Genomic DNA, 72,089 nt, shown 5'->3' with positions numbered 1-72,089 from the left:
ACTGAGTGATAACCCACATTAAATAATATTTACGTTAGGCACCTGCAGGTGTCATGGAGGGAAATATAAAATATAGTCTAAATATCTAAAATAATATTTTATAAAATAAATGTTAACTGAAATCAAATAAAATATAATTTGCCAAGCCAACATTTCTGCAAAAATGAATAAAAGCTATATATATATATATATATATATATATATATATATATATCCTACTGGTACCTGTTCAGTAGGATGGACGCTGTAAGGACGCGCCCTGTTTAACTGTCGGCAGTCTGTATTGTATGTGCGCCTCGAACACCACATGTATACGGCGCCGGGTTATTTCTGTTTGATGCTCATTTTATCAGAATTTTATCAGATCTGTTTTTAGCCGTAAAGCTTTCGTTACCTCGCGAGACCTGATATCACACGATACTTCCTAACACTGAGGCCGGTGGCTCGCCAGCCCAAAGTTGCAAGGGTGGTTTTGCGGCTCACAGGCACCAGGGGGGTGCGAGACGACCACCATTCAACACAAAATCAGTAATATAAACATTACAATGACTCCAAAGCTGTTCAGTTAAGGTAAAAAAGTTACTTAGTTCACCTTTAAAGCCTCCCTGTGTTGCAAATCAAGCTTTTAATGTTGTTTATATCACTAGGGTAGCCAGAAAAGAGTCTCTGGGTGTGCATAAGAAAAACTGGGTGTGCCACATTTATTGTCAGATTAATGTGCAATAAACCCAGACTTTGCCTATCTCTAACTTTACAGAATAGAATGGGCTGATGTGTAAAACTATAGGCTACTCAGCGCCAAATAACCATAATACTATATAAAATATAACTCAGGGCTCGACATAAAGCCTCTTCATGTGCTTGTCCTTCGAACAAGTAAATCGGTCACTTGTCCAAGTAAGAAAATTACTAAAAATGCAATAATAAAGCAATATTCTCATCAGTGTTGAGTCAACTTTGACATATTTAAATCTGCATATTTATGATATTTTAACTTTTATAAAGAGCATTTTTCCTTAATCGTTTTAAATATAGCCTATGCTTCATCTTTCATTTTAAATTCTTAAATTTGATCAATAAATTAAATTAAAATAATAAGACACTGGCTGCTACCAATCAAATTAAATAATTTACAGTGAAAAATTACAATGGCATTAAATAATGTTATGAGATTGTTTTAAATGTTTTTTTGAATATACAAATATGAAATATTGGAAAGAATGATACTTTTAAACACAAAACTAAACCACCAATAGGTGGCGGCAGATCGCCGTCTTACTGAGTGAGTCGTTGAGCCATTTATTCAAACGATTCTTTCAAAACGCTGAATTGTTTAAGAATGAGGCATTTGTTTAATGGGCCATTGAATCTTTGACTCAACCGATTCATTCAAAACGCTGAATCATGATTCAGTAATGCGGTTATTAGTGATGGGCGATACTGCAAATTTCTGTATCGATCCGATACCAAGTAAATACAGGGCCAGTATCGCCGATATCGATACCGATACCGATACTTTTTCATTTTAAAAGCATGCATTTGAACTTGTATGCACTTTCCTGTGCTAGAGCAGTGTGTCATGATTTATGAGGTGAATGCATCATTAATATGCTAAATCTGAACACGTTTTCATGACTACTAGTCCTATTTTGTGATTTGTGCTCTCAACTCCCCTTTAATTAGTCAGTGACTTTTACAAAACTACCCTAATTATAGTACTAGCCTACTAGTACTAGCCTACTGTTCAAAAGTTTGGGGTCTGTAAGATTTTTATTTCTCTTAGTAAAAACTGTAATATTACAATTTAACATAGGCTATCTGTTTTCTATGCCATAGTAAACTGTAATTTATTCATGTGATCAAGGCTGAATTTTTGGCATCATTACTCCAGTCATGATGATAATTCATTTTAATATGCTGATTTGCTGCTCAGGAAACATTTCTTATTATTATCAATGTTGAAAACAGTTTCATATTTTGTCGGAAACTATGAAAACATTTTATGCAGAATTATTTGATGAACAAAGTTGAAAGAACAGCATTTATATGAAGTAGATTTTTTTAACAGTGTAAAACCCTTCTGACTGTCACTTTTGATCAATTTAATGCATCGATCCTTGTTGAATAAAAATATTAATTTCATAAAAAAGATCTTACTGACGTCAACATTTTAAATCGTTATGTACAGTTTTGGTTTGTTTATTGCGAAATAACTCCCGATTGTTTCTCTGTCATCTAAGCAAGGCTTTGTTTCCCAAACGCACTGGGCCTGTGAGCTCAGCGAAGCACCAGCAGCGAACGCTCTCTGTATGGCGTTATTATCCTGTCCAATGTCGAGAGCGCATTATTGTAGCGCGAAAGTACATTAATATTATGCGCGAGCGTGAATCTCTCTGCTCGCGCGCGGAATATGATGTGCCGAGCGTGAATCTCTCTGCTCGCGCGCGGAATATGATGTGCCGAGCGTGAATCTCTCTGCTCGCGCGCGGAATATGATATGCCCAGCGCGAATCTCTCTGCTCGCGCGCGGGAACTGGGCACGTGCTCTCAGATACACTTCTCTTGTAAGAATTCTCTCTCTGCTCGCTGCCTCGCTCAGAGAATATGCCTGCACTTAAAAACGTGTTCAGTGCAATCGCGAATTGCTCCTCTTCCCCAGCTAACAATTGTAGGTTATAAGAACGTTTTCATAACGTTCCCATTAAGTTATAAAAACGTTATTTCTGAATGTTCTAGGGAATTTCAAAAAGTCCAGTTTTTTAGACGTTGTATTAACGTTATTTCTTGGTTATAAGACCGTTCAATTCTCCCGTTATGTAAACGTTGTATTAATGTTATTTCCTGGTTATAATAACGTTAGAACGTTCAATTCTCCCTTTATATAAACGTTGTATTAACGTTCTTGCTTGGTTAACTTATAAGAAGTTATTCACACGTTCAATTCTCCCATTATATAAACGTTCTCTTAATGTTTTTCTAAGATAATGAAAAACGTTTCATTCATAACAAGGTAGCCTATATAATAGGCCTATAGAACCTAAAACAAGAACTTTCAGATTTTAAAATTAAGACAAAAATAAATAAAAAAGACCCATGAATCATGTCTATAATATGTGTAATGTAGTCCACTGAAGTCGAGTTGAATTGAACCCAAGTAGGCCTATAGTTTATTCCAATAAACCGATTTGGGTTGAAGTGACCATATGAAATTAACATGAACATAAACTTGGAAATTGTTGTAAAAATGAGCTATATAAATTAAATTAACTTTAACTTGTGGATGTCATTGGTTGTTTTTGGTCATAATCCTTGTCCTTGTGTTCCCATTGTCTCTTGTCTAGCTTTGTTCCCTGTACCATTGTTGGTGATTCTATGTTTAGTCCAAGTTTATGTTCATGTTAATTTCATATGGTCACTTCAACCCAAATCGGTTTACTGGAATAAACTATAGGCCTACTTGGGTTCAATTCAACTCGACTTCAGTGGACTACATTACACATATTATAGACATGATTCATGGGTCTTTTTTATTTATTTTAGGTTCTTCATATAGGCTAGGCCTATTATATAGGCTACCTTGTTATATAAAAAACATTAAGAAAGGTTTTAATAATTATTAAAACATTTCTTAATGTTTTTTTTTTATTGAATGAAACGTTTTTCATTATCTTAGAAAAACATTAAGAGAAGGTTTATATAATGGGAGAATTGAACGTTTGAATAACGTTCTTATAACATAAAGGGAGAATTGAACGTTCTAACGTTATTATAACCAGGAAATAACATTAATACAACGTTTACATAACGGGAGAATTGAACTTTCTTATAACCAAGAAATAACGTTAATACAACGTCTAAAAAACTGGACTTTTTGAAATTCCCTAGAACATTCAGAAATAACGTTTTTATAACTTAATGGGAACGTTATGAAAACGTTCTTATAACCTAAAATTGTTAGCTGCGGGGAAGAGGAGCGATTCGCGATTGCACTGAACACGTTTTAAGTGCAGGCATATTCTCTGAGCGAGGCAGCGAGCCCACTCAGCCCAGAGAGAGAATTCTTACAAGAGAAGTGTATCTGAGAGCGCGTGCCCAGTTCCCGCGCGCGAGCAGAGAGATTCACGCTCGGCACATCATATTCCGCGCGCGAGCAGAGAGATTCACGCTCGGCACATCATATTCCGCGCGCGAGCAGAGAGATTCACGCTCGGCACATCATATTCCGCGCGCGAGCAGAGAGATTCACGCTCGCGCATAATATTAATGTACTTTCGCGCTACAATAATGCGCTCTCGACATTGGACAGGATAATAACGCCATATCTCTGTGATTGATTGGTTTCGTCTTGTATACAGATGACTAGGAGAAAAGGTTCTATCCTACACAATTACCCGCTAACATTCGCTTATTTTTCGCACTGAATTGCGTGCTAAATTAATAAAAAATTACTGGTAAAAAAAATACACATTTGGATCGATATTTTTATGTGAGGATCGATCCTTTTCGATACCACGTCAGTATCGAAGTATCGATACTTTAGGATCGATCCGCCCATCACTAGCGGTTATGTGTTCTGGTGAGATGTGCTGTGGTTCTGCTGTGATCTTTGTTTGGAACTATTTTCGCTGCTCAAATACAACAAAAAACAGTCAATATTTTGTCTAAAATGTAAGTGACTTAATATTAATTTGTTTATTAAACTGTCATATCATATGAAATCAGTGGTACATTTTCAATCGTGATGGTATTGCACTTGTGGTTGTGTGATGTTGCTTAACTGTATCATATCATATGTTATAAATATAAGAACTCCACATGAATTTTTACCGCTGTGCATGTTCATTAAGTTTCTTTGTGTGATCTGGGCTCATTTGTTTCCATTTCTCATGAGGCACGAGCCTCAACAGCGCAACCGTGTTACCGTAAAACAGTCAGAGGCTGTTTGCGGATTGGTTAGCAGTCCAAATGTCGGCAGATTTTTTTTAACGATAACAATTAAAACATTTAATTACATTTTAAATTAACAAATTGTAAGTAAATAACAATAGGTCAAGTTTAGATTTTTTTTTTTTATATCAAGACTTAAACAATTATTCTGGACTATTTTTAGGTGTGCCAGCTGCCACTGTGGGTGGCACCGGCACACCCTGGCACACCCGTGGCGACGCCAGTGGTTTATATGTCTATGTGGTGTTTTTAATATGACAAATAAGACAAATCATGTGCAAATTCATAAGTCAACACCATTGCTGAGTATTTACTCCTTAAAACTGCAGTGAACCAAAGACAGTCTCAAAAACACGGTTTGAAATCGCTGGTGTTTCTGACGTCACAAACTACCTTGTAACCAACCAGGTCTGAGCTGAGTGAGTGAGTGGAGGCGGGGGCTAATTCGCATATTCATAGAACCGCGTATATTAAATGAGGCAAGGGTGTAGAGTTACAGTCAAGCTATTTTAAGGCATGACGAACTCTTTTCACAGAAAAAACAACAACATTTAAATATGTAATTTCTGTAATCAAAGATGAGTTTTAAGGGATACAATTATTGACTACAGGGGGACTTAATGTTATGACATTGTAAGTATAACCTTGCAAAAATTAGAGCATTTGTAATATACTATAATTCATATATATTACAGTTTACTTATACACTAAAACCAATTTCAGTACCCAAACAGGCTGTAACATTATATATCCACACACACATTTTTTATTGTATTTTTACAGTATATGGTTTTATGTAAATTGTAGAATTACTATAGTATACATCCATTTTTTATGATGTTGCATGGTGTTCCGACTGAACAAATGTTGTCAAAGGGACTTCTGAATCTCAGCTCAGAGTGTAGAGTGAGTGAGACCCTGGGAATGGAAACCATCTTCATGATCTTTCCACAATACATCATTTACTGTATAATCAGAATAACAGTTGACATATGTGAAGCCTTGTATCATATGGCACGTCAATCATAAGATCTGCTCTTGCTGACTCAAATGTAGACGTATGGCAGGCGTAAAGTGTGGAAAAGGCCACTGGGTTTTGTTGTGTTATGTGACGCTGTACAGAGAATACTCGAAAAAACAGCGAGTAGACCAGAACTTGTGACGTCATGAATGGCAGTTTAGTCAATTTTGCATCATCAGACTATTTACAGGAAACCATTATGAAAGAATGACGAATTGCCTTGAACTGGATTTTGAAACATTTTAAACAAAGAAAAGTCAACATAAAAGTTGAATGAAAAATACATTTAATTGATTTACATTTTCAAATTCAAATTTGAACTCTGTGTGCATAATAATAATAATAGCCTAACAGTTACACTTTATGTTAAAGTGTTTATAATAAATAATATTAATTATGTACTCAACTAGTAGGGTTAGGATTAGGGTTTGGGTTTGCACTTTATTTTACAGTATGTGCACTTAACGTGTACTTACCTAAGAAAGTATTGGGTAATATAAGGTAACTATGGGTTAAAGGCAGGGTAAGCGATTGGTTCCAGAAACATTTTTTGTTATGCTGGTTGAAAGTCTCTTTACATCCTGATAGCAATCATTAAGTTAAGTGGTTTAAATGTATTTATATTAGGGCTGTCAAATGATTAATCAAGATTAATCACATCCAAAATAAAAGTTTTTTTTTACATAATATATGTGGGTGCACTGTGTATAATTATTTTGTATATATATAAATACACACACATGCATGTATATTTAATAAAAAAAAATATTTATATATATAATATTTATATTTATATATAATATAAATTATATATAAATCAATATACAGTATATACATGAAAATATTTCTTAGATATATACAAGCATGTGTGTGTATTTATATATATAAAATAATTATACACAGTGCACCCACATATATTATGTAAAAAAAACTTTTATTTTGGATGTGATTAGTCACGATTAATCATTTGACAGCCCTAATTTATATTTATGTAACGTCTGTGCAAGGCGAAGGACCATAAAACGTTCGTCCAATCATTGCATCAGGTCCGAAAGCAATGGTACGATCTGCTATGCAGAACTAGACAGACGTCAGTCACTGAGCGCCGCAAACAAAACAGCAGCCGCCTTTAACAGTTCCTCCTGAACCAAAACAACCAGCTTATGCTGTGTTCACAACATATCTACTGTCATTTGGAAGAGATGTAAACCCGTGGTGTTACACTCGGAGCGGTTTATGACTCGAGTTTGTGTTTCAATGGCAACACTATCAACACCGAAATTGATCTAGAGCAGTCAGATTGGTACATATTAGAGCTCTTTAAGTTATGTTCATTGTTATTGTAATGAGACATGAGGTAGTTTAACGGCGTCTCTCGTGACGCTTTTCTTTGGTCCCTGTTGTGTGCGTTTATGTGTTTTGAAGGTGTGGCTTTGAGGACGCTCTGAAGGTTAGTACCTAGTTATTGCAATTACTATAATAATGGAGAACAGGACTGTAAAACAGTTGCATGTAATTAGGCATAATTTACTGTTAGTACTACAGTAAGTATGCAAGATATGTAACAAGGACACTAAAATTAAAATGTTACCATACTTACACCACCAAACAAAGTCTCCCTTCCCCTTGTGGGAAGAAATAGGGGTGGTTTCCTATTAACCCACACTGAAATGTTCATTTTAAAAACTTGCTAAAAAAGCAAAAGGGGAAAAAAAGGAGTCAGCTGACAGTGTGAAATAGCAACATAAAAGTAACCTAACATTCTACATTCCTCAAAAATGAATAATGTGACATAATTAGTTACTATTAGTAACACAACATTGTTGGTTGTTAGGAGAAGGCAAACTTGAAACGCGGGAGGATCTTGCAAATCAGGTTCTGGAACAAATTATTTAAGGGTTTTCCTGCATGGTTTGCGTATTCGTAAACATTTGAAAGATTATTGCTCGTTGTTTATTCGTGGCCTTGCGTAATTTGGAGAGTCTCGGAGACACCCCGAATACCACCGTGAACAGAAGCCGGATCATGACTCACTGCTCAGGCTAAGAACAGGTCTACCCCAGATTAACACACTCAGCCCACGCTCTGCTCTTTAAAGTCTTGTCAGACTAAGAATATAGTGGGTCAAACTGTCGGCCCACACAGGGTTACAAATTAGAACCCGGACCTCCCAAAACTCCCTCCATTCAGAATGGAACTAAATCCTCTGCAGCATCAAAAGAAAAAGACAACAAGGTTGAAGCAGTAAATAACTCTTCATAGTACCGTACATTCAGTATAAAAGCTACTGGCAGATATAAAAAGGAAATTAGCCAAATTTTCCTCTTGGAACATTGTGTGTATTCAAGTTCAAACCTGCATGCGCAACAATTCAGGGAATGTTCTGGTACTTTCTATGAATGTCCTTTCCCTGAACTCAAACTGAATTTCATAAGCATAATTTCAATGATGCATTTCAATATCTTCGTGACAAAGCAGGCGAGACACGACAAGGCGTGATCCTGACATCCATCTTGACGCATGTCACGGTATCGCCATGGTGACATAAGCGCTGTTGGTAGAAACGGTTGCTATGTTATGGCTCCTCCTTTATGCAAACAGAGCTTCAGTAGTTTCCAGTGCAAATGTCAGGTGAAGAAAGGCGCTGCAGACAGGATCACACTAAGCTTTATTTACCTGGAGTTTCCATCTTTTTGGGCCTGTCCACCTGTCTTGCTCTGTTTGAAGAGATGGATATGAAACCAGACAGATACTGTAGTTCATGCAAAAGACAAATGCATGTTTTTAATCATGCAATTGAGGATAAATTAGTCTTAGTAGGTGATTTATTACATTTCAGCATAAAAAAAATGCTGCCTTCAATTTTTAAGTACAATCAACTTGGATATTTAAGTCATTTCAACTTAAATTAAGCCTATTAAACAGACTTAAAAAAATAATAAAAGTTGAAAATTGCTTAACTTATTTTGATGAGTTAAATAAATGGGAAAATACGTTATCATAACTTATTGACCTTTTTTTTTTTTACAGTGTTCTTTTAGGGACACTACATTAATGTTGTCATGGAAAATACTAAAAAGACATGAAATAAGAATAAAAAAATTTGAAGGGGGAGCCCCGGAAAAAAAAAGTGCAGGGGAATATCGTGGACCCCCCAAACCTGAATCATGTGGAACATTGAGGGGCCTTCCATGTGGGATGTTTCACTTCATTACCTTAAACTGACCCTTCTTACCCTCTTCACATTATTAATTCTGAAAAGGTTTCAGCATTTAATGGAACACGTTGCACTAAGAACTTTACATTCTGCAAGCAAACAACTGATGTCAAAGTTTTTCACGGAATTTAAATTCACAATTTTGTAAGTACATTTGAGGAACCAAGCCTTGATCTGAATTCTAGACACCTTACATCTGAAAAAAAAAAAAATTCCAACGTTTCTCAGATAAAGAATTTGTGTCGAGGTGATTTCTAGTGGATTTAATAAAGTCAGTTCTCCTTATAAAGATTTGCTTAACAAGTTATATATTTACATTATGTAACAAATTATAAAACCATAAGGTTTTATAATTTGGTACAGTAAAATCATTTTAGGGGTCACTATAGGCCTACGTATAGCCTACAAAAAATAAACCAACAAAAATAATGTGGATATCAAGTGCTATTTCCAGCTGCATAGCCTATTTATGTCCTGCATTATTAATAGCCCCCTTCCACATGCCTTTCATTCATGTTCTCTTGTCATTCATTTTACCCGAGCGTTTGGCTTACTGCGAATCAACCAGGTACATTTGAATGTGTAATAGGAAAATACAGATTTTCATTCTTACTTCGCGGAGTCATCTTGAGGGAAATTCTCTAAATAAAAGCCCGCCACGAGTTCCCCTTTTCAGAGTAGAGTAAAGATAAGTTGCGGATGGAAATCCCCCGATGAGCATGGAAGCGGGGAGGCGCGGCTATAAAAAGCGAGACGCACCGCCCTTTCGGCACACTTTACTGCTGACTGAGTGCGAGAGAGCGAGCGTTGCGATGGATTTAAACAGAGCTGCCAGAATCAACTATATGGATTGTGATCTTGACGAAATGGATACGAAAAACAGGAAAATGCAACACTGCGAGGATCGCGTCGATAGCGGCGTGGATTCGCTAAAGGAGGACGAGTATAGGAAAATTGTGGAGGAAATGGAGAGTTTGTCTTTGCCAAACCCAAGTGCAAATCCAAAGGGGATGTGTGAACCTTGGACAGAAGAAGTCACAGAGGACGGAGACACGTAAGTTTAACTTAAAATATTAATAATGCAGTGCGAGCTTTTCTAGTGATAAAAGAGCGTGCATAAATTAACCCATTATATGCAACCACAATTCACCAACATTTACTTTAGTTTGGAGGGTAATTTTTTTTTTTTTATTAAATAAAACAAAGTTTAATTAAAAACAAAATGCATTGATCATTAAATTCTCTTTGCTTTATTAAAATATATATATAGCCTATATATTTTGTTTTTATTTAGAGAAAAAAAAAAACTTTTTTTTTTCCCTGTTGGGACCAACTGAGCAATTTTGATTCTGCAGTTATAATTGTAAGCAGCCGACAAAAAACTTTTTGAAATTTGTTTAAAGAAGTTATGCAAATAGTTTAATTTGCGAGATATCGCTAAAGCGCGGAAGTAAACAAATATCGCTTTTTGGAGCAGCGCCCAAAGTGGGCGGAGCTTGAGAAACAAAGTGCGCAGGCAGGAAAGTCCCTGGCGCGCGGCCAAGCGCATAGAATGCATCAGATGTGTAGAGCCACAGTGGTTGGAAATAACCTTAAAAACTCCATTCTTGCGAAACGACCGCCTGCTTTTACTGTGTCTTTGTAAACCACATCCTCTCAGAGTGTTCTTAAAATATTTTCTAAAAAAAACCCTCCCACATTATTTTCCAGGTATCTTCACCTTGCCATCATTCACGAGGCGGAAGATTATGCCATCCAGATCATCAAACAGTGTCAGAATGACCCGTTCCTGAACCGACAGAACCACCAAAGACAGGTAATTGAACCTCCCTTAAGAAATACTAACTTGAACAATTCACCAAGAAAACAAAACAAAAACTAATTAACTTCCAATTACCATCCGCAGACCGCACTGCATCTCGCCGTCATCACAGAACAGCCACACATGGTGGACCGACTGCTAAAGGCCGGCTGTGATCCACGACTGGTCGATCAAAGTGGAAACACGGCCCTCCACATCGCCTGCAAAAGAGGGTCGCTGGCTTGCTTCTCAGTACTCACTCAGATTCAGACTCAGCATCTGCGCTCCATTCTCACCTTCCCAAACTACAGCGGTAAGTCAAAGACCCCCCCCCCCCTGACCATTTGAGCTTGTGACTTTTTGAAGTACAGTTTTTAAAGTATCATCCTTCTTTTTTATCACAGGACATACATGCATCCACATAGCAGCCGTTCACAATTACCTCTCAATGGTGGAAAGCCTGGTCCAGCTCGGGGCGGATGTAAACGCAAAGGTACGTCACTTGCCATTTCTACACCGATTTTCCTTTTTTTAATACGTTCCAGCTACATAAATGACTCGCTTGAATGCTTGTAAAGAGAACTGACCGTGTTTTTTCTCACGTTCAGGAGCAGTGCAGCGGCCGGACGTCGCTCCATTTGGCCGTGGACATGCAGAACCTGGAACTGGTGCACACGCTCATTGCTTTGGGAGCTGATGTCAACAGTCTCACCTATGGCGGATATACGCCGTACCACCTGACCTTCGGCCGACACAACAGCGAGATCCAGAGGCAGCTTTACAGCCGGACGGCCCAAGAGCTCAGGCTGATGCCGGAGAGCGAGTCGGAGGAGAGCGAAGAGGAGCTTTCGTCTGACGATGACTGTGTAAGTTTTCTTCCAAAACGCCATTGCTTATTGTTGTTATTCATGTGGGATATTGCGTGAAAGTCATTTGATAAACTCTTATTTATATTTATATATGTATCTTTTTTTTTTTATATATAGATGTATGACGACATCCAGTTCTGTGGGAGATAGTCTGGCCAACAGGACAACATTTCCCATAATGCAAAGCAGCTAAGGCTGTAGGTGCTGTCTCAAGGTCTGTGCCGGGGTGTGCACTATCCCAGGACGCCAGTCCCTTAGTGGGACTCCACAATGTGGAAAAGAGCTGCTCCCCCTGCCCTCGGGGATGTGATCGCGGTGGTGGAAAGAACCCCAGATACAGCTGGACCACAACATTTACCAATGTTTTTGAAGCCAAAGAGTTGGGAAAACATGTATATTTTGTGAATATATATAGAGATATATTTTTATATTTGTTAATAAGTCAAATGAAACACTTGTCAATAATGTTTAAAGTCTATGTATTACACTGTGAAAATATCTTTTACATTAAAAATGAAAGAAATGAATTCCGAGTTTGGGTGTTTCTTGTATTGAATGTCCAGAAGGCCTGGAAATTTTCTCGAGTTGCGAAACTTGTGAAAGAACATCACATTCCAGGACATAGTGGTAATTCCGAAAAAAAGCCCTCGATGTTGTACTGTAACTGCTATGGTTTCCTTTCTGGAACACATGAGTCACGTTAGATGCGTCACTGTAGTTTGAATAAAATTCCTTGGGTCTGTTGAAATGGAGTCATATCTAACTGACTCATGTTTAGTGTGAAGTTCCCCACAAGAAAGAGAAATTAACACCTGACCGCTAAAGGTTCGGCTCAGATTCATTACGTATTCCACACCTGGATTTCATTACGGGACTATATGAACAGATCATCCATAAAACAATTGATCAGTGTAATTTATGGATTACTCAGACAGCCACCTAATTCAGAGTCATAGCTCTCTTTTTATTAAGGCATTAATCATGTTTCTGGAGACGGATAAGTCAGGGATTTAGATTTGAAGGGAAATTCCATTTCTTTGTTCTCCTGATAATGAGTATCACAGGAGCTATTCAAAATAATTTGGAATTATTTCAATATGACAATCATCCACAACACTGTCACATGGTAAATTCCTATTCATATACACACACTTTTTTAACTGTTTTGAAATGTTTCTTAAGCTCTAAGGCTGCAATTGTTTAATTAAATACAGTAAAAACAGTAATATTTAGAAATATTACAATTTAAAAACTGTCATTTTAAAATGTAGTTTATTCCTTTGATTGCAACGCTGGATTTTCAGCAGCCATTACTTCAGTGTCACATGACCCATATATATATATATATATGTGTGTGTGTATATACATGTATAGTTTCATGAACTAACAATGCACAACAATTCATAGGTTAATGCTAATTTATACATATATTTATTGTTCATTGTTAATTCCTGTTTGTTAATAATACATCAACTATTGTTCATTTCTATTTATAATTTATGACTTCAAATGTTAAAAATATATTAGTACATGTAGAAATGAACATTAACCAGGATTAATGAATGCTGAAAAAGCTTCATGATACCTTTAACAGATTTTCTAATCTTTCTTTTTTCAAGCATGTATTTGAGGACCAGATTTACTGTGGGAATTCTACGAAAAATGACCAAAAAAAACCCCTCAAATTTGTTCAAACTTCCAGTCACGCTACAAAGTTGAAGCGAGTCAGATGATCAGGAGTGTGAATAAACTCTAAAGCATGTGTTTGACCTTCCTTGCGTGATCTTCTCCAGTCAGCCCTAAGCGACTTTTGGTACGCTCAAAGTTCACAAATAATTCCACGAAGCACACCTGTAAACGATTTCCCTGTTGTCAAATCAGCTTGGGAAAACACTGCATGCAGCGAAAATGAAAGATGTGCACGTCGGGGATTCCCCTAGCTAAACGCTCACTCGTTCACATACACCAGAAGAAAAAGAGAAAGGAAGAGCGCTGGAATCTTACAAATATTTTTCTCAAAATGTATTTAATGGAACAGGGAATTTACATAAGAACAAAAGATCTGAATGGGATCCTACGTATCTTGAACACTGTGAGCAGCAGCCTGGAGATCTCAGTCCCTCTCAGACAGACAGACCAAATGAGTGTCCAATTCTGACTCGGACAGAATCCTGAAACAGAGCAAGTCCTTTTAGGTGCCACGACCACGAACAACACACTCAGTGGTAGAACATGCATCAGACATATACGAGGCATGTTGCATCACTTGACGAATATCAGTACTGAAGCGAACAACTGCCTTTCTAGAACTGATTTCCTGTATAACAGAGACTCTCAGTGTAAAAGAGCGCGGTTCTTCTTGCACACCCACCTGAATCTCGGATCCTCTGCTGTGACGACGCCTACCTCCAACTCAGAAGGCTTGAAATCGATTGCCAGCACAGTTGATAAACATGTGACCGCCGTCTGTGGATGGAAATGGTTGATTTATATACAATACCAGTCAAAAGTTTTGGATCAGTCAGATTTGTAATGTTTTTAAAAGAAGTCTCTTCTGCTCACCAAGGCTGCATTTATTTGATTAAAAATACCAAAAACAGTAACATTGTGAAAATTTAAAATAACTGTGTTCTATTTTAATATATTTAAAAATGTGAGTCCTGTGAGTAAAGCTGAATTTTCAGCATCATTACTCCAGTCTTCAGTGTCACGTGATCCTTCAGAAATCATTCTGATATGATGCTCAAAAAACATTCATTATTATCATCAATGTTGAAAACAGATGTGTACAATCTTTTTTTTCAGGATTCTTTGATGAATAGAAAGTACAAAATAACATTTATTTGAAATATAATCTTTTGTAAGATTACATTTGTCTTTACTGTAACTTTTGATCAAATTCATCCTTGATGAATAAAAAGTATTGATTTCTCCCCCCCCCCCCAAAAAAATAAAAAAATTCGTACTGACCCCAAACTTTTGAAGGGTAGTGTTTAATGTTACAAAAGCTTTCTATTTCAGATATTTCTATTCATCAATGGATCCTGAAATAAAAATTTTAAAAAACCTGTTTTCAAAATTGATAATAATGAGAAATGTTTCTTGAGCATCAAATCATCATATTAGAATGATTTCTGAAGGATCATGTGACACTGAAGACTGGAGTAATGATGCTGAAAATACAGCTTTGATCACAGGAATAAATGACACTTTACTACCATATTTAAATTGTAATAATATTTGACAATATTACTGTTTTTTTGTGTATTTTTAATCAAGTAAATGCAGCCTTGGTGAGCAGAAGAGACTTATTTTAAAAACATTAAAAATCTTACTGATCCAAAACTTTGACTGGTAGTGTACTTATTAAATAATTGCAAAAAGTGTTTGGCTTTAGGATGTATACAAGATACATAACATAGCACACTTTATTTAAATATAATTGTATTTAATTTTTTAAAGAGCAGATTGTTGATATAACCTTTCTTTTTTTTAAATGAATTTCAAAGTACAAAAAAGTTACCATTATTCCCCTATTTACAAATAAATTGTGTAATAAATCAGGAAGCAAGCATATATAACCAAACCTTTCGGTAATATCTTTAACTACATTATTGAGCAAACAAAGCAAGTTTAGAGGAAGTTGATATTTCCATTCCAAAGAAACTGTGCTATAGTGACAAGAGACGCAGATCTGCTAAAAACCACAGTGGGACCAGATGGTTAAATGTAATTACAAAAAAAGTGAAAAAGTTCACTTTTAGCCCCATTGGCTTGCCAATACTACTTGGTTTGTCATCTAATGCACTGACATTAATAGATAAAAAAAAAAAAATCAACTTATGTACAATGATAAGCTGGTGTGGGCAATGTTAGCAGCTGGAATCAATTCTGCCAAAGCAATATAGAAATGTCTTCTTGAATTGTAGCCTGTTCTGATGTACCTCAACTGTCTGCGCAAAGGTCCAATCGAGTTTCTTCTTGACTTTTTTCTCCAGGAAGCTTGTAGCCTCTGTCTGCTTGACTCCTGCTGCGGTGGCCTTGAACCCACAGTAATAACCTGCTGGGTCACACTTGTACACCTGCGGCCCCAGCTCTTCATCCAGACCAATCACAATCATGCCTGGAACAGAAACACCAAACTTAAAGGAACTTTGCAGCGTACAAATATGAGCATAAACAGCCAACATGCAATGTTCAAGTCACCATGGAATCAAAAAGGACGATTCTTGTTTTTTATGAAATATTACAGTATTTGTTAGAGGTGGGAATCTTTTGGTACCTCGCAATTCGAATCGATTCTTGAGGTCACGATTCGATTTAAAATCGATTCTCGATTTTTAATCAAATTTCGATTCGATAATATGTGCATTTTGATTGTAGTTCGCTGTTTTGTGTTACTTTTCTTATTTGACTGCAGTAGACAGTTTAATAGATTAAATTAAATGTGAACCTTGATTTTTTTTTTCTTCGTTTTTCTTCCCATTTTAGTCAACCCAATATTATAAAACAAATGCCTTTTAAGCTGACTACAATCATAACATACAGTCTTCGGTATTAAAGCAAGGCAGGCAATTTTATTTTATTTTTTAGATTAAAAATAGGAACAAAGAAGCAAATTACAAACAATAGGACAAATATAATAGAAAAATATACAAATTAAAGTTTTTCAGGTACAGTAGCATAGGTTTATTAAACATGTAGTAAGAAATACTACCGAAATTGAATAATCAAATGTAAAAATTAAATACTGTATAGTCTTCACTGTATGAATTAAATATAACCTGATTCATAACAAGGATTTAAAAAACTGTTTCAGTCAAAAGCAGTGAGTGTTTTTTTATTAAAATTAATTAAACGGATGGTAACAGTTTATGACGCGGCTGTCCCTTTAAAGGACAAGTTCGGTATTTTACACTTAATGCCCCGTTTCAAGATCGTTTCTGATGAAATAGAACAGTTAACCTGTTGGAAAGCATCTTTTGCAGCGATTTTTGTGTGAGCATATCAGTGAACACCCCTGACCACTCGGTGAGTTTAACGTCTTTGTAAACTAAAGTTTAATGCGTTTTAGGAAGGATTGTTTCTGTGCACCTGTGCAACCATTGTGGGGGTGGGGGAGGTGCAACCACAGAAACCGAATTTTCTCGGGACAGCAGCATGTGTCCAAATTTTAATCTTAACCGTTCTATTTCATCAGAAACGATCTTGAAACGGGGCTTTAAGTGTAAAATACCAAACTTGTCCTTTAAGAATGAATGCACGGATATTGTATTCGTTTGCGTAAGACATACCAGACTCTGTTTGAATTGAATACGCCACAGTCCACACGATGTGCATTTTGACATTATTATGTGTGTGTGTGTGTGTGTGGCTGTGAAAGAATACTGAAATCGCGATCGCATGCATGCGGGAGGCGGCATCTGTGCGCATACTTCGGCTGTGTGTCCATCAGCGCAAGCAAATCGGTAGAAGATAGAATCACGATTTATATATGAATCGATTTTAAATAAATGATTTAAAATATTGGTAGACCAATCACAACAGACTGTGCCAACTGACCAATCAGAGCAGAGTAGAACAAACACAACAGACTGGGCCATCTGACCAATCAGAGCAGAGTAGACCAATCACAACAGACTGGGCCATCTGACCAATCAGAGCAGAGTAGACCAATCACAACAGACTGGGCCATCTGACCAATCAGAGCAGAGTAGACCAATCACAACAGACTGGGCCATCTGACCAATCAGAGCAGAGTAGACCAATCACAACAGACTGGGCCATCTGACCAATCAGAGCAAAGTAGGCTCTCAGAAAGGATGGGTTTGGAGACTGAATCCTTTATCGACCGTTTCAGACACTGTGGGAAAAGAGTTGATGCTGCAATGTATGAGAAAAATAAAGTGTTTTTTTTGTCCTTGGATAAATGTAAACCTACAGTAGGAGACCTCGAAAATAACATTTGGAATCTTTTAAACAGCATAACAGGGGCACTTTAAACTACTTTATGTGTGTGTAAATAATTGAGGAGAAAGTGTTTACTTACAGCAGCCGAGCGGCCTCATCTCTGCGTTTTGTGTATAAACCTGAGAGATATCAGCGATCCTTTTACAAAGCATGTCTACTGGAATCTCATAGCCATACTTGTACTTCCAGTTCGCCGCCTCATAGCGAGCTCGCTGCACCTGAGACCTGCTGTCAGCTGAACACAAACACAAGGCAATGATGAGTGCATCAATTCCAGCAGACATCGCGAACAGTGCCATGTGGATGAGATCTGTACCTGTCATTCCTGACATCACGCAGCCAATGCTCTCTGTGATTCTGAATAAATGAGTGACAGTGGAAGAGTCCAGCAGCTTGTCCTGGAAAATAGAGAATAGCATCATAAGAACATGAATTAAAAGTCCCCTTTCCCACAAAATGTCCTGCCCGTTTACACCCCAGAAAAGGCATTATGGGTCAAAACAAACTGAATTAAAGGCAATTCAAATTAATGTTTGAATGTGTTTATTTGTGGGGTGGTTATAACACCCCCCGCCAAGCCATTTTGGTGGACAAACGGTACATGAAAGCAGACTTACTGGGACTTTTTTCTGTGTGACGACTACAGCACAGTCTTTCCCCCGAACAGCAACTGATGTCAGACCGCCCTGGTTTATGGCCTTGAATGCATATTCTTTAAGAATGAAATTAAGTTATTTAGAAAGTTGTATATGTGATGCATGCGATTCACTAGCAAAGTGAATGAGTATGGTTTATGGTATTTCACGGTTTATGGTATTTCACAATGAGCCTCTTTTTAAAACAAAAGCCCTTAACGTGTTGAAAAATACAAATGCAATACAACTTTTGGTATTAATAGAAGAATATGATTTACAAGAAAAGACCTAGAGATTTATTTTATTTGTCATTTAATTATTTTTCTTTTTAATGCAGATGATACTACTGTTCTAAAGCAATACACACACACACAACACTATTTTGGCGGAAACTGCGGTTGCCATGGTAAATATTTATAGAATGAGCCATAAACTACACCTTAACCAACAGATATGTCAAGGCACATCACTGTTGCATTAGAGCAGTTAACACACATTTATAAGACACTGTTAAATTGATATCTGTAAATGTGTTCAATTAAATTATTACATTTAAAAACATAATTGAGCCGATTCTCCTACATTCACTCCCTGCTCGTGCTAACGGTCTAGCTAGTAGACTAAATAATAGGATTTTATATATATATATTAAAAAAAAAACACATTCAGTTAAAATAAGTTTTTTATGACAGAATAATAATAACAGCATTTCATAATAAGCCGCTGCTGTAAGAATGAGTGAATGAGCTGAACTGTAGCGACATGACTGTGCACTTACTAGCTGTTTTTCCAAGTCAAATAAAGTCTTTCGTACTCACCTACTTGGTAAAGTCTTCCTTCCGGAGAAAAGATAGTGATGTGACGGTCAAACCCCGCGCTAGAACCCCGGGACATGTTTATAAGAAGTTTATTTAACGTAAAATTGCAAAAGCGTTGCAGGCTACACAGAATAGCAACATGCAGAACGAATGACCCGGAAGCAGTGTGCACAGATTGTTTTTCCGGGTCAGCATCGAACGCAAAGGTGCAGAGTCATTTTTATTATTATTGATAATTTTACAGTTTTTAGCACAAATAAATATTGTATAATGTATTAGCTTTCTCTGTTTTATATTACACTTTACACTGACCCAAATACAAATTAAAAAAAGAAGAGAAAAAAGAAAAGAAAAAACAGTATTTTTTTTACAAACATAAATTATGTAGCCTACTGACATTAGACTCCAGTCATACCAGTCTTTTAGAAAAATCTGTATTGTTTTATAGTGGGTCCCACCCTGTCAAAAGTCAACTAGCACTCTTAAAGGTATAGTTCACCCAAAAATGAAAAGTCTGTCATTAAAAGAGCTTTCAATCTCTCCATTGACAGCTACGCAACACTTTGACGCTTCAAAAAGTTCATAAAGAGATCGTAAAACGAATCCATATGAATTACCCTAAGTGGTTTATTCCAAATTTTCTGGAGAGACTCGATCCCTTTATAAAGAAAAGATTGAATTTAGGCTTTTATTCACATAAACATATCAGCGAACAAACAGAAGCTCAACCAACATATAAAGCGATCGTCTCAGAAATTTTGGACTATATAGATTAGTTTTATGATCTCTTTTTGAACTTTTTGAAGAGTCAGTTGCGTAGTTGTCAATGGAGCGACAGAAAGCGCTCAGATTTTATCAAAAATATCTTCATTTGTGTTCCGAAGATGAACGAAAGTCGTATGGAACGACATGAGGGGAGTAATTAATGACAGAATTAAAATTTTTGGGTGAACTAACCCTTATGTTCAACTAGGCTAACTGCATTTATTATAAATTTGACCAAAAATACATCTTCATTTAACTGCAATTAACATGCAATTGAGGTTTTTTTTTTTTTTTTTTACATTTAGTTAATTAAAGTGATAGTTGACCCAAAAATACAAAAAAAAAGATATGTTGAAGAATGTCAAACCAAACAGTTGACGGTACTTATTTCCCAGTATTTTTCCCCATACTATAGTCAATGGGGTCCATATACTGTTTGTTTTGATATTCCTCAAAATATCTTCTTTTGTGTTCAGCAGAAGAAAGAAATCCATACATGTTTGGAACAACCTCAGGGACATTTTTTGAGGGTGAACTAATCCTTTAATCCTTTAAAAATTCTTCTTCTTTTTTTAAGTTTGCTAAATTGTTCACCTGACCAGCTGTGTCTTGCAATTCACCTTATTAATAATAACCACAAAATACGTTTTTCCAGCACTCTAAAGGCTTTACAAAATCATAAAAAGCCCCTCTATAAAACTTTTAACCTCTAAAACCCTAAGCCTAACTTCATTTAGACACTGGTTGCTATATAATTTGTGGTTGTTTTTCACATACACTTTCTCAGAAGCAGCCAAACATTTTAAAAGGAAAACTTTGGATCCTTGATAATCTTATCAAATAACTTATACCTCAAAGTTAACGAAAACAAACTTTTACATCTTAAATGCATGTTTGAAATCTAGGTTTCTCAGCCCATCCTTTCAAAGGATAAAATGTATGAAATTTAGGGCAAATTTTTGTTCTTGACCCCAAACCTCTGAGTTACGTGTTTGGCTGTTCTGACTTGGCGTTTCAGATGTTACTGACCACAGGGTTGTGAATGTTCTCTATCTCATCTCTTAGAATGTTCTGTTTCGGAGAAAATGGTTCAAACTTATCTCAACTCACTTCCTTTAGGCTTTGGTATTTGATTCTTAGAAGCATAGATATAGCCTAGTTCGCGCAGAGAAATCACATGCTTTAAGGTAAGGAGATGAGGCAAAAAGATGTGCACAATACATTTTGCTGTATGTCTTTTCATATATTTATTTAGTTGTGGTTTTGTTAAACCTCACAGAGAGGTGAAATGAGGAAAGAAAACAAACCATTTGAAATAGCAAAAGTACCTGAAGTGCAAAAAAGGGTGAGAAACGGCCATTTCTATAACACCCACCACACTGAAATCCCTTTGTGATCCAATTCATCTTCAGAGCGTTAAACTGTGAGAGTGTGTCGGAGCTGTTTCCTGCTCTCTCACAGGTGTGAATCTGGAGGCTGGTGAAAACCAGAACACTCATAACGGTCACTGGCCAAAATAAAGCAAATATAAATGGAAAATTACTATTGTGCATGAAAATGTATTCATTGAAGGTCAGTGACATTTTTAACAATCAAACATGACATCTTCTAAAAGAAAAGTCCCTGTGACACTTCCCATTTTAATACTCTGTAATGAAAAGAGTGAATGAAGTCACTTCTGTTGCAGCTTTTCTTTTCTTCAACAATATTGACTGCAACATATGCAAAATAGATTAGTACATTTGCTACATAAAACATCCTAATGGTGGATGAATCGTGTGTGTGTGTGTGTATACAAACAGTTACGTCCCCATTGACTTCCATACACTCAAAAAAATGATATGTTGGATTTACTTAACTTTTTTATGTAAACAGGTTCCACCGGTTGCACATAACTATGTTTCGTTAAACAAACATAATATGTTCATGTAACTTCAACATCATGGAATTTGGTCATTTTAAGCGACCCAATTAAACTCTGAGCTAATGAGTTAATTAAGTGAATAACTGAGTGATGATTGAGAATTATTGAAGACACCTGATGTTAACAAGCAGAATCTCTGAAGGAGAAAACCGGAATGTTTAAGTCACCATTATGGAGATAAGTGTGTGTTTTAGTTGGGCTCTTGACCATTAACTTATTAACTTTAGATTTTGTTTGGTTGCTGTACATGAGTTATAACAGCCGGATGAACAATAAACAAAGGACATCTGATGGTGTTGATTGTGTTTTAACATAATCATTATTTCACAATCATTTGACCTCAATCACTGAACTTATATTGAACCCAGTTTCTGAGTTAAGTTTACCGTATTGTCATTGTAGAGCATACTATTTTTAGCCTTTTCAATGAAATTCAAATGATCAAATCAAGAAATAAAAAAGAAACTTCTTAAAAAATATCCTGAGTAGGCACACACAGACATCAAGTATCAGCATATGAATCTCAGCAATGGTGACAAACAGATCATAAGCTCATTATTTATTAATGCAGCAATGCATGATGGGAGCCATGAATGAGTTTTGATTGGTGCCACCCAGAATGCACTGCAACATGCTTTATAATTGTCACCATTGTTGAGATTCACAGGCTGATTCTTGATGTCTGTGTGTGCCTATTCAAAATGTTTTTTTTTAGAAAATGTCTTTTTTATTTATTGATTTGATCATTTGAATTTCATTGAAAAGTCTAAAAATAGTATGCTCTACAATGACAGTGCTGCTATTATCCATAAAGTAAACTTAACTCAGAAATTCGGTTTAATATAAGTTCAGTGACTCAGGTCAAATGATTGTGAAATAATGATTATGTTAAAACACAATCAACACCATCAGATGACCTTTGTTTATTGTTCATCCGGCTGTTATAACTCATGTACAGCAACCAAACAAAATCTAAAGTTAATAAGTTAATGGTCAAGAGCCCAACTAAAACACACACTTATCTCCATAATGGTGACTTAAACATTCCGGTTTTCTCCTTCAGAGATTCTGCTTGTTAACATCAGGTGTCTTCAATAATGCTCAATCATCACTCAGTTATTCACTTAATTAACTCATTAGCTCAGAGTTTAATTGGGTCGCTTAAAATGACCAAATTCCATGATGTTGAAGTTACATGAACATATTATGTTTGTTTAACGAAACATAGTTATGTGCAACCGGTGGAACCTGTTTACATAAAAAAGTTAAGTAAATCCAACATATCGTTTTTTTGAGTGTAGTATGCAAAAAAATTACTATGGAAGTCAATGGGGACCAGAAACTGTCTGGTACCAACATTCTTCAAAATATCTTCTTTTGTGTTCAACAGAAGAAAGAAACCCATACAGGTTTGGAACAACTTGAGAAAAATGATGTCAGAATATACATTTTTGGGTCAACTATCCCTTTAAAAATAAAGGTGGTCTGCCAGCTTTCTTCAAACACAAAATAATATGTTCTGTGAACTTCAAATCAATGTTTGTTTTTCTTGTACATGTAGATCCACATTGCATCAGTTTGTATTTTAGGCTAATACCAACATTGATATTACATAGGCTAATATTTACTTTCTTAGCTTGTGTAACTTAATTGTATCAAACTGAAAATGTTATATAGAATTACTTCTATACACCAAATGAAGTGGTGAACACAGCACATGGCCACATGATGTCTGGATGGAATGGAAGTCTGATTCAGTCATCAAAATATGAGGAAAATATTTTAGATTTTTAAATACTTTAAAAATGAGGGCGGAGCAAAACACTGAACTAGTTTTTTGGGGAGCAAAAAAAGGCAAAATAGAGGTTTACTATACAAAAAATGCATATAAGCTCACATGAAAAAGCATGCATTGACTACTACATGCATAATCAGTTATCAATATTTCACTCTGTCTTGAAAAGACAGAACCAATGAACTCACCAGTGAACTAATGAACTCACTTTCATCATTTTTGCATGTGTTCATAGTTTCATTGTATGACAGCTCGGGCAAAAATTTCATTGCGTTATCGCAAATAAAACAATTGACTCCAAGCACATAAGCAATTCTTTCAATAATATCAGAAATAAAGGGTAAAGATGTAAATTTTCCTAAGCTGGACATCAATTTTGCCCACTGCTATGTGCTGGGATGGAATAAATCATAATCATAATCATAAATCATAAACATCAATTTTACAGCAAAATCAAATCAAAAATCAAAAGAAACAGATATGTCAAAGCACATCAGTGTTGCATTAGAACAGTTAACACACATTTATGGGACACTGTTAAATTGATATCTGTAAATGTTCAATTAAATTATTACATCATTACGCCGATTCTCCATCATTCACTTCCTGCTCGTGATTGTAAGTTCTTGCTGTTGACTAGTTTTAAGTTGCTATAGTACAAAATTCCCCAAAAATGTACTTTAGATTTAGAACTTTACATTCAGTAGTTCAATCAACCTTTAAAAAAGAGTTTGTCTGACAAAACCAAAGTTTTTTTTTGGTAAAATATAGGCTTGAAATCTGAACCTCCTCTTTGATTCTCGTTGTTTCTGCCAGGCCACCGAAACACTGTTACTGTCTTTGCTCTATTACGTGATCTTGAATTTCACCTATAAAATATGACAAATGATGTCATGCTTCGGTGGAGTCAAGAAAAAAAACAAACCCTTACTGAGTGGACATGCGTCTTGACATGTGATTTGGATGAAGCCACTGCGAGTGAATCATGGATATCTCAAAATTCCCCTCACACAGCCAACATGAAGTCATTATTTTGTACATGGATTGAGCCAAAACTAAATGTGAGGTCAAGAACCACTCCACACTTCTCAATATAACAGCGCAATATCTACCGCCCATCCTGCAAAAAACGAAATAAAATCATGTTGAAAATATGGCGTAGGCCTACAAACCCTTATCAGCAAGGTGTATTTAGTAAGTCTGTGAATGTGTAGTTAGTAGTCACAGTTCCTCTTCTCTAAAATCCCCTGAACTTTCCCTGTCACGTACTTGCACAAATGTGTGATAATGCGTATCCCAGAAAAGCATGCAAGGCTGCTGAGGCGCTTCACCAAAACAATAACATTGCAGAAACAGGACTTTTGATTTGATCAAGAGTTTAACTGCATGTCATTGGTGAAAGTGCAAAGCTGCCAGCTGCTTCCCAGAGGATATTGTGCGGAGGACATGGAGTGGGGATTTACACATCTGTAATTGATCAGGCACTCGGGGAATTCCCTCGTGCTTGTATCTATTTGCTTTTTATAACCGAGGCGTATTATATACATGAACCAAACCTCAGCGGGCTAACGCTTTTCTTATGGTGTCAACATCTGCTACTACTGTTACACCTTCACATTGACAGCGTTTTTTTTTGTGTGTTTTTTTTTGTAGTGGGCCAACTTCAAAACACACACGCCTTCAAATAAAAAAAAAATCCAAAGCTTACACCATGCTCTGCTATGTGTGAAAATGGGTATTTGAGTTATGGGAACGGGGCTTTTAGTTGATGCAGTGCACAATGTAGCAAGAGCATTTACCACAGATCTTTTGATGTGGGTATGTATATTTCCCCCCAAGACATGAAACAAGACTCTCATCTCTTTATGTTCTACATGTGACACTATGTAAAAGGAACCATGCCTCTCTAGGGGCTCTTTTTAAGGGTATTCATCCGTGGCGTCAGCAGTTGCATACATGTAAGGGGAGTTCCTTTCTTTCCTTTTTTTAATGATAGCTGATTCTTTAAAAATAACTTTCCCATGAAAAAAAGAAAAAAAGAACAGTAAATTCTCTGAATTAAATCAGAAAAGTGATTTAATTCAGAGAATTTACTGTTCTTTTTTTCTGCTCTCTCTCTCTCTCTTATTTTTTACATGCAATTAAGTTAGAGTGCATGTAAAGTTGGTGTAGAATTGACTTTATAAATACTGTATATTTATACTACGGGGCTGTTACATGCTAATTGGTTGATGAACGTACTAAGGTTGGCACTTATTTTCAGGGAAACGCACGGCTAAAGTAGTTCCGGACAGCTTTTGACCGTATTACAGTTCCATATCACTTTGCCAAATGATTTCAGTTATTTCAAAGGTCTTTACAGCCTACAAAAGAACCAAAACCCACAAAGACAGTGCAAATAAATATAGTAAACAATAGGATAAAAATGACTTTTTTTGCCACAAAATTACGTTTTACTGTATTTTGCAGTTATTATTTAATTTACTATGAAGAAGAACATCCCAGAGAGCAACATAGTGTTGGCACAGATCCGTCCAACATCTGGGCCGTGTGGAATCCACGTGTACCAGATGTGAGCCGGATCCGGGCCGACACTTTGTTGCTGTCTGGGATATCTCTTCGTCGTTGTCTCTCCCACTCAAGCACGCACACACACATACAGAACAGACACACACACTCGCAGAGAAACGTGTTGTCAGCAGCGCTGCTCTATCAGTAAAACAGTTTAGCAACTTAAAAGCTCTATGATGTTTCTCACTAGCAAGGTGCACTGCAGGTAAAAGTAGTTTTGCTATTATAGACGCAGGTGCAGATGCAGAACACTATTGACAGACGCACAGACTGATGTAATTCACACTTAATTTCTCTCTCTCTCTCTTTCTCTCTCTCTCTCTCTCTAATAACTGCATTAATAACCGCATTAATTGACAAATGAACAAATGACGGCAAATATGTTTAAAAGAAAAAAAAAGTAGGTTTTATAGGGAGAATCAACATAAATAATTAGGCATTTAATGTTGATAAAATAATTATTTCAAACATTCACAACTGCCCTTTTACAAAAATGGTGTTTAAAGTTTCAATTAGAATATCACATAGTCTGTTGGTCATACAAGACACAAAAGTTCAACTATTTCAACACAACATGATTGGAACTCCACGCAGCTCATGGTCATCGTGTGTTTTATTGTTGGTCGGAAACATTGAAATGGAGACATTTTAGTTGTGTTTTTGACAAAATTAAGAAAGTCTGAAAACATATAAGTGATGAACATTTTATTACAGGCCAGTTTAATTGAATTGAGAATTTGGGGTTTTGAGTTGGGGTATGTACGAAAATGGCTGTACAACCTCCTTTCTTAGCGAATAATCTCTAAGTTAATAATGTAAGTTTGCCAAGTCTCAGTAATTCCTCACTCTAATTATAGCAATTATCAGACTACTGGTGTGCATGTTACAAACTAGCCTACCTAAAACAGGCAGAACCTGATTTCACAAAGTACAGCATGTCACTGGATCATCATCTTTGTTGACAACATTCCAATCAACAAATCAGATTTGCGGGACAAGTTTCGAGTTTATGTCAAGTTTAGGCTTACAACCAGGGTTAGGTGCTTCCCTCTGATAGGTTGTGATAGATTACAACCTATAATTTCCCTCTGATATTAAAGTTAATTTATGGGTAGGGTTATAGGTTTAGGGGTAGGACTACATTTTTTGACAGGAATGTTGTTCCAGGATCAACAAAATATGTTGACCCAGGAACGTTTCTCTGCAAAATCAGGACTTCCCTTAACCAGAAGACTTGATCCAACTAGCTGCAATTAAAGTGTTTAATTTCTGCATGAGTATAGCGAAACTTAACAGATTTGTAAAAATAATGACTCGAATAATGAGCCCTGTTTGCCATTGGCCATACAAACACTTAGCCCCCAAACTCACACCAGTGGATGAGTAAATGTAGCTGTCTTGGGCTGGTCAGGATGGTCAAACAAACACAATACAAATTCTTCCTGTTCTCATAATGCTTGCATAATGCTTGCATGCTGCGCTGGCCAGTCGAAAGCAAAGGCTTATACAGGAAGAGGAAATGCTTGAACTATGCTTAGTACTGGACAAAATGTCCCTAAATTTCCCCAACTGAAAGTCCTCTATGAGTGAGCTCATTTACGTCTGGACTGACCGCACCAGCCTGTATTTCTAACCACAACTTAGTAAATAGAGAGTTTATGCATTAACTCCTCATGAAGAACAAGCGTACACCAAGATAAAAACTGATTACACCCTAATTTATTTATTTTTGTATCAAAACCCATTTAGGAGTGTATGTTGACGATTATGTTGACGATTATGACCCATTTACACATGCAACGATATGAATCCCTGTGCAATAAGACTTAATGAATTATGAATCAGGTCGTTATATAACCAAAAGTGCCTTCACGAGGGCTATATATGTTAAACTATGTTGTGTGCTGGCATGCACGTTTGCACTTGATGTCTAAACCACCAACAAAAATACAAGATTGAACTATGGTTAGCCAAACTGAAAAATACCAAAAATCTCCCCAATATGTGTTCACTATCAAAGGGAAAACTGATTCCATTTTTTTTTTTGGCATGCCTACTCACTCAGGCTGTGTGGTTTACACCCTTACAGTGAGGGTAGATCTGACCTCTTGCCTTTGCAGAAGTTTTCGGTCTGCGCTCGTGGAGCAGGCTGTTGGGGACTTTCCACAGCTGAGGGAGTAACAGCGTTTTATCTTCAGTACGTCTTCTCACAGCACGATATAACAAGTAGCCTATCACTCACATGCTCGTTTGTTGGTTTTGATACCCTTTCATGCGAAACTAGATAGATAGATAGTTTGAAAACATTGCCTCTGCATGTTGTTCTACAAGTTGAATGTAAAAATCACTGTGCATGTTTGTCAATGTAGAAATATGAAACAGTCTAGCAATGCAGAAAAGTCTAATGATGAAACGGTAGAATTTTACTTGTTCAGGTTCTAACAACATTGCAGTTTGCAGCCAAAACGATTGGGAAAATCCTGCGGCTCTAGTGTGCTGAAAATCCGTGTTTTTGGGTAAAGCAACAGGAAAGAGGATGGGTGTTGGAAATCCCCGTCACAGCGTATCTGTGCGGGACACTCGTGCTGCATTTGGAATCCAGCTGCATTTTTGGACAAGTCGTCTTTTTTTTTTTAAACCGTTTTTTGTGGTTTCTCCTGTTTGGAATTTGGCAGATTCATTTTCAGTTGCTTACAAAATGTCATAATTTGCCCACATTGCATTATCTGTCCTTACGTTTCATGTGCAACAAAGTAAATCCCATTTTAGGTAAAACGGCACTTAACATTTTATAATGAAGTTCAATTGGTTAACATTTAATACATTATGTAACCTGAACTAGCAATAGCTACGTTAACATTCAACCATATAATCCTTTAGCAATCAAATTGAAGGCCTTCGTGTAAACATGCATGATCTGAATGAAATTTGGTCAGATTGTACACTTGAAATAATCCTTTCAATAGAATGCATGTACATACTTTAATCCAACTATTTTCTCAATTAGTCAAAAGTATCTTGCGCACACGCACAATGTTATGGTACACATATTATGACTTACATATGTCCATATATATTTATTTACGTTTTATGAACTCAGAGGAGGAGACTAAATAGCCTATACTTGCTAATAATTTGTAAAAAAAAAAAAAAAAAAATCTGATAATACATGTCAGCTTTCTCTGTAGGCTATATGTCAAACACTTCAATTATGGTGACTGGCTGGCTGCACATTCCAGTTTTGTTTGTATTACATGTAAATATACATAAATATGTGATTTGGATGGCAAAGTTTAGGGTTCACATAAACATTACTTTAAGAATCTGTAGAAAATTTTGCATAACCAGCAATTTACTTGTTACAGATGGTAGCCTCTGTATAATTGAATAATGCTTAGTCATCTTGGATCATGTGTTACTCACAAGACAATCATTATTATAACCCTGATATTATTGAATTGCTTTTAGAGTTTTACAAAACAGTCATTCTTTGCAGAAATGAGTAGTGCCATAAAAATATCTTTAAAATCTCAGGGGGTACTTTAAATAAATACTTCTAAAGGGTACGGCTGACAAAAATGTTTAGGAACCCCTGCCCAGGTCCCAGTGCGGATCCATTTGTGAGGGGGCCCGATTGTTCTCGACGCCAGCCGTATATTATGCAGTTTATTCAACAAACTTTAGAGGCTCCCCCTGCGGGTAGAGCTCTGGTATTACAGCACTGTTTTCATAAACCATTTTGTTTTCTGATCACTCAACCGAATCACATCCATGCAGAATCAGATATTCAGTACAAGAGCAGCTTTGCTTTTGTCATACTACTTTGTGACATGAAGGCCAAGTACTCATACTTGTGCACATGTAACGGGTCCTACTCGACCTGCTCTGAGTGGGACTCAAATCGGCGTCTCGGGCTAGCGCGGCTCTTGAGTTCAGAGGAGTGAGGTTTACGCGGACAGCTCTTAATGGCCTACGTCTGTTACACTCACCCCCCTAAACCTCACTCCCATCCGGGTCACGGCACCAAATATAATCAGTCCTACTTGACCCGCTCTGACCGGGATTAGAACCGGGGTCTCTGGAATGGGGTGGGCACGCTAACAAGGACGCTAAACACCGCGCGCATCTTGAGGCTAGGGGAGTGAGGTTTACACGCACAGCTCTTACTGGCCTATACGTCAATTACACACACACACACACATTAGGAGCAGTGAGTAGTGAACACACACTGCAAACCCTGGACACACACAACCGGAGCAGTGAGCAGCCATTCGCTGCGGCGCCTGGGGAGCGATTGGGGGATGGGTGCATTGCTCAAGGCATTGAGGGTGGAAAAGAGCGCTGTTCATTCAATCCCCTACCTATACATTTTCCTATTGAGAATCGATCCTGCTACCTTTGGGTTACAGTCCGACTCTCTAACCATTAGGCCACAACTGCTGAAAGTCGACATGAACCGGAAGTTGTGATAGTCTGTTCTTGTTAAGTATATCTGAGTAAAACGGCTACAAGAAAAAATGTAGGGCAGGACTTGATTTTGTCCATCAGGAATTAATTGGATGGTTTTGGTTTATTGCTATTGGTCGATCCGATATGAGTGACAGGTTTTCCCGCCCTCACACTAGTGAACACATCACCAGAGAAGAGAGTGATTTTGAATACGTTTATGGGAAGGACACATGAATTAAAAAAATAATAACAAAGATATGCACGGATAAATCATTTTAATAAATATTGCAATATTTCATAAAAAATCTAAATGGTCCATTTTGGTTTCATAGTGACTTTAAATATCTAGTGGCAGCATTCAGCACCATGACAACATCCAGACAGTTGTTCGATATCATTGTGGGATCAGGACAATGATTTGAATTAAGGGAAGTTGTTCTGAATCATGCAGTGAAGCTGATCTATTTTCAGCCTGGGAGTCTCTACAGAGCTACATTCATGTCTATTTTTTTCCCTGGTAAAAAAAGAAAGAAAAAAGCCCAGACTCACCCACTTTTTCTGCAGCTGTCTGACGCAAAGCCACGGCGGAAAAGGTGAACAATCTCTGAAGTGTGCAGAGTCTAGACGGATGTACCAAATAACACAGAATCCCCCTGCTAGTTTAGAAACAAATCTTTATGAAGGGTACAATCACAGAGGACCAGAGATGTGGTGTGTGACCTATTTTTGGAAGTCACTAGCTGTGGTGTGATGCATTCAGGGGATTCAATACATGTATGTATAAAGAAGTAAACCCAAAACTGAAACTCTGAGCTCTATTCAAATATTAAGTGATGAATGAGTTTGGTTGAAAGCAGTATTACAGTTATTGCACAATAGCTGTTAGCCCAGATAAACACTGCCATCAAGTGTTGCTAAACACTATCATTAAAATATTTGTGTAATCTGGGGTTTCCCGCTGATTATAATCCATCGCCAATGACATGGCAAAATTAATGTTATCTACAATGAATATCGCTCTTAATTTGTGTTTTTCAGGAAGAACTCGCACTTTGTTTGTCAGGTAGCTAGGCTACATCTGTCCCTATCACATTTTTAAATAAATCAACCCCAAATAAAAATGATCATCGTTTATTCAATGTCATGCCATTCCAAAACCTTATGACTTTTGTTCTTCGTTGAAGCACAAGAGAAAGTACTGGATAATCGGTTCCATTAAATGAAAGTGAATGGGGATCTAGCTCCAAAATGTAATAAAAATGGTATGTATGGTATAAAAAGTATCATAAAAGTATGTATCCCATAACACTTCTATACTATATGTCGTCTTCTGAAGCCATAATCTGTTTGTATGAGAAACAGATTTACATTAGAAACGGAACATGCTTAATGTGCAGTGGATGTTTAAATCTGCATTTATCTCCATTCATGCAATGTGATCAAAGAGTTTTTGTTTCGCATAACAGAATTGCCCAAAACTGTGTATAACGCCACACGTGAAACTGCTTTAAGCTTTAAACATAATGATTTGTAATATGATGTTGTCTCTTTTTGACACCAAATGGTTAACAATCGCCATCTACTGGCTCTTTTGAGGAACACACTTAGACAAAAATATAACTATATCCGCAGTTTCAGCTGTTTAGGCTCACTGACTTGTTTCAATGGAGTTAAATATATGGTTTGCAGAAAAAGAAAGCGTTTATCTTTGCAATTTCAAGTTTGTTTGCTAATACTCTCACCGTAGAATGTCTTTCAGCAGCAAAGTATCTGGTTGTCACGACAACAGCTTGCTGCTGCCCTCATGTTATGATGTCACAGAGTCAGTCTCACGCTGGACACTGAAGAGGTGAAGTTTCCTAAAGCTGAACAAACAAACTAAAGCTCCTTCTAGAATTCGTAGTCAGACTATTAATGTTTGTATACATCGTGAATAAACTGGTTAGGGTTTATTTCAAGTAATTCAGAGTGATTTAGATTTCTAATATTTAATGGCAGTTAGATGATTTTCATTTCCAGGTAAGAAAAAGTACCTATTTCTAGGTTGACTTATTCATTGAACTTATTTATTGAACTTATTCAATGAACTTATTCATTAAAACATCAAACTGCAACATTTGAATGAAGGTGGAAAGAGGCCTGAATCTTTCTTGGGATGATTTTTTATTTCAGGTGAGAAAAAAGTAGAATACCAATTTTTACATTGTGAATAGAACTCATAATTAACACTTTTTTTATTTTTATTTACTTATTCATTGAAACAACAAACTGCAACATTTGAACGAAGGAGGAAAGAGGCCTGAATCTTTCCTGGGATGATTTTTTATTTCAGGTGAGAAAAAAGTAGAATACCAATTTTTACATTGTGAATAGAACTCATAATTAACACTTTTTTTCTTAAAAAACAACAACTTATTCATTAAAACAACAAACTGCAACATTTGAACGAAGGTGGAAAGAGGCCTGAATCTTTCTTGGGATGATTTTTTATTTCAGGTGAGAAAAAAGTAGAATACCAATTTTTACATTGTGAATAGAACTCATAATTAACACTTTTTTTTTCCTTTTTTTTTTTTTACTTATTAATTGAAACATCAAACTGCAACATTTGAATAAAGGTGGAAAGAGGCCTGAATCTTTCTTGGGATGATTTTTTATTTCAGGTGAGAAAAAAGTAGAATACCAATTTTTAGATTGTGAATAGAACTCATAATTAACACTTTTTTTTTCTTTTTTTTTTAAACTTATTCATTGAAACAACAAACTGCAACATTTGAACGAAGGTGGAAAGAGGCCTGAATCTTTCTTGGGATGATTTTCATTTTCAGGTAAGAAAAAGTACCTATATCTAGGTTGTTAAAAGAACTCATAATTAACACTATTTTATCTTTCTTCAAATTCAGGTACAAATATAAGGTACAGTAAGTACAAATAACGTGAGGAATTGTGAAAATGCACTTTGATTCTCATGTGATAAAATAGCCAGCGTCTTTTTAAACCTCATAAGACCAGGAACGAGGATGATTTTCAAAAAAAACACACCAATTTTTTAGGTTATGCACTTAATAGGACTCATAATAAGTGTTTTTTGTTGTTGTTGTTGTTGCAATAGTTATATTAAAACAAACTTCAACCTGATGAACCTGGAAGGTGAAAGGAGGCCTGAATCTTCCTTGAAAGGATTTTCAATTTCAGGTAAAAAACATTTACCTGTCTAATAGGTTTTACTCTTAACAGGATTTTCCCCTTATCTAGCAGGCTTGCGAGAAGGGAGCGTTTGGAACCGAAGGGTCGTCTCTGGGACGAGAAGAGCAAACCGCTAGTTAGCATGGGGCCGCCTAAGTGTGGAAATATAGCATGGACTGTACCTACAATCCCACCCGTGCCAGTATCTCCATCTTCAGAGTGTGATCTAGGATGTCCATTGAAGTAGATTTTTTTTAATTTTTTATATCTGGATGTGGTGTGTCCAAGATATAAAAATAAAAATACATTTATTCAAAGTCATCCCTTCATTATTAGCCATTTTATTGCCATGTTATATGCATCATGTGCTTGCAAATTAAAAATGAGTTTTGTAAATATACTGTAAATAAACCTGGTGGGGTATATAAGGCTAATTTGGATCATATCATAATGAATGTGTCTCTGTCTAAGCCTTACTCATATGAGCAGGGTTAAACTGAGGACAAGCTCAACTGGCCTTCAGTACCACACAGACATTGAGTCTTTTGTTGCCCAAGACAAAACAGTATCTATCAGCGGGGAGGTCAGTAGAGCATAATCTACCCACACAACACATGCAGACCCATCCAACTTACAGGGTTCAGGCTATATTTTAAGAGGGAAGCACTTTACCATCAGTGTTGCTATTGCCTGCTATATGTAACTCTAGTTAGGTTATTAGATATTGTAATTATATTTTTATAATGAAATGTAATTATTAGCGAGGCTAAATTACAGCTAGTCATCTAACTATTAGTGTAACTGTTCTTTCATATACACACAAGAAATGCTATTTATGCATGATAAACACAATATTTGCAAAATAGCTCATCACTCACCCTCCCGCATAGTCTCTAATTCGTTAAAAGTAATTTAAAGGTGCAGTAAGCAATTTCTGAGAAACACTGTTGATATTTGAAATCAACCCAAACAAACACACCCCTCCCTTCATTGCTCCGCCCCCAAAATGCAAGGACACGCAATGCAAGAGTGGATGTCTCTTTATCATAGCAGAAGCGAAGCAAAATAATGCTTCATGAAAAATAAAGTGAGACGCCACATGAATGACAAGGAAGAACAAAAAATGAACATACAGTACACAAGAGTAAATACAAACAAGTATCATCTCTCTTTCTACAGTCTCACTTCAAATCTCCCTCTTGCTCACTCTCTCTCCTCCCCCATCATGAGTGGACACGCCCCCTGCTGCTGATTGGCTACAAGTGTGTTGTGCTGCTCGGTCAGATCCACTTTCAACAGTTTCTCAGAAATTGCTTACTGCACCTTTAATGCAAAGAGCCTTGTCTAGCACTAAACGCATCGCCCAGAGTACAGTACTACACACTTGTCTTTACACGATAAAATTAAAACTTAACACGTGACTCCAAATTGATTTTAAAATAACTATATCAGTAGAAAACCCCCTCAGTAGAAGTCTTGGACCCTTGGACCCCACGCTAGCGTGACATGAAAACATGAGACTGACGCAAGGGACCCAAGACTTGATCTTTAATAAAGGTTCATTTTCATAAATAGCTTTTTTTCTCTTTTAATCACACTGGATGTTTTTAAGGACGACATTCAAAATTCAAACACCTTGAAAACGTAACGATTAAAATCAAGTAATTTTCTGTAACTCTGTACGAACCCTGAACTAAACACTCGTATGAAATAATAATGTAGTATTTTATTCATGTTAAACACAAAATGGTAAAAAAAATGACATTTTCTCTTTAAAAAACAAACAGTGACATCACAAATATCAAGCATTAACAGTATATTAGATAAGTACTGAAAATTCAGTGTGAGGTATGTGTCTCTGGATTGATGGAGGATAAGTCCATCAAATGCTTCATAACACTAATAATAATAAAACATACACACTGTACAGAGTCAATTAAAAAAACACCTATGTAGAAATGTTCAGTGTCATCATGTTAGCAGAGTGGCATTTCAGAACAAATTCATTTTTGGTCAGAGGCAGAGCAACTGGCTCATCTCCTCATTAGCACCATGATCAGTATCATATTGTTTCACTGGCCCAGGATCAGTGCATTAAGGCAGTTAAAGTCACAAGTTAACATGGACATCTATTACAGAGCCTGTTTACGTCCCTGTGGTAAGTGCTTTAAAGAATAGAGACTAGTGTTTATATGACTATACTTGTGTTGGTTAAGTGCTAGTAACAAGTGCAGGGATGTGAACAGTGTTGGGCACTAAAGAGGTCTGACAGTCCAGCTCATTGGTCACCTGTACTTGAGTACTGTTGGTCTCGGGCTGGTTGGTCTTCGGGTCCTCATCTTCATCGTTTTGCTGCTCTTCAAACAGGTGCTCTTCCTCTTCAGACAGCTGTGTATCTTCAGCTCTCTCCTCCTTCTGTTAAAACAACAACAAAAACATTACAATATGCCAATTCTGATACTAGCCTTTTACATTGAGTGAATATAGATGACTGCAGTACCTCCCTCTTTGACCTGCTGTATTCATCTATGGCGTACTGGTATTTAGCTGAGGTGATGCCAAAAAGAGATGCCATTCGCTCACCCAGGTAGTCACAAGCTGTGAGATGGTTATAGAATACCAATATTTACAAATGTGTAAAACAGTGTCAGTGTCAAATGTACAAAACAGTGTCTCAATTTTCTGCCTTTACAAGATGCTACATTTTTTAAAAGCTTAGTGGATCTCTGAAGAGATGAAAAGCTTTACTAAATGTAAACTAGATAGCTGCATACAAAAATAATCATATATTTAGAGCTCAAACATGTTTCGGTGTTTTGCATATTTGAATAAAACATCAAAACCGCCATGTCATAATCATTTAACATCATCCACAATGGCCCGAGGAAGATTTGCTTGCTATTCCCACAGACACAAACATTAGGCCAGAAAACGCTTTTTAATCCCCAGGTATGATTACTTATGCACATTTCAGTCATTATACCTGATTGCCTGTACATAGAATATGAATAGGATTTTTGTAAGTTTTATTTCCAAGCTAAGATTGTTGTTAATTTTGTAGAAGCTGGTGTGATGTTAAAAAGGCCCTCATAATATAGTATTATGCCCTTTTACAAAGTCTTGATTTTGTTTTTGGGCTCTACTAGAATAGGCTTTCATGCTTGAATGTTTAAAAACATTATTTTGCCACATATTTTACATCGTTGAGGCTCCTCTCTTCCCAGTCTGTCAGTAACGCTCTATTTAGTTCCTGTCTCAATGAAGCCCCTCCTTCCGAAAAGCGTAATGCGCTCTGATTGGTTGGCAGGAGAGCGTGTTTTGATTGGTCAACCAATGAGCGTGTTTCAGTCACAGACTTACCAGATATAGTGGATGTAGCTGCTCTCCACATTTGAAACCAGACATACGGACCCCAAGTCAGCTTGGACTTTAAAAAAACAGATAAAATATAGTTATATTTATGTACTGTCATACTGTTATTTTGCACCTCTGGATAGTGCACATAGAAATGTACCTCATGTTGTCTCAAACCAACTTTTGACTGTGGAACACAAAAGATTTTCTGAAGAATGTTGTCTTTTGCATTTCACAGAAGTCATACGAGTTTGGAAGGACATGAGGGTGAGTAAATGATGAACTATCCCTTTAAGGGCCATTCAGAGGATTTGTTCAAACACACACACACATACTGTGTCCATGGAAGACAGAAGTTCTTTCTTTGCGTTCTGTCTTTTGTCCTCCTCCTCCTCATCTGTGCTGTATTCTTCCATGGTTTCCCCACTGGAGAAATGAATAATGCGGCGCGGGGTCTTCTCTTTTCTGTCTAGATCACCAAGCTCCACACACTCGTATTCTTTCTCTTTTCCAGAGCTCTGTCCCCAGTCACACACACACATCACAGATCATCAATATTAGGAATAAGCTGATTATGTACAATATGATGGGGTTTTAAACTGAAATGAGGGAAGAACATTACCCTAGTGCCATTACAAAAATAGAATTAACAATAGTAGTTTACAAAACACCACAGTATTGTTGTGTTTGTTGACTTTATCCTAATATAAATGTACATGGGTCTGCTTAATAAAAGAGAGAGAAACAAATATGGTTCTGCTTCAAAACTTTCAGACATTCTCATTTCTTTATTAGACGACAGTTAATAGCTATAATACCATATCACTTTTTTTTTCTAAATTTAAATTTGTATTAATGTAGTAACTTTTGGTGACAGGTTTTAGTTTCTATGTAAATAAGCATAAGCACTAATCAGTTTAATATGCTTGTTTGTATAGCTTTATAGTGATAGAAATGACCGGGAATAAAACTGATACATGCAGTCATGTAACGTTAGGCATGATTTAAATTGGTCAATAATTTACCTTGTCATTGTCCATATCATGTGTCACAGTTATACTGACGCTGGAGAGATAAAGGGATATTTCTGCCATCGCTATTGTGTTGAAACTCCGCTTTCCAGTGCAGTAACATCAACCTGTCCTGTCCTGAGCGGGCGGGTCCATCACTGCATCACTCCTGACGTCACAGCAGTCCCAGGCCAGCTGGTCCCCGTGCGGAGACAATCATACATTATCACATCTGCGCCACCTACAGTTTTGGAGCGTAATTTATTTTAGCCTACATGTTTGTTTGTTTTATTAATAATAAACAACCATTATCATTGTTAAACACACCCACAATAAATCTAAGCAGCATACACTGAGAGAGAGAGAGAGAGAGAGAGAGAGAGAGAGAGAGAGAGAGAGAGAGAGAGAGAGAGAGAGAGAGAGAGAGAGAGAGAGAAAGAGAGAGAGAGAAAGAGAGAGAGAGAGAGAGAGAGAGAGAAGGTAACACTTTATTTTACAGTGTCATTGTCAAGTTACTATAGTAAAAACTATAACTTATGCATAATAACATGCAACTAACCCTATAGTAATTACATGTAGTTGCTTAGGCTAATATTACTCAGAACTTAAATGTATAATTACAGTGTAACAAACACTTTAAAATAAAGAAATAAATAAAAAATAAATAATAAATGTTAAAATATATAAAAAAAATGATAGTAAATTAGATGAAATTTATGGGAGTTAACTCTAAATTACTTGAAATGTATGTTTGATAAGGCATTTCAGCTTCTTTGAGGGTTAAAATCAAGTTTTCTAATCATTTTTAAATGCCACAAAACTTAAAGCAACTAATCTACATTTGTGTAAATCAAATCAAAATGTTATTACCCCAAAAACGTAAGTATAACCAAAATATTACACACAAAAAAAACAACCTCTATTCTTTATTAAATTTGATATGTGCCGAGTTTACATCTACAATATTTAACTGAGATAATATAACTCCTTTCTTGTTCGTGATGATGCAAACAGTACTTAAAGACACAAAGTGTAACCATTTGTAGTCATGAATGTTTAATCATATATAACACAAAATAAACATTCAATAACAAATCCTAATCAGATATGGCATCCACACTGATATTGCTTTAAGTAAAACTAAAAGAAATTAAACATCACAACTGAAATCCTCAAATAACATATTTCAACTATATTAACAGTCCTGCAGAAATATAAAAATAGTTTAGAATTCAAAATAATAATTGATTAGCCAAAAAAAATTGCAGACAGCAATAATAATGAAAAAAACATAAATAACATCCAGTATCCAGAAATCGCAACGCAGTCTTTAAATGCAATTGTTAGCCTAGTGGTAAATTCAAATTTTTATGGGAAAAAAAGTAATAATCATAACAAAAGGTTTCCCAGTCATTTAGTTTTAACCACAACTAACTCACTCATTAACATTTAATTCAAACTCATCTGCTTACTAAGAAGGTCAAGAATTTCAATTGTTTCCAACTCCAATGGGTTGTCTGTGCTGAAGGCCCAGTCAAGCTTCAAGACAGAAAAGAACAATACAAACACATGAATATGGTTATTTTTTAGATTCATATGTAGCACATGTGCTATTAAGACATTTACAAAATGAACTCAAATCAAAACCAGTCTGTGTACCACTGCTGACAATCCAAAGAACACTCTACTGACAGGTGTTTAATGTCACACAACATTAGGATAATCATTCAAATATCCCATATAACCTGTAAAAGGCCTTTGCGATAAAACTTGACAATAAAAACACGTACCGCTGCTCAGGTCCATCAAAGATTGCAGGATTGAGTCCTCATTCACATTATCCGTGCTTCTGGATCCTCCTGGATTTTCTATTACAACACAAACAAATCTAAAGTTACAAGTATGTATTTATTTATCAATGTCTTTCCACTACATTTCTGATGTTGTTTAATATCATTTACATCAACACAAATTTACCCAGCACAGCTTGTCCATACGCATCAGTCAGCACGTTGGATCCAGAACTCTTTCTTAACCGGGTGCTCGCTTTGTTGGCCTTGTTTTCATTATAGTGGTGAACGATGTTCCTCATTAGAAACAGATGCGCTGATGACAAAGACATGAAGTAGTTATTTTTCTTCATTTTAGCAAATAGTCGCCCTGCGACTTCACTATTCACTTTGCCGGCCAGCTGAGGCACGAGCGCGAGTTTCCTCAGAACATCTGTGCCATCCTCTGAGTTGCTTTCATGAAGCACGTAATGATCAGATGAACCGGTCGCCGGGTGTCCGTGAGGATCTGTCATTTCCATTTTTTCAACCAGCCAAGGCAGGGACACTGTCAGCTTTCCACGTTTGGCAAGTTCTATGTGTGCTTGAGTTGGCTCCACCAAGAGTCCTTCAAAAGGAGAGATGGGAAGCTCTTCCGGGGCCCTTAGATTGGTGTGCGTAGCAAGACTCTGCGCAGAGTCATAAATCATGACATTCGGCATATGTTGCCATGATAACAGCAAATCGGCAAAGTCTCGAGGGCTCGCAGCTCGGAGATTGCATTTTAGACTGTAGACAATTCCACAGGGGCACATGATGACTCCCCAGCCTCCTAAAAAATAGACCGAAAAAAAGAAGAAGAGAGAAATATGACTTTAGAAAGTAGCATTTAATAATAAAATGAGGGTTAGTGACAAATTGAAAAAAGAAAAGGAAAAATCTTTTAAATTTTTAAATCTATACCCTTTATTATTATTATTATTATTATTTTAAAGAAACTTGCATTACATTGTTCAAAAGTGACAGTAGACTTTTATAATGTTAAAAAAGACGTTTCTTTCAATTCATCAAAGAATTCTGGAATGCATCACGATTTCCACAAAAATATTAAGCAGCAACTGCTTTCGACATTGATGATGATAATAAATATTTATTGAACATCAAATCATATTAGATTGATATCTAAAGGATTATGTGACATTGAAGACAGGAGAAATGATGCTGAAAATTCAGCTTTGATCACAGGAAAAATAAATAACATTTTAAAACGTATTAAAATAGAAAACAGTTCTTAGAAATTGCGATATAATTTCACAATATTATCCTGTTTTTATTGCATTTATGATCTTTAAACAGTAGTGTATACTTTTCAAGCTAAAAGGTATTTTTTACAAATGTAATTAATTATTAATTCATAAATATTTTATGGGGAAGTATTTTTATAACCAACTTAAAAAATATTAAAATTATTTTAGTTAACATTATGGAACTTGTTGACTTTGACACAAAACTAGGGTCTGCAGGGATCCTCTCTATATCATTTCCTGTTGAATTTTAAAAAAAAATATTAGAAGCAGTTTTTTGTCATTTTCATATATTGGCAATAATTCCACAATAACATACATTTACAGGAATGCAGTGAAAACAGTAGAGTAAACACTAATCTCACCAGAGCAACTCCAGATTTTCGAATAGATCTTTTCACATGCTTGCCTGGATTTCATTTCACCGGCCAATCTAAGAAGGAGATCACTGCGAGATCCAGTGGAGTCCACACCACATTCGTTGCATAAACCTCTAACCACATCATCCTATCAAAAAGAATATTTAAAAAAATGTTCATTTGAATTTATTAATTAAAAAAGCATTAAAAGAGTTGTTCCACTCATAAAGCAAACCTTCTGTTTGAAAAGTTCTTCACTGAGACTATCCTCCGTAACAGTCATTTCTAACACCTCTGACGCAGACTTTGAAGCACGAACTTTCTCAAACTCTGTGTTTAGCACAGTGTCTGACTGCCGTGTGTTCTTGCCTATCCAAGGAGCCCAAAAGTGATAATTTGTTGGAACTGCAAATGGATTGTGTCCACCATCTAAAACAACAGGGGAAAAAAAATTATCATAAGATGCATTCTTTTCAATAGTTCACAATATAGTGTAATAAGCACTGTATGAGTATGTACTTTCAACAAGTCCTCGACAGATCATCTCTTTGGATAGTGCCTCCCAGAACTTTTCCAGACTGACCTCCCCTTTAAAATTCTCTGGCGGTTCTTTAATGTCATTTTCTGAAAGCATAACAGGAGTATTTCACTATGACAAAAACACATGTCCAAAAATAGTATCAAAGATGAAGTATCAAAGATGAAGAACATTATCATTTTACTACCTGATAAGTGAGAAGTGCTCGGTTTGTGTACACCCAAGATCACCACCGGGGGATGATCGCCACAGGAGGGGCATGAATACTTGTATTCATGATCTGTGAGGGCTTCAAACTGTAAATATGCATGCAGCATTGCGTCTGGAGGTGGAAACTCCACACCTGTCATGAGCTGTAAATATTCAACTGCTCTGCTCACTGAAGTATGAACCTAAGAAAAAATACAAAAAAAGAAGAAAGTTTTTAAACACTTTCAACATTTGAATGTTAAAAAAAATAGCATACTTAAACACATTCATATAAGTGGCATAGATAAGACCCTTAAAAAATTCTTAGAAATGTACTCTTTGTATCCCTCGTGAAAAAGAAGTGCACTTTAGCATACTTTTGTATAGTACTTACAACGAAAATAATACTTTAAAAGAATATACTTAAGTGTGAACTGAATGTAATGTTTTCAGACACTTAACAGCATTACAATTAATGTATTATAGTTTAAAGTTACATTAAATGCAATTTGTTTTTATTACTGTATATATCTGTTGTCTTTGAAATATAGTTAAATTCATTTGTAATAACGCAGTTGTAACGAAGTAGCAAATTAGTACATTTAAAATATATTCTATATATGTGTAATATCAAATGACACACTACAGTTAAATTATAATCAGGTACTTCAGTATGATAGTCAACACAACAAAATAAGTGTACTTCTTTAAAGCATGACAAAAGATTAATCATAATGATTTAAAGTATTCTTTAAATTATTCATCACAAAAAGGAACTTTTTAAAAAGTGTACAGCCATAAAAGTGCGCTCTCTTGATTGGTTGCCCTGCACGTTTAATAAACAAACTACAGCTGGTCCAAAATGCAGCCGCTAGAGTTCTTGCCAGAACCAGGAAGTATGACCATATTAGCCCGGTTCTGTCAACACTGCATTGGCTCCCTATTAAACATCGTATACATTTTTTAATATGGCTGATTACTTACAAAGCACTAAATGGTTTAGCTCCGCAGTACTAGAGTGAGCTCTTAACGCATTATAGTCCATCACGTCTATTGCAATCTCAAAATTCTGGCCAGTTGGTAATACCTAAAATATCAAAATCAACTGCAGGCGGTAGATCCTTTTCCTATTTAGCAACAAAACTTTGGAATAGTCTTCCTAACATTGTTCGGGAAGCAGACAGTCAGTTCAAATCTAGACTAAAAACTAGTGCTGTCAAACGATTAAAATATCTAATCACGATTAATCACATTAATGTCATAGTTAACTCGCGATTAATCGCACATTTTTATCTATTCTAAATGTCCCTTGATTTCTTTTTGTCCCATTATTTTTTCTCATTTTAATGCTCTTATCAACATGGAAACGTGGATCGGCTTGCTTTGTGCAAATGTTTTTTATTGAAAACAACACTGGCATATACTGTGTTCAATTTCACACTAACATTCTCACTTGGAGCAAAAAAACTCTCTCACACATTGTAACACTTTCCATCAATAAAAGGGTGAAAGAAATACTGACGAGGTCCGTATATTGACGAGGGGGCGGAGAATTCGCATCAGCTGTGTGTGTGTGTGCTTGGCCATCAAGTGGTTTTTCAGACTGGACGCGCTGCGATAATGATAGCTCAGTTCACAACGACAAAACACACAGATCACTTTGGTCTCGTCAATGGAACCATTTGGCAACTTTTTAAAAGTGAACTTTCCATTCAGAATCTTATTGGCATCCATTTCGGCGTCTCGCGCTCGCCATCCACTCAAAACGTAACGTTAACCAACTATTTGGCCGGTTTGCAAGCCCAAACAAGTGTGTGCGGCGTGCCTGTTGTTTTGTTTCCGGTCTAGCTAGATCCGCTTGCGCTTTGGTCGACGAAGCAACAAAACGTCCTGGCGCGGCGCAAGCATAGACAGGGCACAAGCCATTGAAATGAATGGGTTTCATAGCGCAGCGCCGCGCATGCCGCGTCCTGTTGCAAAAGCATGTGAAAAAAACTACAAAGTTTGCTAGGCCAAAAAAGACTGTTAATCACGCGATAAAAAAAGACGCCGTTAAAATGGGTTTGCGTTAACACCATTAATAACGCATTTAACTGACAGCCCTACTTAGGGCCGGCCCGTGGCATAGGCGGTATAGGCAAATGCTAAGGGCGCCACCACTCAATAGGGGCGCCAAAATGAGTGAACGAGTGCATTTTTTTTATTTATTTTTTTACTAATACTATTTTAAAACCATTAATTCGAAATACTACAAAATAAAGCATAACAACTCCACAAAAACTTAACTAAGTCCCCCGACTCCGGTCCGGCGCATCAATCTTCCCCCGCCCAGCGAGTGCTTGAAGTGCGCCAGAAACAGAGCGCGCGCGATCAGTTTATTTGTTTTGTAGCGTCGCCCCTCGCCGCATCCAATGTAGACAGCATTGCTTTCGTTTGAGGGCGCTTAACACACTCAAGCACTGCCCGGGCCTGGCAGCTCGCGCCAGGTCTAGACACGGTGAAAGTTACCTCATTGTGACGGATGGCCGAATTTTCATGAGACATTTAAATTAGCATTATAGCCTGCGATAGATACAGTGCCAAAAAGAAGAGGACACAACAAGGGGATAAAGACAGAGGTAAAGTGATGTAATGAATGAACAGTTTATCCAATTGCATAGTAGTAAGATACTATAATTTAATGGCAGTTATTTTTACCTTATAACTTTATGCTAACAGTAGTTCTGAGTTCTTCAGAGCCCCCAGACAATGCGATTTGTAACAATCATGTCAGTCTTTTTTAGACGCATTTACTATCACTTTGATTATTTAATGTTTTACTATACAGTTGTGCAGTTTTATATATATGGCTTTTTTTTTATTTGCCAAAATTATTAACGATATTTATAGGCTACAGGTTTATTATGTTTTATGTAAAATTCACATTAAAGAAGACAATTCTGAAGAACAAAAGAACAAAGAACAATTTCGCAGTTTCATTCATGTTGAAAACACGAACCGTGCCATAATTTAGTGGAAGATTGCTGCCATCAACTCCCAAACAAACACTTTTGCTAGTGCTCAATGAATAGTTTGTGCATGAATGACATTTGGACGATGACATCACTGTTTTATCCAGAGCGGCTATATATAAATTAGATACATTAATATATTTTTTACAATAAAATAAACCATCACTGAACATACTTAAGCTTGATTATGACACTATTTTCTTCTAGATCTGCTGTACAGGAGAAGCAAACTTTGTTGCATTATTTTCCTGTTATCACTGTAAAGCTGCCTTGAAATAATCTGTATTGTAGGCTAAAAAGCGCTATATAAAAATAAAGGGGACTTGACTTGAATGCTAGATGTAATGCTCTTGCTATATATATATACACTCACCGGCCACTTTATTAGGTACACCTGTCCAACTGCTCGTTAACACTTAATTTCTAAGCAGCCAATCACATGGCGGCAACTCAGTGCATTTAGGCATGTAGACATGGTCAAGACAATCTCCTGCAGTTCAAACCGAGCATCAGTATGGGGAAGAAAGGTGATTTGAGTGACTTTGAACGTGGCATGATTGTTGGTGCCAGAAGGGCTGGTCTGAGTATTTCAGAAACTGCTAATCTACTGGGATTTTCACGCACAACCATCTCTAGGGTTTACAGAGAATGGTCCGAAAAAGAAAAAACATCCAGTGAGCGGCAGTTCTGTGGGCGGAAATGCCTTGTTGATGCCAGAGGTCAGAGGAGAATGGCCAGACTGGTTCGAGCTGATATAAGGGCAACAGTGACTGAAATAACCACTCGTTACAACCGAGGTATGCAGCAAAGCATTTGTGAAGCCACAACACGCACAACCTTGAGGCGGATGGGCTACAACAGCAGAAGACTCCACCGGGTACCACTCATCTCCACTACAAATAGGAAAAAGAGGCTACAATTTGCAAGAGCTCACCAAAATTGAACAGTTGAAGACTGGAAAAATGTTGCCTGGTCTGATGAGTCTCGATTTCTGTTGAGACATTCAGATGTTAGAGTCAGAATTTGGCGTAAACAGAATGAGAACATGGAACCATCATGCCTTGTTACCACTGTGCAGGCTGGTGGTGGTGGTGTAATGGTGTGGGGGGTGTTTTCCTGGCACACTTTAGGCCCCTTAGTGCCAATTGGGCATCGTTTAAATGCCACGGCCTACCTGAGCATTGTTTCTGACCATGTCCATCCCTTTATGGCCACCATGTACCCATCCTCTGATGGCTACTTCCACCATGTCACAAAGCTCTAATCATTTCAAATTGGTTTCTTGAACATGACAATGAGTTCACTGTACTAAAATGGCCTCCACAGTCACCAGATCTCAACCCAATAGAGCATCTTTGGGATGTGGTGGAACGGGAGATTCGCATCATGGATGTGCAGCCGACAAATCTGCGGCAACTGTGTGATGCCATCATGTCAATATGGACCAAACTCCCTGAGGAATGCTTCCAGCACCTTGTTGAATCTATGCCACGAAGAATTGAGGCAGTTCTGAAGGCAAAAGGGGGTCCAACCCGTTACTAGCATGGGGTACCTAATAAAGTGGCCGGTGAGTGTATATATATATATATATATATATATATATGACTAAATAATCACCAACACAATGATGGGGTGAAATGGGCTGTAATGCATGGGGCACCAGGTAAAATCTTGCCTAGGGCAGCAAATTGGTCAGGGCCGGCCTGGCCCTACTAAAAACACATCTCTTTGGCCTAGCATACACATAACACATTATAGACTTCTATAATTCAATGTTAGGGTGCATAGTTTAGATCAGCCGGAAACAGGAACACTTCCTATAAATCCTTTTGTACTTGGTACATCATAAGAAGGATGGCGTCTACACTAATATTAGTCTCTCTGTTTATCCCGAGGTTTTACCGCAGTCCGCCGGATCCAGGCCGTATCCAGATCTGATGAAGGACCATCGCCTGGGCACGACGACAACGCAGTCCTGAAGTGTCAACTAGTCTCTCCCCTGTGAAGGCCTCCCCCCCTTTACCTCTGTACAGATAAAACGTTGTCGGGATAATTCCGGTTCACGTGGCTACACAGACGCGAAAAAAAATTCTGTATTAATTTTTTTTAAGACCAGACAAGTAGTTTGTTGAGGGTTGATTTGTGAAGAAGGACTACACGCCTGCACACATATATATTCAAACGCGCATACCTATGGACTGACTACATGTGATCCGTCTGCGTTTTCGCGGGTTTGCGTTTTTGAGGTTTGCGCAGAGATAACGGATAATCGTTTGCACCTTCAGAACCTATTTCAGGGAGTGCGTTCTCGAGACACCAGGCACTGTTTTGTGCGGATGGACGGCCGGATCGCTAAAAGTTTTTCTGTTAGAACGGTGTCGTGTTAGCGGCCCCTAAGTTAATAACTAATGATCTTCGCAATGGAAGTGAATCAATCAAACCTAACTTTAGGTGGACAATAACTTTATCCTAATGCTGTTGTAAAGCCTAAACAATCTGTTACGGTAATTTCTATTATAACTGTAAAGCTGCTTTGAAACAATCCATACTGTTAAAAGCACTTTATAAATGAAGGTGACTTGACTTGACTTCAAGTACACTTAAAGGGATAGTTCATAGTAGATGCTAAATTAAATCTATTGATCATATAAAGGGATCATTTGGGCTAAACCGCTCAATTCATTTGGATTAGTTTTATGATCGCTTTATGAAATTTTTCAAAGCGTCAGATGCGTTGCTGTCTATTGAGGGTACAGAAATCTCTCAGATTTCATCAAAAAGATCTTCATTCATGTTCCGAAGATGAACAAAACTCATACAGGTGTGGAACAACATGAGGGTGAGTAATTAATGACAGAATTTAAATTTTTAGGTGAACTATACCTTTAAGTTGCCTTTTATTTCATTCATATATTATCCGCATGACTTTGAATTGGACGGAAAAAAGTTTAAAATATTAACCAGTTTTTTTATATACTATTTTTTTTTAAATAATAATGAAATATTATGCCAAACTACTTAATAATGTTTAATTTTTAAGAATTTCTTTCTCTCAATGAGGCTTTTTTATAATAATATAAGAACAGTTGTACCACCAAGTCATTTATGACTATATTTTTGAATAAATAGATAAGACAAAAAAGAAAAGAACATCATATCACTGACTCTGATATAGTCAGACTGAAGATTACCTGTAGAAGGTTCCTGAAGGTTAAGCACAAAGGTATGTCAAGGATGATGTGATCATTGAAGTTATGGAGGCCGTCTTTCCACTCTTGGTAACGATAAAACATCCCACACTGCGGGCACTGCTTACAGAAGGTGCCAACATCTAGCAATTAAAACAAATATTACATTACAGGACAATGTAGCTGAATAGAGCACAAGCATAAGGACAATATATCATACCTTCAATAATGCACCAATTGGTCAGTATTTTGGCGTTCTGTGTAATTAGCATAGGATCACTGAGAGGGACTTCGCCTGGACATCCCTGGCATAAAGTTTCATTCGGACAAAGGTTTCGTGGGTAATCCTTGCGTGCCGATGGTATGCGCATATCTTCTGGAAGAACAGCAGGAATCTTTTTGTTCTGAAGAATGTAATTCACCATATACTCCAGCCCCAGACCTTTCGGGGGATACACATGAATGTCGTCTGTGACGCCTTCGTCTTCTGAATGTGGCGTGTTGAGTGGTGATCCATCAGTACTCAATAGCTCATGGTGCGTTTGAAATAGGTGCCATTTGGCAACATACTTGTGCAGACATGAGCGTCGCACTTTGGTACAGGGACAGTGCCACGTGTTAAATTGGGTGTTATAAACAACCATGACACGGCCCAAACGACTATACGAGGACACGCTGGGCTCAAAAACCGAAATAAACATTTTTGTTTTTGAGACGCCAATCGAGGTGTGAACGGAAAGTGGTACGCTGCTACTATTGGCGAGCTGTTGCAGAACAAGGCATTCTTTTTTCTTTTTCTCGCTGAACAATTTTTCTCTCACTATCGCCGTTAAAACTTCTTCCTCGAGCGAGACTGGTTCAGCCGAAGACTTGCAAAAGCTCGCTGCACTGATATGCACGCACTGGTATGATGTGATACCACTCCTCTGCGCGATATCTATGTTAACCTGGCACTCGTTCGATTCGCAGAGAATTCTGTGGTTTTCTCCCATTGTCTTGTATTGTACGTGAAGGGGGACGCTGTGGCCTTTTACAATTTTAAGAACTGTAAATATCCCATTTGTCTCGTCTATACACTCGCTTGTAAGCTGGAATGTGTCACCAATGTCCAATTCTGACTGATCGGAGTGTTTCCGTTCTATATGTTTTTGTAGATTGGTTTTATTGATGAGGATACTGCACATTGGGCATCTCTTTTTAATAACAGGCCGCACACGAATCTTGCCTGTACTGGTGGGTGATGATCCATCTTTCATCCTCAAAGCAGTCACGTCTATAGTGGTGGTTGAGGGTCCATCTTTGATCCCTAAAGCGGTCACGTCTGTACTGGTGGTTGACAGTGTGTACATGATTGTAGGAACGGTCCCTGTTGTATTGATGATTGACGGTGTGTTTATTATTGATGGAGCGGTCACTGCCGTACTGGTGCTTGACACCATTTTTGTGGCTGATTCTGAATCTAGCTTATGTTTACAGATTACTAAATGGTTTTTAAAATCAGGTTTCCTTATAATTGTTGTTGAACAGTATATACAGTGGAAATGTAGGGATGGTCTGCAGCCCAGTCCACACCTGTGAAAATTGAAGCCTAAAAAAAGAAAGAAGATATATGTATATTAGTAAAATATTGAGATACAATATATTTATGCTACATGTATACACTGATTGATGAGGATACTGCACATTGGGCATCTCTTTTTAAAAACAGGCCGCACATGAATCTTGCCTGTACTGGTGGTTGAGGGTCCATCTTTGATCCCCAAAGCAGTAACATCTGTACTGGTGGTTGACAGTGTGTACATGAATGCAGGAACAGTCCCTGTTGTATTGATGATTGACGGTGTGTTTATGATTGTAGGAACGGTCCCTGTTGTATTGATGATTGACGGTGTGTTTATGATTGATGGAGCGGTCACTGCCGTACTGGTGCTTGACACCATTTTTGTGGCTGATTCTGAATCTAGCTTATGTTTACAGACAAGTAAATGGTTTTTAAAATCAGATTTTCTTATAATTGTTGTTGAACAGTATAAACAGTGGAAATGTAGGGATGGTCTGCAGCCCAGTCCACACCTGTGAAAATTGAAGCCTAAAAAATAAAAGAAGATATATGTATATTAGTAAAATATTGAGATACAATACATTTATGCTACATGTATACACTGATGAGCCAAAACATTATGACCAGTCACAGGTGAAGTGAATATGATCATCTCCTAACAAGGCCACATACTAAGGTCTCGGTAGATTAGATAGTAAGCAAACAATCAGTTCTAATAATCAATGTGTTGGATGCAGTCGACTTTGACAAGTGCCAAATTGTTATAGCAAGGTGATGGGTCAGAGTGTCTCTGAAACGGCAAGGCTTGTGGGTTAATCCCAGTCAGCATTGGTGAGAATTTACCAACAGGGGTCTGAGGAGGGACAAAGCACAAACCGGCAACAGGGTGTTGGGTGCCCAAGGCTCATCGATGAACGATGGCAACGAATGCTATCCCGTCTGGTCTAAGCCAACAGAAGGTCTACTGAGGCACAAGTCGCACACAATTTTAATGATGCTTTAGGTGGAATGTGTCACAACACACGGTAACTCATACTCTGCTGTGTATGGAGCTGTGACCAATCAGAGTGCCTATGTTGACCCCTGTCCACCATTGAAAGCGCCTACAATGGGCATGCGAGCGTTGGATCTGGACCTTGGAGCAGTGGAAGAATGTCGCCTTGTATGATGAGTCTCGTTTTTTTTTATATCACGTTTATATCATTGTTGCAGACCAGGTACAGCCCTTCATGACACTGGTGTTCCCTGGTGGAAGTGGCCTGTTTCAGCAGGATAATACCCTGACACACTGTTCAGGAATGGTTTGAGGAACATGATGAAGAGTTCAGGGTGTTGACCTGGCCTCCAAATTCCCCAGATCACAATCTAATCAAACATCTGTGGGATGTGCTGGACCCACAAGTTTGATCCATGCAACCTACAGGACTTGAATGACCTGCTACTAATGCCTTGGATACTACAGGACACCTTCCGTGGTTTTGTAGAGTCCATGCCTTGATGGGTTGGCACTGTTTTAGCACCACATGGAGGACAAACAGCATATTAGGCAGGTAGTCATAATGTTTTGGCTCATCTGTGTATACACATGCAATACATACTACTACACAATATATGTACACCATACGCCATATACTTATACCTCCATGGACAACTGCTTTTTTAGAGTGGATTTTCAGATGTAATTTGAGTTTGTCCAGTCTGCTGGGCTTAAATACACTGGCCATACAAAAGGGACAATGAAAACGGTTGCAGCATTTTGTGCATCTCTCCAACTGAGGGAATGTTTGACCTTTTTGAATTGAAATATGTCTCTGCAAAGGAAATAAAAAAAAAACACAGTTAAGAAGACTACATATTTATTTAACCAGACACTGCATAGATTGCAAAATAAATGGATTGTTCACCCAAAAATGAAAATTGTGTCTATTTACTTGGCAATAGACGTACCAAACCCATTATACTTTCATTAATTTTCTAAACACAAATGCATATTTTTAATATGATTTCTGTTCCATCATTGAAACCATTGTAACCAAAATTTTGACACTTCAAAAAAGAAAGAAAAAAAAAGAAAGAAAGAAGACATTGTAAAAGTAATCCATGTGAATTGAATATCAAGAGAAACAATATATTTATATGATGAACAGGTTTAACTGTGGCAGTTACTATTCATAAACATATCAACTCACATATATGCAAGAACATTAGTTATTGAGGAAGTTAAAACATGCTTGTGACATATGCCAAAGAACAAACCTAATTGGTTCTTGAGGACATGCATATTTGATGTGCTCTGTGTTGATCAATATATGTGAATAAATCCTAAATGAATCGGTTCATAATTTAAAGCGACTTTTACAGTGTATGAACTTTTTGAAGCATCAAAGTTTTGGAGGAATGGACTTTTGAATGGAGGGACAAAAAACTCTCAGATTTCATTAGACATCTTAATTTGTGTTTCAAAAAACGAACAAACGAATATGTTTGGAATGACATGAGGGTGAGTAAATCATGACATAATGTAATTTTTTGGGTGAACTGACCCTTTAAAAAGGTATGTTACACCGGACATAGGTAAGCCTATAGACTCAGGAAAAGAAGATAACGTTACTTTACTTTAGGAAAAGAAGATACTTTACTTTGTTTATTTGCAGAACTTTACACACACACACACACACACACACACACACACACACACACACACACACACACACACACACACACACACACACACACACACACACACACACACAGAGAGAGAGAGAGAGAGAGAGAGAGAGAGAGAGAGAGGTCCGTGCATTTGCATTGAAAGCATTTTTTACAGTCTAACGTTATGTTTGAAAGCGATAGGGAGAATGCAGACCGCAATTCGGAGTCAAGAAGCTTTGAAGAATACATTTTACTTCAGGAATTGCGACAGAGAGTTTGTAACGATACAAGTAAAATGTAACTGTAACCAAGAAGGATTTACTTCCGTAGTTTTGCACTGGTCGCGTTCACATCAACATGGCACTGCAGACACCAGCCCGCCTTTTCAAGCGGAAGCCGAGCGTGCACCAAAAGTGCTAGAGTTAAGCGACAATGTTAAAACAAATAAAAAAACATTACAAAAACACTAACTTACCGTGCACCCCTCCATAACTCTGTGCTATTAGCTCGGTTGCAAACTCTGCCCGGAGACCGCTGGCCTAGTACTGCTGTTCTAAAATTGCTGTGACATATGGCTGCAGCAGTAACTCGTCGTTTCCGGTGTCGTCGTCGTCGTCAGAGGCGCTGGCCTGGCTGCTTGGCAACCAGGATTAACAAGAGAAATACAGGTAAGGTTTTAAATGTTACATAGTATGTCTTCTTTAATGTGTCCTTAATGGTGAAAATGTTTGAAAAATGTTCGTCATTAATTTAATTGTATAACAGATGTGTCCCTTGTGAAAAAGAAGTGTGCTTAATTGTATTGAATGTGCACTTGCAGTGTAGCCTACGTCAAATCTTTAAACATATATATATTTTATACTGTAAAACTGTACTTGCAGATAATACAATATTAATGAAATAAAATGTGTACTTAAAGAGAGTACACTTTCATTACTGTTTCTTATCTTAAATACACTTTTAAAAAGTGCACTATGTTTTTCATTCAAGCAGGCCTAAGGTTACATGCAAAATCATTTTGATGTTGACTAACATAGGCTAGGCCTACTTAAGCACAAGTACATTTCTTAATTATAATTTTAACTGTAATGTGTTTATTTGATATTAAATAGCCTAAATTGCAACTTCATTATTACAAATGTGTAATTACACATTTAAACATGGCATTTAAATTTAAATAGAAATTATAAGGGAGGTGTGCATTCACCGATCAATCTTGTCATATATCATTCAGTGTGTGCATTTTTTTATTTTAATTATTCATGACATAGAGGCAAAGAACCACCCAAAAGCAGTTTTAAACAGGTTTTAACACCTCCCAGCCAATTAGAATCAAGTATTCAGACAGACTATGGTATAAATTAAAGTAGCCTATATTTTATTCAGTAGATGCGAGTCATGCGAGAGTACACTTAACCATATTTCAAAGACAATAGAAGTAATTATGAAATGTACTTAAGTCAAAAAGCAAGTTCAACTAATTGCATTTAATTTAAACAAATGTATTAAATATACAAGTTTACTAATTAATAAACTTAATTCATTTTCATGTTATCGTAAATAACATTCAATGAAGTGTCTGAAAAATTTAAATTTAGTTCACTTACGTATATATTTTCGAAATTATTATTTCTGTAATAAGTAGGCTACTCTTTTTAAAAATAAGCTAAAGTGTAAAATAAAAAAAATAAAAAAATCATGGTGGTGAGGATTGCATGTCTGAGTAGGCACTACCTTTGAATTTACTTCGCCACTGAAAAAAAAAAAAAAAGAAGTATGTTCTATCATACAGTATACGAATATGGGTACTATGAATTAAATCCGGACGTACTACTGTACATCTGCACATGTTGTTACTGTCACGTGACCTACCGGCATCAGTTGTGTTGCTTTACTGCCAAATCCCTTCCTGTGGCCTCATTGGATAGGAAAGTGCCCATCGAATACACACCCTATAATCTCTACAGAAAGTAGTACGCAGGTACTTTTCGCCAACTGTTTTTTGAATACTATGTATTCGGACATAGGCTACTCTTTTGGCGTACTGTTTTTGCATAGGCCTACTATATAGAAGGGAAGTATTCAATATCGGACGTAGAGTTGGTAAAAGCAGCATACCAGGAGTTGGTAAGATAGCATACTAGCATACTATTTCACCCATGTAATTTATAGTAGTAATAAGAGTAGTATACTAGAATTCAGACACTCTAGCCTCACTAATAGAAAAGACAAACATTTGAATCATTTTATTTTGCCTCAAAACTTTACAGTTTTGAGATTTTTCCTGAAATTTACCCATTGTCATGTACTGCTCAGAGACACGAAGGTTGAGGATCTAAATGCATAAAAGGTAATCTGCAATCAAAGACCAAAAACAGGCAAAGGTCAAAACACAGACAAACAATCCCAACATATACTAGGGCAGGAACACAGGGGTCAAAACCAGGGAACAGATAATCAATGGCGCGTTTAGAAATGCAGTATAGACACATACATTACTTTGCAAAGAATGGCTCAGTGAACAGGGTTTATATAGGCTGTACAAGGTAATGAGTAACAGCAGTAACCAGGCATGATGAGTCCAGGCAGTGAGTTCTGGGAAATGTAGTTAGTTTATGAGGGAATGACAATAGTCTGTGATGGAGAGCCCCCTGGTGGCTCTTAAGGGCACTCCAGCTGGTGATCGTGACAACCAGAGCTGTTGGTGACAACCATTTTGACATTTTTGGTGTCCTGTTGTTCTCCTGCCCCCAGTTATTTTTATTTTATTTTTACCAGAGAAGTGAAGACCATGCGTCGCTCTGCTGCCAAATCTCGGGGCGATAAAAGCCGCACTGATTCTGCCTCAGTTATTGCTGCTCCTCCACCACCACCACACTCGGTCCAGCCCGTCGAGGCCGTGGACATTGTGCCGGGCCTCCTAACCGAGTCCACCTGGACCAGCATGCTCACCAAGGAGGAGGGGGAGGAGGTGGTGGTGGACATCATAGCGGAACTAATGGACAGACTGATGGACCGATGTTGTCAGGTGTATTTAAAAAGACAGGTGAGCTGAAACTTCATGGCATTATTGTTAATATGTATATAGGATCTGCTTTGGTAAACATTCATTTCATATTCTTGTATGCTATAGTTTTGGCTGTTTTAGGATAGGTTATGCATGTTAAACATAAGTTATAGAGTGTACAATATGTGATCATTCAGTCAAGTATTTCTGTTTTAGTATCAATGAGATATTATTACAGTTTTTATTAATATTTTAAATTGGTTTTTATATATATTTTTTTAATTGCATGTTTGTATCGTTTTATTATTATTTTTGTTTTAAATATGTCTATAGGCTAGTTTTCATTTATTTTTATTTTAGTACATCAAGTTAAACCAAATAAAAGACTAATTTTGTCTTGGCAAGCTTTTTTTTTTTAATGATATTATTTATTATTATATATATTTTTAATTACTATTTTTTAAAACTATAATAACCCTGCAATAGACCAGGGGAGCACCATATATATTTTTTTCCCAGGAATGAAAACAAGGCTAAATTAAGGAACTGTTGTTAGAGCTTTGTCTCATATATTCCTACTCTATACTTTTATTTACTGTATTTGGATTTTGTTTTGCATTGACTTGTGTTACAAAAACTGTTACTGTTTTTAAAATGTTTTATAAAAAAAATAATGAAACCGACGCTGTGAGGAATAAAACTACAGTGTGTTCAATGGATTATAGTGTTATTTAACAACCTACTAATTGTTCAGCTGGTGAAAAACATATCTTTCAATAAACATAATTCCATAAAACAGCTTTGAAAGCTGAGTTTTGAAACTTACATATGATCTAGGACCTTTAAACAGTGCATGCCATTTTAAAGATTGAAAGTCTGTCCCTCACATCCTCATTTTCATCTGCGTAAAGTTCAATACAGTACCTACCCTGATTAAAGTCTGTATGCTTACTGTATATGAATAGCTTACTTACAATGGAAAAGTTGTGTGATGGATTCATTTATCTTTTACACAAACTTCCTACCCTCCAGTTGATACCCTTCTCGGTTTGGTGGGCGCAAAATAACCTGGTCGAGACGATAGAATGCCTTCTCCTGATGAGAGATGAGGGGGACGATCCAGAACATGAACCCTTTTGGCAAGAGGACTCAGAACCTCAGCCTTGTGCTATTGATGCTTGGGCTGAGGGATGTGTGCCGGTGTTGCATTCTGCTCAGCTATAGCACAGTGCTTTACTGCAGGTAAGAAAAGTGGGGGCTTTTGGGAGTTGGGGTAGTGAAAATAATCTGTTAGGTATACAGTATATGGCACCCAAAACAGCCTGAATTGAAAAGACGAGATGTTTGTTGCATCTGACACAAGATCCTACTCACACATTGCCCTTTGTAAACCTAGACATTAAATATTTATTTAGGCTATGTATAATAATATGCAATAATTCATTTCATATCTTATATATACATACACACACACTACCATGCAACAGTTTGGAATCCTTACGATTTTTTTAATGTTTTGACACAAGTCTCTTATGCTCTCCAACGCTGCAATTATTTGATTTGAAATATTTTTACAATTTAAAATAACTTTTTTATATTTATATTTTAATATGTCCATGTGACATTGAAGACTGAAGTATTGATGCTGACATTTCTTTTACTGTATTTTTGATACTGATGTAAATATATATAATCTTTGTGACCATACATAAAAATCTTCATGATTCCAAACTTTTGACTGTATGGGAGGGAGAGCGTAATTAAAAAAACTAACTTAAAAAGGTTCTAGTATTAGATATTGACTGTACATAATGTCTCAACAGAACTACACCACTTTTAACCTGCTATGGCTTAAGACCAACAGAGTGATGATACCAAATTATTCACAAAATCCAAAGAAAGTCTGACTTCATTAAACCACACACATATACGCAAAGAAACTCAAAAGAAGCAAATCTCTCCTCCTCTAAGGGCACAATTGCCCCCATTGCTTGCAATATTTCGTCCCGATTTACTTAAGAGCTGAAAAAAAAAAAATTTCCATTTGAGTCTCAGCATCAAAACACTGACTCATCGACCACAGTTTGGGCCTGAGGTGAGGAAACAGGGATGAGATCCAAAAATTCATGAACTGTTGTAGCCCTTGGACCACAGTGGTAACAGACAGTTTGAACTAAGGCTGACATATAAAAACAAACAAATAGCAGAATACATTTTTTATTAGTATTTATAAAAAAAATGAATTTTTGACATTGACTGCCATGTGACCCCTATATTAGCCTCATCATATTTATGCAGTTGTATTTCAGGGATCAATGTCACTGCATTTCCACAAACATGCATCAGTTAAAATTGACACATATTGTCATAGTGATTATTTCACAGTGTTTAATATGTTTTAAATCGCATAATTTTGAGACTGTGATGTGACTTGTTTTAACACAAGGTATGCTAGTTCACCAAAAAATTCTGTCACTAAACCTGAAGTTGTTCCAAACCTATATGAGTTTCTTTGTTCTGTTGAACAAAAAAGAAGATATTTTGAAGAATGTGGGTGAACAATTTATTTTTTGGGGTGAACTATCCCTTGAATATAGTATCATATGATTAACACAGTGTGTATATATATATATATATATATATATATATATATATATATATACAAAAATAAATAAAATAAACACAAAGATTTGTTACCAAACGACCAGATTCCCAGCATTAGGATCCTTTGGAAGTTAATGTTATTTTATTTTGCTCTTCTCTCTTCTTCATCCCACTAACGCCAGTGGGCTAAGTTGATCTTTTTCCGCAGATCTTTTTCACTACCTTATAACATCATAAAGAGGCACAGTCCAGGATGAGTCGTTCGCTGGGCCTGGTGACAATAAAAGCTGATTTTGGACTAACAAGGACGTTTTCAATTCTGAAACTTTCAGGATATTCTTATAATATGATGAGATGACATGATATGTCAAAACCTCAAGGAAAATTTGATTTCTCAGTTCATGGCCCCCTTTAAAGTGGACAAGTAATGCAATTGACAGGAACAGCAGTTGTCCTGGGAACCTCACTACAACTTAAGGAAAATAAGGTTTCATGTGTTTTTATACAGACCTTCACTCCCCCACTCCTCCTGTTTGAGTCTGAGTTTCTTGACTATAGGGACTTATGAATTTTCAGTAAACAAAATCATATGATTTTGATATGAAACCCTGTTTAAGAAGTGTGGTAAAATGTACACTCACCTAAAGGATTATTAGGAACACCATACTAATGCTGTGTTTGACCCCCTTTCGCCTTCAGAACTGCCTTAATTCTACGTGGCATTGATTCAACAAGGTGCTGAAAGCATTCTTTAGAAATGTTGGCCCATATTGATAGGATAGCATCTTGCAGTTGATGGAGATTTGTGGGATGCACATCCAGGGCACGAAGCTCCCGTTCCACCACATCCCAAAGATGCTCTATTGGGTTGAGATCTGGTGACTGTGGGGGCCATTTTAGTACAGTGAACTCATTGTCATGTTCAAGAAACCAATTTGAAATTATTCCAGCTTTGTGACATGGTGCATTATCCTGCTGGAAGTAGCCATCAGAGGATGGGTACATGGTGGCCATAAAGGGATGGACATGGTCAGAAACAATGCTCAGGTAGGCCATGGCATTTAAACGATGCCCAATTGGCACTAAGGGGCCTAAAGTGTGCCAAGAAAACATCCCCCACACCATTACACCACCACCACCAGCCTGCACAGTGGTAACAAGGCATGATGGATCCATGTTTTCATTCCGTTTACGCCAAATTCTGACTGTACTATCTGAATGTCTCAACAGAAATCGAGACTCATCAGACCAGGCAACATTTTCCCAGTCTTCAACTGTCCAATTTTGGTGAGCTCTTGCAAATTGTATAGCCTCTTTTTCCTATTTGTAGTGGAGATGAGTGGTACCCGGTGGGGACTTCTGCTGTTGTAGCCCATCCGCCTCAAGGTTGTGCGTGTTGTGGCTTCACAAATGCTTTGCTGCATACCTCGGTTGTAACGAGTGGTTATTTCAGTCAAAGTTGCTCTTCTATCAGCTTGAATCAGTCGGCCCATTCTCCTCTGACCTCTAGCATCAACAAGGCATTTTCGCCCACAGGACTGCCGCATACTGGATGTTTTTCCCTTTTCACACCATTCTTTGTAAACCCTAGAAATGGTTGTGCGTGAAAATCCCAGTAACTGAGCAGATTGTGAAATACTCAGACCGGCCCGTCTGGCACCAACAACCATGCCACGCTCAAAATTGCTTAAATCATCTTTCTTTCCCATTCTGACATTCAGTTTGGAGTTCAGGAGATTGTCTTGACCAGGACCACACCCCTAAATGCATTGAAGCAACTGCCATGTGATTGGTTGAATAGATAATTGCATTAATGAGAAGTTGAATAGGTGTTCCTAATAATCCTTTAGGTGAGTGTATGTGTGCTATATTAGAAAGAAAAGTGGTTTTAAGTTGTTTTGACACATCTGAAGTAATCTCAAAATGTGTGTACGTAGATGGAGCCTAGTGCTGTTCTAAAACCAGATGACAAGAAAATTGGTTTAATGGTTTCAAAAGCTTGATTAGCTTGCCTCAGATCTTATTCCAAATTCCCAAGCTCAGTTAAAGTTTACACCAGTGAGGTTGATATAATATCAAAAACGATTACAAAATTAATATTGAATAACTGCTTAATTTTGATCAAATTCGTTTTGGTTCAGGTAAATATGCAATCAACATTATTTCATTCAAATAGATGAATAGCTTGATTCAACCAGCTCATGTACGTAAAAGTTGTACTTAGACTTTTTTTTTTAACACATACACTGTTCAAAATTTGGATGCATAAAATTGATCAGGAGTGACATTAAAGACTGTTACAAACATTCTTGTTTCAAATAAATGCTGTTCTTTTGGACTTTCTGTTCATCAAAGAATCCTGAAAAAAAGTATCACAGTTTCCACAAAAATATGAAGCAGCACAACTTTTTTCAACATTGATGATGATGATAAGAAATGTTTCTTGAGCAGCAAGTCATCATATTAGAATGATCGAAGGATCATGCAACATTGAAGACTGGAGTAATGATGCTGAAAATCAGCTTATACCATCACAGGAATACATTACATTTTAAAATGTATTAAAATAAAAAACAGTTATTTGAAATTGCAATAATATTTCACAATATTACTGTTTTTACTGTATTTGAATAAAATGAATGCAGCCTTGGTGAACATAAGAGACTTTAAAAAGCATTTTTTTAATAGTAGAGTATTCACAGTTACAAAATTAAGGATGAAAACTATACAGTAATATTAATAATTATTTAAGAAATTAGTTTTCTCTTATTTGAGAGATATGAAAATCATTATTTTTCACTTGCAATGGGGGTGGATTTAACATTCTGACTTGTTTAATTAAATCGAGGGCTATTAAGTTTTTTTCCCCCCCAGTGTAAACATTGTTGCCACATACAGTATATTTATTATTCCAAAGGATGTTATCAAGAATAATGTTACACTTAACCCAGTCTCTCTCTTTTTTTTTTTGCTGCCTATAACAATAATATAAAAGATAATTTTTAGTTTTGGACTCATTAGCAGTAACACTTTTAGCTCACCTTACTCAGCTTTATCCAAATTTATTCATCCTTTTAACCACAAGATGTCGCTGCAAAACCATAAACAGTCCACACATGGCAACACGACGACATGCGTTTTTAAACGGACAGCTTGGAAACTTCTCAATTACAAACTGTACATTTGTCTAGCTGTGCAAACCAACCTCGCGATCATTAGCAGGATGATCATTTTATACCTGACTGAATGACACAGACTGGCTGGTTCTAGATGGAGCCAGTTTGTTATAACATTGTCCAAAACAAGCACATCAGTAGGCTATGCGGTAAGCTCATGAATATTCATGCGAGTAAAGGCCTGTGGGGACTGAGCGTTCTTGGAAATGGAAACATTGGGTTGGTAAAACATAACCCGCTTTTTCTTTACAGCGATTAAAGACATTCATGTGATCTAAATAAAGTGATGCGTAGGAAAAGACAACCATAGCCTTACTGAATGCTCCTCTTTATGCTGCTGATAGACTTACACAGATGATACAAATATTCATCTTGATTCTATAATATCACTCAGGCCTAAAATTAAATGCTAGAAAAGTTTCAGCCAAAATTAACAAACCAAAATCTGTCAGAGTCGCAGACTCGCAGATGCTGGTTCCACTGCAAGGGGAAGGATGATACGATAGATGAATTCAGGGTATCATAAAAGACATAGAACTGTGATCTCAGCATTGAGGCTCTGATCCACGGGCTGCTGTCTCCCTTGCCCTTCGGCTGCCGAAAATAAGAATGAAGTACAAATTTAAAGCGCTTTATTCCTCCTGTGAGAGTAAAATTAGAGCCCAGAGGGCTTATTACGGTGAGTTTGCAAAAAGACGTCAATGAGACCTCCTGCTGTTTTATTCTGTTCCCGGAGAATAAAAGCGAAGTTCCAAACAGTCTAAAGAACAAGCGTGGAATACTGATGACTATTTAAAGGCCTGTCTGTGTTCAGCCATACCTGCACTGTTCCAATCATTACACTCTCTCATGACCTATTTTCTAGCCGGTTTCAACTCTCGTTTCAACTCTCAGTCCTCAGCGGCACCGAAATCGGTCGTAAACGGGGTTTTTTTTTCTGCACTGCCGGGATTTTTTTTTCCTTGTTTTACCCCATCACACTCTCAGACATCCGAGTTTACTAACGGTTTTTAATCAGTTTCATTTTTTAGTCTCTCAGCGGGAGCTTCAAAGGGCATCAAAAACGTTTTTAGATCACAGCTCGGCTTTGGATGTGTAAATGCCAAACGATAACAATCTCATTTTGATTTGATATTGTGATATTGGCTACACATCACTTATCTATGCTTTTGGGTCACATTCATGCTACCGGGGAGACTTTCGGGAGGCGATTTCCAAGGGATGGTCCATCTCTGCTTGAAACATTATCGTCAACTTTTGTCGAGGAGAATGACAGGTGCAGGTGGATACGAAGAGTCATGCTGGTAGTGCGTGACGAGGCGAACGCGATGCTTATTGTGTCTCGTCACTGATACCATAAATACAGTATCGTGTCTCTCAGCTGACTCTGTCGAGATTCATGTGCGGCTGTACCACCCTGACAAGACAACCTGACCTTCACTTCTCCCGCCTGACAAGCACTGTAGGGCCATTTTTTCAGTAGCACCTCAATGCAGTACATGAGATCCACGGGGAGGAGTTGGATCAAGATCCAAGGGGTGGAGATGGGTAGGATTAGGGGTGGGTTTAGGGATCAGGGGGATCAGATGGGTAGATTTGGTATATGTAAGGTGGGAGGAGTTGGATCTGGATCCGACTCCTCCCCGTGGATTTCATGTTCTGCAGTGAGGACCATCTCCATTTTTTGCCCATTACCCTCCCAAAAGACCAACACATTCTCATCCCAAGGCGTCATCTAACTGACACTTTTGACCATGCGTCAACATGCCGACGCACATGGTACCCTTTAAGCGTCAATATGAGACGCTCATCCTCGGGCGTCATCTAACTGACGCTTTTGACCATGCGTCTAAATCCGACGCACATGGCACCCTTTAGCGTCAGTTAGATGACGCTTCCGTTGTGGGTAGGTTTAGGTCTGGGGTAGGGTTAGGGTTAGACCACTAGGAGGCGCGTCTCATATTGACGCTTAAGGGGTACCATGTGCGTCGGCATGTTGACGCATGGCCAAAAGCGTCAGTTAGATGACGCCTTGGGATGAGAACGGGCTGAAAAGACCTGTCACCACAGACACCCACTGTGTTAGTCTTCACTCCCTCACAATTTTGTACAAAAATATATATATATATATATAGGCAATAGATGAAAAGCCCAAACATTCTTTTGAGCCATTACAAAAAATGACTTCTTTCTCTCTAATGTAACTTTTTAGAAAGCCCAACATCCAACAAGAAAAATATTCTTTGCTCCAGTAAAATGTTCAAGGTAATTCACTGTCAGAAAGAAAGTCTATTTCTAAAGTTTGAGTTTGAACTCTTGCTACTTTTTTTCAGAGAACATTCAAAAGTAACTTTCCCTAAAATGTCTGAAGAATGATAAAATGAAATGTTTCCTTAACGTTCGCACAACCAAGAAAAAAAAAACACATTTTGAAATAACTTCACTTGATAGAAATATTAGCAAAACGTTCTTATTCAGTTATTCATACAGCCCCTGAAGCTCAAACTTGGACACATCATCAGTGTTGTTTCCCGGCATCATTGGGTGTTTCGTGCCTTTCAACAGACACGACCGAGGTTGATCGGACATCGCCCAGGGCCCGGTAGCAGCTGCTCAAGATGTTTTCAAAGAGCCTTTCTTGGACACACACTCATGCTGGAGTTTCTACGTAGCACATATGTTATCTTGGCAATTTGTATAAATTTGTACGATCTCGTTCGTATGTTTTCGTACAATCAGGGGGTATTCCAGAAAGCTAGGTTAACTTAACCGTCACATATACCCTGAACTCTCGGTTGATTAACCCAAACCTTGCTTACTCGAGGTATGCAGGTTCCAAAACCACAGTCTGGAGTAAGTTCAGTCACCCGGAGTTTGAAACTCAGAGTTAACAGTGACCACACGACGACATTCTCAACTGAGCACCGAATCCAGGATGTTTAAATTTACATTCTTAGTGCATATCGCCTCGTACAGTTGTGCAATCATTTTTTAAATCTTATCTCTTAATCTTTAATCATTATTACTGTGAACAGGAATGTTCAAGTTCATGTTCAGAGAATAAGTTGCGATATCTATGGCTACCTGAAAGTTACCTTTGCTTTAGAACTGAAAGTTGAGGTTATCAGCTTACTCCGAGTCACATAACCTGCTTTCTGGAACACCCCTGGCTTACGTCCCATTGATGGGTGGGGGTGGACCTTCATACTTACTTTTTTTTCTAAAAAATCTTACTTTTTCATATGATTCACATTGTATAAATTCATACATAAAATAGTGTGTTGCTCTTAGAGAATGTATTTGTTGAAAATCTAATTCTATTGAGTTATTGAAGCTTTCCCCTTTTTATCAACTTCAGGTTTTTGTTTGAAGAATATTTGAATAATCTAAAGAACCTTTTTCCACTATAGAGAACCTTTTGTGCAACGGAAAGGTTCTATGGATGTTTACGTTTCTTCATGGACCCATAGATGCCAATGAACAATCTTTATTGTTAAGAGTTTTCTTTCATCATTCACCTCAGACTGCAGCAAAACATTTCCTTTATGTGAAGGTTGTCGAAGATGTGTGTGTGTGTGTGTGTGTGTGTGTGTTTGTGTGTGTGTGCCTGAACATTTCCCCACTGTTTTTTTTTTTTTTTTACAAACAGCCCCCAACTTCAGTCTTTTTCATTGCTTGGGCCAAAGCCGTCGTGTCAATAAAATCCCCTTTTTTAAATTGTTTTTCAATTTATAAAATAAAATAAAATATTAGAACTTAAACTTGAGAAACGTAACAAAAATTGTTAATGTTAACTTTAATAAATGTTAACTGAAACACAATAAGTCGAAGTACTAAAATTACTCAAACTAGAACTGCAATAAAAATAAATGAAATCTAAATAGAAATATTAAAAAACAAAAACTAATAAAAATGCTAAAAGCACATAACAAAATTAATAAAACTAAAATTAAAACAAAATATACAAATAAAAGCTAATTTATTAATTACATGTATTAATTAAATATGAATAAAAACTATAATGGTAAATAATATTAAAATAACATTGAGCCAAAATGGTTGGGATGCTCAAAGAAACAGAGCAAAGATCTAATAGAAACACAGCCAACCAACGGTTAACTTGCAATATTGTTCTCTTTGCAACTGAGATAAGAAAGAAGAACGTATTTAAAAATAACCTTTGTATTCTCTTGTCAAAGAATAGTTTTTGCATTTATAATTGCCTTCTGTTCCTTTAGCCATCCAATTCAGTTTACTGTCTCAAGAAATACAGTTATGGCACAATATAAACAATCCTTTGCACTGAAATGTCATTATGGTCCTTTTAAGAATGAACCTTTCATGTTTGTTTGTGTAGTTTGTTATGCTGGCTAATGTAAGACATGTTAAGGTGTAAAACTACATTATATTTACAGGAAACACATTAACATTCTTGTCAGCAGGAACATTAATCTGCTGGTACAAGACAGCTATACAGAGGAATTGTTTCAAAACGCCACACTACCAAGCTACTCATACTATCGTTGCGGTCGGTGTGTGTGCATATGCATAGAACCGTCGTGTTATTTCAGCATTAGTGAAAAGCTTCTAATTGTATCCATTATCCTTGAGCTCTTGACTAAATGAAAGGGATACATCCCCCATAAAATGTCATTTCTCTCATTTACTCACTCTCACGCTGTCCCATTTCTTTCTTTCTTTCTTTCTTTCTTTCTTTCTTTCTTTCTTGCAATTACGAGTTTACATCCAACGACTTTTTTCTCTCTCGTAATTCTGACTTTTTTCTTGCAATTGCGAGTTTATATCACGCAATTCAGATTTTTTCTCGCAATTGCGAGTTTATATCACGCAATTCTGATTTATTTCTCGCAATTCTAAGTTTATATCATGCAAATCTGACTTTTTTCTCGCAATTGAGAATTTATATCTCGCAATTCGGACTTTTTTTCTCACGATTGAGTTTATTTCACGCAATTGCAAGTTTATACCACGCAATTCTGACTTTTTTCTCACGTTTGAGTTTATTTCACGCAATTGCAAGTTTATATCACGCAATTCTGACTTTTTTTCTCACGATTGAGTTTATTTCACGCAATTGCAAGTTTATATAACGCAATTCTGACTTTTTTCTCACGATTGAGTTTATTTCACGCAATTGCAAGATTATATCACGCAATTCTGACTTTTTTTCTCACGATTGAGTTTATTTCACGCAATTGCAAGTTTATATCACGCAATTCTGACTTTTTTCTCACGATTGAGTTTATTTCACGCAATTGCAAGATTATATCACGCAATTCTGACTTTTTTCTCACGATTGAGTTTATTTCACGCATTTGCAAGTTTATATTACGCAATTCTGATTTTTTCTCACGATTGCGAGTTTATATCAATCAAATCAGACTTTTTTCACAAATGCAAGTTTATATCAAGCAATTCTGACATTTTTTCTCACAATTCTGACTTTTTTCTCACGAATGCGAGTTTATATCTCACAATTCTTACTTTATATTTTACAATTGCGACTTGAGATAAAAGTCAGAATTGTGAGATAAAAAGTCACAATTACCTTTTTTTATTTTTTATTCTCTGGCGAAACAAGCTTCCACAAACAACCACATCAGGTGTTCTTAACAGTAATCCATACATGTTAGCATGTTGCTGGGTATTGATAGCATGTTTTAACATGTTGCTTGGTGTAGTTAGCATGTTACTTGACATTTCTAGCATGTTGTATAGCATTTTGTTAGGGTTGCTATCATGTTTTAGCATGCACTTATAAGAATGAAAGTTGAGGGTCACCAAGACATTTAAAGCTGCGCAAGAGTTCCACTTTTTCTTTGAGTCAGATTGATGAGATGATACTGCGGTCTTAAGTTCCAGATGTCAGAGAGAAGTGCATTAACCTGCAGTTTCGCTCAAAAACTCAATACTAGCTTGACGGTATATTCTGCTTGACAAGGATTCAAGGTAGCACAGGGATGTGTAAATGCCCTAAAGTGACTGGGAGACAGACTAGACTTACTGGATTTCACAGCTCCCTCAAGGTCTTCTCCAGTTGTTATCTTTCCATTCCCTTTGTTCTTGCTCTGGTCAGAAATCAAGAGAGCAGATGGTGCCCTCCAAAGTCCCTCTTAATCATGAGCAGGTGGAGAATGTTTCGTGTGTCCGGAGCTGCACTATAGCTGTGGGCTGCTGGGATACATTTTATTGCAGGTTTCAACAGCATCTGCACATCCTTACGGTAAAGCTGTTTTATGGAACACTGCTTCTTTCATCTCCCAATAACCCATATTTATTGGATCATAAAATGTTACAGGACGGTAATTTGTGGTTGTAAAGACAGATATACAAAGTGTGCACTAGACACATTTTGATGGACCAAAAATATACATCAGTAATATATTATAATAATGGGCTGAACAGAACGTCTCAGCTAATCTTGAAGAATCAGTCAGATACGCAGCCTTTAATGCTGAAGGATTATAATTGTCTCTTTTATTATACTGCGACACTGGAGAATAAATCTGCCGTGATGTTTGTTTTGAATGTTACATATGCATGATTGAATGCATAAACCATCCATTTAAACTTGGCAAAGAGTGAGCAACGGGAAAAAATGCTCGTATTATTTTATTTGCAGGACTGTTTGTTGTGTAACCAATCAAATAAAATAATTTTTTTGGTACAATATATCAACATAATATCATTTGTGATACTGGTTAAGAATTATAAATTGTATGTAATAACATAGCATTCTTGGTCTGGCCATGTCTTGGCATTTTCAGGAAGAGTACAGAATATGCAAATCAACACTTAGATATTCATAAGAAAAATGCCCTTTCAACCCTTTTGAAGGATGTGCAATTTCAAAGTACATCAAAGTAAGACACAATGGGAGCCAGTATAAAAACAAACATCCTTCACAATCAATACAGTCTGCATGGGAACGGCTACACAATTTTGTATCTCAGCTCATCAAAAGTTAACATTGGCATCCGAGGGACTAGTGAGAACTTCAGTGGTGATTTTCCTCACATTGTAATGCTGGTAGCATGAAGGGTTTCTTTCATGATAATGAAAGTCATTTTTGACTCTTCAGGTTTAATGCCCATAATCAAGATAATATAGGGCTAATGCCTCCCTTTATCATGCCACTGGCAAACAGCTCTGAATGACTTTATGGTCATGTAAAAGAGACTTGTAAAATAAATGTATAGGTTTTTTTTTTCACTTAAGGAAAGAGGTTTAATGAATCAACCCATTAAATAAATAAAGTCTGAATCCCTTTAAAGACTTATATTACTATATAATGTGATAAGACTTCACTATGGTTGAGTGCTGAACAGCCATATTGGACTCTGAAGTCGAGGTTGTTGCACTTTCCCCCCTTCAATCCTACTTGAGGCGACTTTCCAGTTAAAAGTTCCGGTGCGCAGGAATTTCCCACAACCGAGGACAAATGGAATTAACCATTATATCTTGTTGTTTGATTAACTTCTTCTCTAGGAATATCAACGCTGAAATTATTTAAATTATTGACACATCTCTACATAAATTTGCCATCTAAAAAGGTCTTTTTCTGACAAATTGTTTCCATCATTTATTGATAAATAAAAGTGCTGCTTAGTATTTAACCAGTAGCGGTATCCTCTGAAAAAAAGAAAATTTTCCTCCAATTTTTGGGGGATTTGGATTAATTAAATGTGTACATTTCTAAAGGTGCAGTTGCATTATTAAAATATTGTGAGAATTCCGCAAAAAAAAGGGTCCATTGTCGATAGTGTAGTGATGCATGAAGCAAAGCTCACACATAAGTCACCTGCAAACCAAGCAATTTTCCATTGGTCATTGCAGTGAATTTGCATGAGCAACTTGAACATGAGCAAAACCAGCATGGTGAACTTTTTCGCCCTCATGCAAAACTGGTGTGTGTCCACTGCCATGGAGAGAGTGGAGTAGAGTGTGCATTTTTAATTCATTCCTATTGAGTTTCACGCTCGCACAGTGAATTGTGGGAACAGGAGGTTGGAGAAAGCCTTGAGGCTGAGGCTGCGTTGAAGTCCACTTTTTTATGCCCTTCCCTCGCTAACTTCCCTCTTGTTCACTCGGATGTACATCATTGCTTACGTTTCATGAGTGCCCACTACAGGAGGAAGACTTGCAATGGGTTTAAAAATGTAACACCATAAACCCTTGATCACTTTTGGTTAAATTAAGCACTGCAGTTGCTATTCTGACGTCACAATCATGTTGCATTGTGGTCTATGGATCTGCCTGAAGTGTATGAGTAGACTCGCTCCAACTAAACTTTCCTTGTCCACTTGAACACACTTCAACACTTGTCCAAATGAGTTAAACACAGCCCAAGTGGGTCCAAAAGATGAGAAATTCTCAACTTTATGCAAATGTCAAGCATAAGTTATATTGTTAACATTTGCATTATGTAGCCTATATATATATATATATATATTTACATAAAAAAATGCAGTTTGGATGGTTTTATCATGAAAAGACTGATTGTTTACAAAAGTTATTACACTTTTTCTTTACTTTGGCACTAGGAAACAAAGTTTACATCATTCACTGGCTGCAATCATGTTAATTTATATGATGATTATATTGATTGTGTTTTGAAAAAACACCCCAAAGTGGAGGCGTTGTAGTGCTGTCAGCAGCACTGAGAGAAGAGCACTATAAAATGGCTTCAGAGTTTAAGTCAATGGGGCCGCAGCACCTTAATGTTTTAGATGCTGTAAATACATTGAAAATGTACACAACATACAAAACCTACAGTACGGATAATACAGTACATACAGTGTGGATACTGAGATCACTATGGACTAAACGATGACACCTAGAGAAAGTCCCAATGCAAATGCAAGGTTTTTTATTCCTCTTTGTCTGTTAACACTGTAACACCTCTGACTTCCTTCTCTGACATTGAAGTAAAAAGCAGCTGGACATGATTTTAACCCTCAGGCAGGACTTGAAGCTGTTTGAGAGATTTGAAACAGCTTGATAGAATTGAGTTTTGTTTGAAATACCACTGAAGATAATTCATTTCATTTGTATCTTTGAACAGAGCAAAGATAATTGCCATCTCTTCTCTTTTAAAGATTGGAGAAAAAGAGCCAGCTTTAAAGATTTTTGAGCATCCTCCAGAAAGAAGTAGGACACTGTCTGGGAGGAAACTGAAGAATAAGGGAGAGAAAAAGAAAGGAATCTTGGTTATTAAGATCACAGATAAAACCATCCTTTCGGAAAAAAAATGCAGAATGACGCATACTAGGTTCCTAATCAACCATCTGCGAACCAGCAGATTATAATGGTGCTGTGATTGTATTAAAGTCTCCAGGGCTCATAGTTCAGTAGAATCACAGAGAAAGAACATCTGTGACTAAAGCAGAGGGTCAGTGGTGATCCATGAAGACATTCTGCTTGAACATTCGCGAGTGACAAGACGAGTGTTTGTCCTCCCACATACAGTATGCACTCCTCATAAACTTCAGTTCTCCATCTGTCTGGGTTTTTCAGACCAGGCCTCTGGAATTATGTATTAATGGGAACTAGATGAGTCAGAGATGGGTCAGTTATTCTCTGACATTGAACATACCTTGGGACATTTCCAAAAAGGTTCTTCTAAAAGCACTTTAAATATGATCGCTTTGGTGTGATGTGACACCAGAAGGGAAATTATTCTTAAAATGATTCTTTTCCCATGCTGAGCTCTTTACCAGTGACCAGACTGACAGATGGGCCTTGAAAATGACCTGGTTTTAATTTTCTTAAAGCCTTTCCGATGCGCAACATTACGTTGAAACCAGGTTTTTAGATCAGTAATTTAATGCAAACAAGATGGGCTGTAATGCACCACAGAAGTTTGTTTAAAATAAGTGACTTCAAGCATCAAGTATGTGATGAGGACAACAAAAATCTTTGTGTCTAATGTTCCATTAGAGATGTACTGAACCATCAGAAATGTTATTACATTTTGGATGCCATTATATCAACCATGAAATGAAGGGTTTAGGTTTAATAACTGAAGAGTTTTAGTGAAATTACAATCATCATACTCAATGTTTCTTTAGTTACGTAAATTCTACTTGGAAAAACTTTGCCAGTTCCTTTTGAGTTTTGTTGTTGTTGCGACTAACCACTAATACAATTTTGGTCGAACAAGCCTAGTCTCGTCGACTAAAGTTTAGTCGACTATTAGGGGGGCAGCACTGTAAAAATATATTTTTTCATGATTTTTTATCACAACATTTTTTCTTTTGTAAAATCAACTTAATAATTCATGTGGTTCAGATAACACAATATTTTGAGTTTCTGTTGATTAAACCAATCTCCTTCATTGTATTAACTCAAAAATTTAAGACAACCAGGTAACTAACTTTTT

The 72,089-nt window shown here is 37.0% G+C and overlaps 5 protein-coding genes across 6 annotated transcripts; 2 read left to right on the top strand and 3 right to left on the bottom strand.

Annotated features, from left to right (window-relative positions):
- Positions 1-9,973: 9,973 nt before the first annotated feature.
- On the top strand, positions 9,974-12,382 carry nfkbiaa (nuclear factor of kappa light polypeptide gene enhancer in B-cells inhibitor, alpha a). The gene is made up of 6 exons (XM_056262730.1): positions 9,974-10,239; positions 10,896-11,001; positions 11,092-11,299; positions 11,391-11,479; positions 11,595-11,852; positions 11,973-12,382. The coding sequence occupies exons 1-6, from the start codon at positions 9,998-10,000 to the stop codon at positions 12,003-12,005; spliced, it is 936 nt and encodes a 311-aa protein (XP_056118705.1). The 5' UTR covers positions 9,974-9,997; the 3' UTR covers positions 12,006-12,382.
- Positions 12,383-13,862: 1,480 nt separating this feature from the next.
- On the bottom strand, positions 13,863-19,457 carry psma6b (proteasome 20S subunit alpha 6b). The gene is made up of 7 exons (XM_056262731.1): positions 19,279-19,457; positions 18,443-18,537; positions 18,142-18,223; positions 17,905-18,060; positions 15,800-15,978; positions 14,227-14,321; positions 13,863-14,026 (listed from the first exon to the last, which is right to left on the bottom strand). Exons 1-7 carry the CDS (start codon positions 19,352-19,354, stop codon positions 13,969-13,971), a joined length of 741 nt encoding a protein of 246 aa, XP_056118706.1. The 5' UTR covers positions 19,355-19,457; the 3' UTR covers positions 13,863-13,968.
- Positions 19,458-35,499: 16,042 nt separating this feature from the next.
- Positions 35,500-38,417, bottom strand: zgc:153383 (uncharacterized protein LOC751751 homolog). Its single transcript, XM_056262732.1, has 5 exons — positions 38,348-38,417; positions 37,658-37,840; positions 37,329-37,395; positions 36,469-36,566; positions 35,500-36,383 (listed from the first exon to the last, which is right to left on the bottom strand). Exons 1-5 carry the CDS (start codon positions 38,414-38,416, stop codon positions 36,180-36,182), a joined length of 621 nt encoding a protein of 206 aa, XP_056118707.1. The 5' UTR covers position 38,417; the 3' UTR covers positions 35,500-36,179.
- Positions 38,418-39,819: 1,402 nt separating this feature from the next.
- Positions 39,820-53,501, bottom strand: LOC130096085 (uncharacterized). Its single transcript, XM_056262725.1, has 11 exons — positions 53,376-53,501; positions 51,891-52,062; positions 48,911-50,278; positions 48,694-48,833; positions 42,490-42,694; positions 42,284-42,388; positions 42,000-42,193; positions 41,771-41,912; positions 40,310-40,933; positions 40,123-40,200; positions 39,820-39,871 (listed from the first exon to the last, which is right to left on the bottom strand). Exons 1-11 carry the CDS (start codon positions 53,388-53,390, stop codon positions 39,867-39,869), a joined length of 3,048 nt encoding a protein of 1,015 aa, XP_056118700.1. The 5' UTR covers positions 53,391-53,501; the 3' UTR covers positions 39,820-39,866.
- Positions 53,097-58,111, top strand: LOC130096093 (uncharacterized protein C2orf81 homolog). Of its 2 annotated transcripts, none has more exons than XM_056262734.1 (4): positions 53,097-53,197; positions 55,655-55,946; positions 56,940-57,149; positions 57,731-58,111. In XM_056262734.1, the coding sequence occupies exons 2-3, from the start codon at positions 55,692-55,694 to the stop codon at positions 57,129-57,131; spliced, it is 447 nt and encodes a 148-aa protein (XP_056118709.1). In that variant the 5' UTR covers positions 53,097-53,197; positions 55,655-55,691; the 3' UTR covers positions 57,132-57,149; positions 57,731-58,111. The 2 variants fall into 2 exon arrangements, with proteins under 2 accessions (XP_056118709.1, XP_056118710.1); XM_056262735.1 differs by lacking the exon at positions 53,097-53,197 and adding an exon at positions 53,494-53,568 and having other exon boundaries at positions 55,679-55,946.
- Positions 58,112-72,089: the final 13,978 nt, after the last annotated feature.

The sequence above is a fragment of the Rhinichthys klamathensis genome, unplaced genomic scaffold, assembly GCF_029890125.1.
Source record: "Rhinichthys klamathensis goyatoka isolate OS25496 unplaced genomic scaffold, OSU_Roscu_1.1 h1tg000196l_1, whole genome shotgun sequence".
Lineage (NCBI taxonomy): Eukaryota > Metazoa > Chordata > Actinopteri > Cypriniformes > Leuciscidae > Rhinichthys > Rhinichthys klamathensis.
The sequence above is the reverse complement of the archived record's forward strand: the minus strand, read 5'-3'. Positions and strand labels throughout refer to the sequence as shown.

Excerpts from the sequence above, each read along its gene's own strand:
- nfkbiaa (XM_056262730.1), top strand. The coding sequence starts at position 9,998 with ATGGATTTAAACAGAGCTGCCAGAATCAACTATATGGATTGTGATCTT. Across the intron at positions 10,240-10,895 it reads GTCACAGAGGACGGAGACAC|GTATCTTCACCTTGCCATCA; the intron begins GTAAGTTTAACT and ends ATTATTTTCCAG. Across the intron at positions 11,300-11,390 it reads CACCTTCCCAAACTACAGCG|GACATACATGCATCCACATA; the intron begins GTAAGTCAAAGA and ends TTTTTATCACAG.
- psma6b (XM_056262731.1), bottom strand. The coding sequence starts at position 19,354 with ATGTCCCGGGGTTCTAGCGCGGGGTTTGACCGTCACATCACTATCTTT. Across the intron at positions 18,538-19,278 it reads AGGAAGACTTTACCAAGTAG|AATATGCATTCAAGGCCATA; the intron begins GTGAGTACGAAA and ends TCATTCTTAAAG. Across the intron at positions 18,061-18,141 it reads CGTGATGTCAGGAATGACAG|CTGACAGCAGGTCTCAGGTG; the intron begins GTACAGATCTCA and ends GTTTGTGTTCAG.
- zgc:153383 (XM_056262732.1), bottom strand. The coding sequence starts at position 38,416 with ATGGCAGAAATATCCCTTTATCTCTCCAGCGTCAGTATAACTGTGACA. Across the intron at positions 37,396-37,657 it reads TTCTGTCTTCCATGGACACA|TCCAAGCTGACTTGGGGTCC; the intron begins GTATGTGTGTGT and ends GTTTTTTTAAAG. Across the intron at positions 36,384-36,468 it reads ACAGCAGGTCAAAGAGGGAG|AAGGAGGAGAGAGCTGAAGA; the intron begins GTACTGCAGTCA and ends TTGTTTTAACAG.
- LOC130096085 (XM_056262725.1), bottom strand. Across the intron at positions 50,279-51,890 it reads AAAAGCAGTTGTCCATGGAG|GCTTCAATTTTCACAGGTGT; the intron begins GTATAAGTATAT and ends TTCTTTTTTTAG. Across the intron at positions 48,834-48,910 it reads CAATTGGTGCATTATTGAAG|ATGTTGGCACCTTCTGTAAG; the intron begins GTATGATATATT and ends TTTAATTGCTAG.
- LOC130096093 (XM_056262734.1), top strand. The coding sequence starts at position 55,692 with ATGCGTCGCTCTGCTGCCAAATCTCGGGGCGATAAAAGCCGCACTGAT. Across the intron at positions 55,947-56,939 it reads AGGTGTATTTAAAAAGACAG|TTGATACCCTTCTCGGTTTG; the intron begins GTGAGCTGAAAC and ends CCTACCCTCCAG.